Source organism: Euprymna scolopes, chromosome 4, assembly GCF_053919585.1.
Source record: "Euprymna scolopes isolate OS-2025 chromosome 4, ASM5391958v1, whole genome shotgun sequence".
Classification (NCBI taxonomy): Eukaryota; Metazoa; Mollusca; class Cephalopoda; order Sepiida; family Sepiolidae; genus Euprymna; species Euprymna scolopes.
The window spans coordinates 152,221,137-152,293,225 of NC_136485.1; positions in this window are offsets into that span (position 1 = coordinate 152,221,137).

The following is a 72,089-nucleotide window of genomic DNA, read 5'->3' on the forward strand; positions in this document are numbered from 1 at the left end:
CAACTCAAAAGGGGGGATTTTGGGGGTCGTTGGTCATCCTTGTCACTCCAGAACTGAACAAAGTCAATAGTTTCTCCCAGCTAGTATCTTCTTTCACCATAATACCGCATTCACCCTTTCATATTTGGGGAGGTCCTACTTAACTCCCAATTTTTAAAACATTTTTTATTGACGTGTAAAAACAATAAAGATAACAATAAAATGGTACAATAATTCATTTGTGTCGAGGGCGGGGGAAGAAAAAACAAAAGGTGATTAGTAGGACCCTCCCAACCCCGTCTAGTTGATAGACTGCCCGTTTCACTGGGTTTGTAAAAGGAACCTCGCTTCTGCGGGTCAGTCTCTAGGTGGGGATGCCCTCTAGATGGGGGTGAATGGAGAAAAGAAATTTTTGTGGGTAAGGGATGGAGGTTAGTTTGTATTTCTTTTTCTCCAAGATTGGTAAAATTTAGAGGAAGGGGTGAAAACAAAAATTGCAGGTAAGAGGGGATGGGGATCTTGGAGGCTTCCTAATCGGGGAGGGATGGAACACACACTCAGCTAGCTGAGAGGCTAATTGTTTAATTTTACTTTACAGAACTGCGCGTTCCACACCTAGGCGGGGAACACGTATTCAAATTTGGCTCCTCTTCGTACACACAGACTTGCCACATGTATCCATCTTCTGTCAAATGCCGCGCGATGCAGCCTTCTTCTATCACATCTGATCGTCACCCGTAGTTGGTGTTTAAAGAAAGCGATCAGATTTTGATCAGAAAAAGACAATACCCCCCGGCAACCTTGCAGACGCGACGTCCAAATCACCATTCTCGCCACGGCCAGGATCGTAACGTAGACCATTTGTCTTTCCCGGTCCCACGGCGGCCTCACGTTGTCCACAACATTGGATACAGTAATTGGGCGAGGATGCTCAGGATCGATGCGAGCCGTCACTCCGCTGACATACGACCAGTACTGGCGGAGTTCGCGGCAATCGAAGAAAGCGTGATCCGTAGTTTCTACGGCCGTTGTCCCACAACGGGGACAATCAGGCGACTCCAAAAACCCGGAACTGCATTGTATGTTGTTGAGTGGAAGTGCATTTCGGGCCAATCGCCAGGTCAGAGAGAACTCCGAATTGTTCGGATGACTACACTTTGATCTTGTCCCGAAGGCCAAGTCATCACGAAATTTTACTTTATAATGTGATTCACTTAAGATATCTCAAAGAAATAGCTCTATTCATTACCGATTAAAAGATATGATGTTATTGTAGTTGTATATACGCCATTTTCATCATTTGATATATATATACTGTGTGTTCGTATTATAAGCTCTATCTCCTATTTGGTTTTATCGAGCTTTTACATCTGGCTGAGATAACTATAAATATTAATTCTGTAATATTTATAATATACTTTAATTTTAACATCTTGGAGCATTTTGGTAAATTTAATTGTAATTTTTATTTTATATATATATATATATATATATATATATATATATATATATATATATATATATATATATATATATATATATATGGGGGGTGCGTGCGAGAACGAATGTTTTTCCAATTGAATGGTGTATACGCTGTCAATACGTTTATATTCGGAGGAGAAAAGAAGGAATCAATCGTTTATCTGTAAATCAAAAAAAAATCCCGATAAATTCGCTTTTCCTCTGCCGGTACCATCATTTCCTTGTTGCAAATGTATCGGCGAATGGTTTCGCCATTATTCTTTTTCATTGACAATCCCTTTGCTAGAGCAGCTGAATTCACTTCTTGCTAATGAACAGACACGGGTTTGGATCGATATTTCACCATTCGTTTCTTCACACGCTTTATCGATCCATTACATCCGATTTGCGTGTCTATCACCTTCCTCCTCCTATTTTCCTCGTCTTCTTACTTCTACCAGTTAAATGGCCGTTTCATCGAACGAGACACAGGAGTTCACTTTCCGTGTCCTTTACAATACCAACAGCGACATAATTCCTTTCCAGTTTGTATCAAGCTTAAGCCACTAAAGAATAGGATCATCTGTGTCTCTACGGGGTGTCCCAATAAAATGTATACACTTTTTAAATAACCATAAAACCCATATTTATTATAAGAAAGAAACGTTTCATACATCAAAATAATGTGAATAAATATAGAAACCAGCTAATTATCGAATGTGTTCAAATTATTAGCCACTGTGGTCTATAAACAGCTGACAACGCTCACTAATTGTATGGGACGTGCCGTAATGTTCTTAAGAGAAGGAAAGAGATGAATGAGAGTAAAAATTGGATGGAAAACTTTACTAATCAGTGCAATTGGTAAGTGTGACATATCTTCTTTCAATGATTACTTTCAACTTATACATTGTAGCTCATTTTGTTGTGTAAAGTCCGTGTTTTACATGCCACACAGTCCCGCCCTCCCCAAAAATCCATTGGGGCGGAGTCGAGGCCGGTGAGCGTGGACAGTACTCGTTACTTCCCCTTCGCCATAACTATCTGTTTCGGAGGTGACTATCAAGATATGCTCCTATGTAATGATGATAGTGGGGAAGTGCTTCATCCTGCTGGAAGTTCTAATCTGTATTCCTAAACATCTATTGGGAATGTGGCATCGCGCATTCATGTAGCAAGTTGAAATGATTTAACGAGTGTGTACATTTTGTTGGGACACGATGTAGATAAAAAAGTGATGTTTTGATTTCCCCCCTCTCTCTCTCTTTCTCTCTCTCTATCTATCTCTGTGTCTTTATCTATCCCCCCTCTCTCTCTCTCTCTCTCTCTCTCTCTCTATCTATCTATTTATCTATTTACAGGCATTTCACGATCGAATTCGGATCTACATAACAATTATTATAATAAGACTATTAACAATTTATAGTACTTATAATATGTATGCGTTTTACTCAAAAAAATATATAACAGTATATTGAGGATTGATAATATGTTATGTATACACCAATTATTGGTGGTATTACAGTTCTCATAGACGACAAACAATTAAATCATATGAACATTCACAAAATACTTTTCTTGCCGTTCGCTCTAGTATAGTTTTTCTACTCTTGTCTTGCCCGAGAGAACATCTGGCCCTCGCAACAGGTTGGTTCAACCACTAAAAATACGGATTTCCAGGAGAAAAACGGTTGTAGAAAAGAAGTGGTTGATTCGTTTGGATTTGTTAATAACAACTGATGAGTGGAGAGAGATCGGGAGAAAAAGACACGTCGTTAATTACTACTCTACTTCATTCTAAACGAACTAAAGAATAATATTTTTACTCTTCTTCATCTTTTTCCTTCTCTTAAGAACAATACGATACGTCCCTGTTCAGCACACAATAGCTGAACTTAATTGAAACGAATTTCCTGTTATTCTGAAGTAATAAATCTCCATTAACAGCAATACAAGAATATGCATTGAAATAGTCCCTCAATAGTCTTCGCCAAAACATAATCTAAACATCAGATCCTGTCATTCTTAACCGTATTATAGTTTATTTAAGTATTACTGAATAAATCTGACGAAACGAAACACTTTACATCAATGAAATAAATTAAGACAGCGCAACAGAAAAAATGTTAATTATCGTCAATGCCAAGTGACATCCTTGTAGAAGTCGAATGCTAAATCTTCACTACTGGTTGTACTAATGAATAACATTTAAAACTACTTCTACAAGGCCATGACTGACGGAACAAGAATGATCAAACACCGTTGTGTAAATAAAGAGTTCATTTCAAACTTCTTTATGAATTGCCGAGGTTTATGCAAAACACTCGGAATTTCATAAGATGCACTGGAATAATGCCGCAGGTTATATCGGTCAAACTATAGTAAGTAAACCAGCCAAGATTAAAGTAGTACAAAAACGTTATATAAGTAAATGGAGCGACTTTATTTAAAGGAGGCATTGCGCTATTTTTATCCCTCGGTTGCTCAACACACTTTTGAAGGAGCGTGTTTAGAAAGAAAAAAAACTGCCTGAATAAATAATCGTGAATTTTTAAACAGATAATCCGAAGCTCAAGTCTGCGGTGTTAGCGTTCTTCTGCTTTATTTATTTTATGTGTAAAGAGATTAAAACCAACGTGAAGCTTTTTGTGAAAATTTTAATACATTTTTGTTGTGGAATTAAGCTAAGTTTAGGCATCATGCAGGGCAAAACTCTCAAATTTTAGTTCCTTTAGAAAATACATGAGTAATGTTAAGAGGAATGAAATAGACATAGCTCCCGATTTGAAAACTCATATATTTCATAATCTCGTTGTCTTTGGTTTATAGTCATGAGGTACAAATACATCAACAATATCTGGATTTCAATTTCTTAGCAATACCGCATAAACTTAAGCAATAAAAACATTTTCCAGAATTAAAATAATGCAATGAACAATAGTAGTTACTTATGTAATGTTTATCCAAAATGTTGAAGAGCTATAATGACGGGAATAGTATCATGAAAATGAAACTTTTTTTGTGCTCCAAATTAATATTTCTTCATAGTCACCGCCATACGTTAGCGCACTTTTGCCAGCGATTAACAACGGTTGCGCGAGAGCGCCCGGAGTTCGATTAGTCAATTTCGTGCTAAATGTAAAACCTTTTTTTACTTTTGAACTAAAAATTTTGAAGAGCAAAAAGTAAAGGGGTAGCCCAATTAAAACGACCAACCCAGAATTTATTTTCGACATCGTAAGCACAATTCTCAATACAATTTTGCCAGGAATTGAATGACGCTTATTAAGTTCGAACGGACGTCAATAATAGGATTTGAATTCTTCGAGTCTCTCACCGTCAATATCCGCATGAGAGCCATGAAACTTTCAGGTGACGAAGACATAAGTTTAGCCAGCGAGTTGATACAATTTGCTATATCATCCGATCAACTCAGGAGGAGAAAATAGGAACAAACTAATGGAACGCCCTTCGTATCCTGATTATGTCTACTGGCGAGAACCAGAATGCCTACTAGACACTTAATCTAATGTTTAAAGATTTCCTGTACATGAGTTTATTAGGACAATTTACCCTACAATTACACTCTGACTAAATTTTCTAAAAACCAGTTAATATCGGCGGACAAAATGAGATCTCCCCTGTGTTGATAACAAACACTGCATTTTACGAGAAATAATGCACCTATTCCAAATGATGTTTTCTCAATTATCATGGCGAAGATATTTATTCGACTGGATAAATTAATGTCCTAGCATTCAGTCGGACCAAGAATTCACAAGAAATATATACTATAATATATGTGACTAACTCTCTGTTGGAGAGGCAACGAAAAACCTTAATGGAATATTCGAATATTTATATATCTGACATTGAGATCAAGTGTTTACCTTGAGAAATCGGACTGAAGTGAAATGAAATAAAAGGAGTATTTGCTCTACTTATAGAATAAAATGTATCCTCTCAATTTATTTATAATTTCGAATCCTGCTTTTAAGATAAATATCATTTACAACCAGAGTTCAATTTCCCAGTGACTATAGGTTATTTCTGCCTACATCTCTCTCTCTCTCTCTCTCTCTCTCTCTCTATATATATATATATATATATATATATATATATATATATATAATATATATTTTTAGTCATCGGCATACAGTCCTGTTTCGTTGTATCACAACTCATCAGTGCCGCTAGACTAGCACCAATCCCAAGCCGAGGATCGAATCTAGAACCGTCGTGATGACAGTCGGCAGTTCTACCCCTATATATATATATATATATATATATATATATATATATATATATATATATATATATATATATGTGTGTGGGTGTGTGTGTGTTTGTGTGTCTGTGTGTGTGCCTGTGTGTCTGTGTGTGTGTGAATAGTCATCATAGACTATTTCGCTGAATAACGACTAAAAATGCTGCCTGACATGAGAGTATCTTGTTGTGATGCAAAGCAGGTCGTTTTTATTTTCTGGAAACGGACATTCGGGAAAATACAAACATTATCAAATTATCAATCATCAAATCACTACCAACAGTAAACTAGTGTTCATTTTTTTTCACAAAGAGCTTCCTATTATCGTAATTTCATTTTCTTTTACAAAGTAGTCACCACATATCAAGTACTGGAAGCCTCTCGAGAATAAGTGTTAATGAGTGGGAAAAAGTCGTAGTGATCGATAGTAGTGGGAATTTGATAAACTGGTTACTTAAGGCGATGGCTCATCAAGAACTTGTTCACGTTGGACTTGAAGACGACTATATTGTAGTCAATTGAAAAGCAGGATAACGAAAGAGAGTTCCACAGGCGTGCAGTTCTTAGAACGAAGTTTTGATCATGGAATCTACGTTTAGGTTTAGGCACAGATAAAGAGTAAGGGAAATTATTGGCAATCGTTCAGCTAGACGAATGTTTTTCGTGAAAGTCAGATCAGAGGAGAGTATATATTGGAGTTCAAATGAGCACTTGGTTGTAAATATGAGTAACTCATATTCAGGTTGAACCCCCGTTAGTTTCCTTATACGAAGCTGAGTTATGATTTCGCATTTTGTTTAATGTGATTCATATGACATATTAGCTTAATTTACTTTAACTCTAAATGCAGCTCATTTCGTTGTTTTGTTTATAATTGCGATATAGTACAGCTCGTTACTTAAAAAAGCTAATAAATATTCAGTTTGCACAAGAAAAAAAACGCATAGTGAGTATAATGAAGTTAACTCTAATTAAATAACGTTTTAAAGCTAATTTGTCGTTATTAGATGCATTTTATATAGAACCCTTATGAAGGAATACCAGATTCTGGGAAGCTACTTAACGTATGAAACTTTGAATTCAGCTAAGTAGAGCAAAACATCCCGATATACATTTTTGTTTTTGTCGCTACCGTTAGAATTTAGGTTGTACAAACTACAAAGTGTCAGTTGATTCCATCACATGTCATTTTAGTTTATAGTTGACGATGATGCTGCAACACTTGTAACCAACAAATAACATGTTCTGGATAAATAATACAGGAAGCGATATATGGTCCGATACTTTGTTCAAACGAGATAGTACTTGAAGCGGGAAGACGGTGACAGTAAATTGAGCGGTAAATTATTTAGCGCCAGTTTTATTTTCAGAGAAGCGTACGTGGGAATTCATATTTAAACATACATTGTCGCACTTTTTTTTAAAATAAGGTTGATGTTTTTTCTTTTTAAAATCCAGCGGGCATGAGGACATATAAAAAGAGACGTGCCACAGAGACGAAAGAACCACGCTCAGTAGAACACATTGCATGAACAAACAGCGCAGAGAGAGACGGAGAAAGAGAGAGGGTAGGAGAGAGACAGAGAGAGAGAAAGAGAGAATGAATGATTAGTAACAACCTACTGTGATAAAAGAGTGGGAGGAACTAAAGCGATACTCTCCCTTCAAATTCTGTATTTTATCATGGAAAAGAAGAGTACTCTGAGCGATAATTACGCGGATGTAGAGGCAATCCTACATCTTGTGTCGTATCGGATGGTTATATTGGTAGAGATAGGTGGCTGGTATTATTTATACAGTGGTCCGAGAAAAATAATATATAAGCTTTCTATTTTAGGCCTCAAGTGAAAATCAGTAGTAACCAACTTCTGCCAAGAGAATCCTATTGTGAAATTGATCGGAGATTTGACGATTACAGCAACATTATACTTCGAATCTTCCGTCATATAATAGAGTAGCTTTTCATCCTAACCGTATTTTTACATACGTCAGATTTTCAGAAAAAATGAGCTAATCTCAACATTATCGTGTTCCACATTTCAGCATCTTGTTAATAAATGTATTAGTCTATTAACACGACGCTCTTAAGAAGTGTCTGTACTTCTTTCAGGCGTGTCGAAATCATTATTCCTGTCGGTTGTATTTGCCAGCTATTGCGTTAGTTGTTTTATAGACTAAGCATTCTCTAAGATTGTGTTCGTTCCTAATAAATTACTCTCGTTAATTCATATAAGACATAAAAGGAAAATGTACTATTATACATAGTTAAGTGTCAGTTTTAGTCATTTACAACTGCTTTAAACCTTCACCCGTCACTCATTTTCCGACCAAATTTCAAACAATTATTACAGTTTATAGAACACCTTCCCAGCTACATTGTGAAAAAAAAATCAATTTTCGTTCAGTAAAACAAAAGTCATGATGAATTTTCTGGTGTTCCAAATCGTAAAACTATATAAAGAGGTGAGTGACGCTTTTTATGACTGGTTTCCATAGCAACCACACACTGATTTGAAAAGGGACGTAACAAGTGAGAATGAAAGCATAAAAGGGAAATAATTGGGTGATTTTATTAAACTCGGACGAGTGATGTACATTATTACATATGTGTTTATGGGGGCAAAATATAAGACTAAAATTAAACAAAGAAAACGTGAATTTATTGGAAGTCTGGAAATAGACCAGATTACAATAGCGAAATGCGAGCATGAAAAGTAATATGGTTCAGCTTAAACATGGCAAGTAAAGGACTAGTTGTTAAAACCGGAAAAGAAAAGGCCAAGATGTTCTAGTAAAAAAATATAATACATTTATAACTTAAAATTTTAATGCTGCAATATTTATAAATTTATTATATTTTTTCACTAGAATATCTTGCCATTTTTATTTCCAGTTTTAAGAACTAGTCCTTTATGTTTCCATGTTTAAGTTTAAACATCTTACTTTTCATGCTCGTTTTGTTTTATTGTAAGCATTGAATATTTGATTTTAAAGATGTACATTGGCTAATTACTGATTCACACACGATGACAAGATTATTTATATTTGTTTTGGTTTTTTTGTTACTGAGATTGAAATCTCGTTGTTTACGTTGAAATGGATGTGCGCACCTGTCCTTTCTGTCATCAGTGAACTCCCCAAGTCGTGTGAGTAAATTTGTTTTTCTATTCTTTGCTCGTCTTGTGCTTTTGAGAATTCTCCTCTTTCCTATCTGTAAACATGTCTACTTATCTATATTTAATAGATTGCTTACGTAACAATAAACATGAATAAGGATTTTTTTTTATATCCCTTGCGCAAAACTACGGTTATTCACAGGCTGGAATTGCTAATTCACAAATAATTTGCTTGTTGTCGTCTTTTTATCAAATCCACTGCGTTTTAATAAATTTAACAAGATTTTCACTTGTACTCTTATGGTGTCCAGTGTTTCGGCAAATTTAGTTTAGCAAAATAATTATGCGGCTTACTCTAACCATGTTACAAGGAAATCCATTTGGATTCCATGAAATAATTCGAGTACTTAAGGATTGAATTGTTGAATTGTTTTTAAATAAAAGAAGATTTAGTTTTCATAGTTGTGACTTACAGCATAAGCAGGGAGGTGATTAATTGGATAACGAAACAAGCTGACAAATGAGTTTATTAAGTTCGAATCAGTTCCTCACACATCCATTTTCACTTAGTAAGGAATGTTTTCACGGACCCTCACGCAGTGCACGATGGTCTTTCTAGGAATAATCCAAACTACAAACATATGGAAATTAATGCCAACAATAATCGTATGGTTCACATGAAAATGCATGACTGCTTCTCAATAACACGAAAAGGATAACCATGAACAAAGCTTCTTTCTTAGAACTGCACGCCAATAGAACTATGTTCCGTCTGCCTGCTTCCCTCCGGACTACAATTTGGATGTCTTCAAGTCCAATGTTAACAAATTCCTAATGAACCGCACCCTTAATTAAACACTTCATCAAATCTCCACACTAACGTAATGCACTTGCAATAACCCTTATCCCTGAGTTGCTTCCGGGCCTTGATAAATGGTGATCACTGTGTAAAAAAAAAAACAGTGTTAACTGAAGACCTATTTAACATTTGCTTCCGTAAAATTTACTATTGCTTCATTGAAAACCAAATCTCCGTTTCTTATTATATTAAGCACAAGTATTAAGAAGTATACGATAAACATGCATACTAAAGAAGCCGTGATATGAAATTTTCCAAGTGATACGAATAAATTGTAAAATGTTGGAACACTTTTTCCCATTGATGTTTGGTTCAGCAGATTGTACAATTGTAATTCGAGACAGATTTTGACATTTTTATTTAACAATAAATATACAGATAATGTAGAAACATCGCATGGATGTGGCCTCTAAACTTAATGTGCTTTAATTTAATGTGAGTATTTCAGAGAAATAAATGTCTAGGCCTTATGAAATAAATCGTACGTATATGACTATACATTTGTATGCACAGAATTCTCTTCTAAACTCATTATCTAATCATTGAGAATATTGAATACAAGTTAATATCATTAACTAGAAGTGACACCGGCAAAGATCTATTATTTTCGTATACTTACTGGAAAAGATTGTATAATACATTGTAGGCATTAGTCTTATTTACGTAACCATTCCCAGATGGCTGCGTTTAATACTTGTTCTATTGTATATATGTTTATTTCTATTGAATAATTATTATCGGTACTTATGCATCTATGTTACAGTGATAAGGCCTTACGTTCGTGAGCGTTCCATGGCCGATTACGACCGGAAAAGACCGGGATATGACGAAGCGGATAAGCCAATTAAATATAAGAATGACATAACGGCTTAGCCAAGCAAATTCAAGTAAGCAGACGATAAATAATTTAATTAGCTTGTTGACCACTTTTTGTGAACAAAATAATAAAAAAACAATTTATCGCCAACAATTAAAACAGCATCAATCTATCGCAAATTACGCGACAAATGACAATCTATGGAAAAATGATACAAGAATAAAAATGTATTCTCAAAATTCAAAGTTGCCGGACATGAGAGAATCATTGCTAATTTTTAAAAAATGAGAAAAACCTATGTCTGGAGATGTGATAATATCAAATGCAGAGCGTGGACAGAGATGTGAACGCAACATTTTTCCCCAGTCCATACTCAGCATTGCGTAAATATCAACAGTTATATATATATGGTCGCACTAGATGGCTGCACTTTAATACTTTCGCACCCCCACACCTCCCAAAAAACTAGATTATACCCTGACCGACTTCAAACATTTTCCGTGATATTTTTGTGAAGAGTATTTTTGTAGATCTCTCGGCAAATAGGAGCCCTAGAGAATACGGTCGAGGTAGCTGGTCCTCTCTTGAACAGAATGGACCTAATGTCACGAGAGATTTCCAGTCGCGAAGGTCATGAAACGGATACGACCCAGCAAAAGAAGAGGGTTTCCTGGTTACTGCATCGCATAGGAATGCCAAAACTCTTTCATTAATAATAAAAAGTATATTTCGCCAGAGACAACACTCATGTTCGATTGGTGGAGGTCGTACAGCGGAGTTGGAGGTGAGGGCTACGAACACAACACGGTAACTCACAAGCTACACTTCGTTGAACACATGACTAATGTGACAACGAACGACGTAGAAGGAATGTGGAAGCAAGCGAAGCAAAGGGACCCAATAGTGGGTGGAACAAATAGAGACTTGGTAGACAGCTATATGACAGAGTAGATGTGGAGACAGAAATTCAAACATGACCACCTTTGTCTTTATATTGAACCCGATAGCTGAATATTAGCCTCAGCTTACTTTTATTTTCCTTACCTATTCTCTTTCTTAACTGTTGTCCTATGCACTTGAGGGTAAAGCAGAACATTCTCAACTGCACTGCCATAAGACCTTCAAGAAAAAAAAAAGAAATCATAAATATGGCAAAATCGTATTTAAATTCAGGCAATTTATTCGCATTTCTATTTAAAAAAAAGATATACGCCACAAACTAAAACATCTACCAGCAAAATCTACCATGTGTTTTTTTAAATTTCAAGTAATGAAAAACTGCAACATTTCCAGTGTCTTACATTTGCAGTTATTAGTTTTATTTTTCGTACGTATTTTCATTAAAAAAAATAATCTAAAACATGAATAAATTATGCGTTGAAATAAATATTTATTCTGCGGAATTACGATAATTTCAGTAGTGTTTTATTCATTTTTTATTGAAATGGTAAAGACATTATGCATTAAAAATGTTTTTTATTCCTCCCTTTTTTTTGTCATCATACGTTTCGTCTTATCCCGGTTCATTCAATAATCGGCCCGGAAACACTCGTGAAAGTTCAAGTTTTTCACTGTATCAAAGGTGCATAAGTGCCTGATTTTCTATATCATTAATGTTTAACGGGTGTAGAAATAAAATTGCAAAATAGTCAAATGATGAATTAATTATTTGAAAATCGTTTTAAAAAATCCACATGACATATAAAGTAAGACCCGTACGCAGATACACCTATTTACTTATATTTTTTATTTATTTTAACATATTTATTCATTAAAATTATTCATCCAGTAAATGGTAGTTGATTGATATAAAAAAAAAAACAGGTTAAAAAATAGAATAGTTTTCATTAAAACTGCTTAAAGAAAAGATGTATATATTTATATTAAAGCAACAATTTAGTCCGACTTTGCTCAGGCCCTAATACTGTTCATAAGTGTGTGTGCATATGTATATATTAAAAAGTTTGACTCATTTCCAGGTAACCTAGATCTAAAATCTCAAGTGCTGAGACTCAAAGTTCGCGGAGGAGTTTGGTAGAGTCTGCAAAGGTAAACTCTTTATACTTTGACCTTTTGGCAGCCAAATTCTCGCCCAGAATCTTGTTAAAAAGCGTCCTGCATAGCTGAATACCCTTTATGTAATATTTCAAATGTTTAGACCCAAAACTAGCTAAATAGTTTGCTAGAGAACGTAAAGGTAAAATCTTTTGAACTTTGACCGCTTGGCAGCAAAATCTTCGGCAGAAAACCGATTAAAATGTTTGCCGTATGTCTGAATACACTTTATGAAAAATTTCAAATATTTAAACCAAAAATGGGCTGATTAATTTGGTAAAGACGGCAGAGTTAAAATTTTATAAAACTTTGACCACAATTTTAACCTCTTAAAATGTATTGTTTTGCGATAAAATCGAATGGAAAAGTTAGATACATGTCGAAGTGACCTACATTTAAAATTTCAAGTGCTTAGACTCAAAATTGGCGGAGGAGTTTGGTAGAGTTGTCAAAAGTCATATCGTTTAACTTTACCCCTTTGACAGTCATATTTCTGGCCGAAAACCGATTAAAAAGATTTTCCCAAACATCAATACGCCTTATGTAAAATTTCGAGTCTGTAGACTGAAAATTGACAAAGTAGATTTGTAAGGAAATGTACCCACACATACATGAAATTTAACTTTTGTAGATATATATAGATAAGATATGCGCATATGTTTATATAGGTACGAGATTCACATATGCTATTGATATGTTCTATTTCTTTCAACAGTTTCATAAATGTAAGCGGTGATCTGTTCATTTATACACATATATATCTATACAATTTAACTTATATCATGCAAATGAATAACTGAATGTAATGCTTTGTTAGCTTTCACTCCAAAACGTTATACACACGTCAGTTTTGAAACGTTGTCTGACCTAAATGTGCTTCTTAGACGCCTGGTCAGCATTTTCCCGTAGGAGAATATCAGGCGATGGGCTAACTAACAGTCTTTCTCAGAGAAAAACTAAAGCATTGTAAATAGTGGCCTCTTAGCACATAATGTCACATTACCTGACCCTTACACCAACAAATTCCGTGGATGACTGACTGTGAATGACCCATCTTCAAGTGACAATTTTAAATATTAAGACAATGCTATTTGAATAAATTATATTATAATAATGTATACTCGTTCGTTCCGCTGTTTTAAATACAATATCGGATCTGTCAGTTTCATATTTGCTTCGTTCTAACGCTTTATACAAGACAAAGTAAAATATTTGCCAATTTTATAATTAGAATAAAATACGCAACGTAGCATTTGCATGAGATAGTCAGTACGTATTAAAAATATATTCAGGCTTTGTTTTTTTTTCTTTTTTTTTTTTGGTAAAGCAGAAAGAATATTTTCAATCTATATATCTATAAAAGTGAAATTGTTTGTCTGTGTTTGTTTTTCCTCAGGCTCGAGATTTGACATAAGGGCTACTGAAGTTTGGGGAAAACTTTTTAATCGGATTTCGGCCAGAAATTTGACTGTCAAGGGGCCAAAGTTCAACGGTTTTACCTTTGTAAACTCTACCAAACTCCACCGCCAATTTCGGGCCCAAACACTTGAAATTTAAGATATAGGTTACTTAGACATGGATCGAACTTTATAATCTGATTTGAGCCCGAAATAATAAATATTAAAAAGTCAAAATTGGGGTTAAATTAAAAAAAATTGACCTCTGGATTATCTACCAAATTACTCAGCTAATTTTTACTCTACACATATGAAATTTCATATAAGTGTATTCAGACATTGCGCAAGCTTTTTAATCGGTTCTTGGGCGGGAATTTGGCTGCAAAGGTGTCAAAGTGCAATACATTTGACCTTTGCGTTCTCTAGCAAACTATTCAGCAAATTTCGGGTCTAAACATTTGAAATTTTACATAAAGCGTATCCAGATATGCAGCAAGTTTTTTAATAAGTTTTGGGCCGAAAATGTTGCAGCCAAGAGATACAAGGTTGAAAGAGTTTACATGTGCAGACTCTGCCAGACTCCTCCGTCAATGTTGGGCCCAATCACTTGAAATTTTAGATGTAGGTTACCTGAACAGGTTTAATATGCGCATAAACTTCTGAATAGCACATAAGGCCCAAGCAAAGTTGAGCTGAACTCCTAGTTAATATTATTTTGCTTAGAGTTTTACAAGTCACCTAATTTAAAAATATTTATGCAATGGTATATAATGCAATAATGCTTTACTAATTCATTAAAAATAATCTGTTCAGTAAAAAGAAGACATCGACATATGTGAGATTTAAAGTCAGGTACTAACATCCAAGATCTACTTCCGTAAATGTTATTCTTTTCATTCTATATTAGTTACCCCTTCACGTGTTTATATTTGCGTGCGAACAGAAACACTTAACCCCCCCCCCAAAAAAAAAAAAATTAATAGCAATGTCTTGCATTATTGTTACAAATGAGGGCATTAAGCTTCATATAATAATCATATAACATCACCCAGAAAATAAAACGATTATACTCGCTAATTGCACGTGCAAGTGCAGTTCGCTTGCATGGCTGTTGTGTTCTTCCTCTACTCACAGCCAACAGAGTTTAGTTCGTTTGTAAGATATATTTTTCCTGTTGTATGATGTATGATTTGCTCTGCGTAAATATTCCATAGTTGGTCCGGGCAATGCCAACTAAATTGAATGATTATTATTATGAGTGTTATTGATATTTGTAAGTAGAAACAGAAAGTAAGTAATAAATGGCAAATAATTATTTTAAAATAAAATTGATTTGTGTTAAATAATTCTCAAAAATGTGAAATTGGTGCAAAATAAACCAAATATCTTATGAAGGCGAATCATCCGATTTGTGTTTTTGGTCACGCAGCGTTAATTACCTAGCGAAATACGTTGGAAAATGCACGTTAATCAGAAGAGTTTACCAGAGAGTTTCCAGCTAACGAGTTGGAGAGAACGGTCTGGGAAGTTCGCGGTAGCAATCCAGTGCACACATCAGAAAGATATAGGGATACAGCATGCCGACTTCGAGAAAAGGGATCACTCATGGAATACAAAGGACATATAAAATCATAGCTTGATCCTATGGGTTTTCCTTTAGAAATATATATTTTCATTTACATGACTTCACGAGAAAAACGACCCCCGAGAAAAAAAATGAGGAACTATACAAAGAATATGTTTATGGACTGTGTGAATGAATATGTATATACATCCACTACCCTAAGTATGAACTTAAACGTTATTTAGATGAGCAATTTATATACACAAGAATATAACATTACGTCTGACTCTTCTATACAACAATGCATATATTAAACACTAAAGACACACGAGCCATACGTACAAAAAGAGGAACATAACCAATATAATACACAAGCTCACACACATACAATACACACGTATATACAAACACCAGCACGTAGCATAAGTTAAGGAGATCCACCCTCCTAGATCTGCCTTATCCCCTTGAGATATGTCAGTTTTGTTGTAATGGCCTGATGCAAGCTTACTGGATTCTTGGCAGTTGAGTGCTCTTTCTCTACAGTATTGGCACGTGTATTTCCATTTTCGACCCCCGTATCACATTTTTCCATCGTCGGAGAGAAAAAAAACTGTCGGTTGTGATAAACCATTTCATGTGAAAAAAAGTATATGCTTCACGTCGTATGTTTAAACACAGGGGGCTACGTTTTCAAAGGCCGAAGTTGACCTTTCGGCGGAATCGATCCAACTCGCTTACGAGGGGCGTGCAATAAGTAATGCACCTGACTCACTTCCAGCTGTCTGATCTAGCTGAAAGTTTTTATGTGCAATGATTTATATCTCTATAGCTTATGTGGTAAATTACAGCTCTGAACTAATTGTGGTTTCTGTGTTACAGGTGTTTGTACTGAGTTACGTGTGAAAGGAGCCTGTTGAATGTCGAGCAGTGTTCCGGTTTTTGTATTTGAAAGGATGCACACCACAGGAGACTTTTGATAAAATGAAAAAAACATGGTGATAATGCCCAATAATATGACCTTGTTAAACTCTGGCATCGTGAATTAAAACATGGCCGGAAGTCTGTGGAAACAGCTACTAGACCTAGTCGCCCCCTTTTCCCATTGATGAGGCATCTGTCCGTCAATTTGAGGCTGCCATTTTGGAAGATCGGCGCATTACTATTCGCCAAATAGCCCAAGATGTTAAGATTAGCATAGGGTCTGTGGAAACTAGTATTCATGACCATTTGCAGATGCATAAGGTGTCTTCCAGATGGATTACCAGGTTGCTCACACAATTCCAGAAGCAGGAACGCGTCGAGTGCTCAAAGATGAATTTGGAGATGTGTCTAGAAGATGAGTCAAAGGTTTTCAAAAGACTGATTCCACAGGGTGAAACTTGGGTCTATCACTATGATCCAGAGACCAAAGCCCTGTCAATGCAGCGGAAGCACTTGGACTCACCACATCCAAAGAAGGCAAGCGTGCAACCCTCCGCTGGCAAGGTCATGCTCACAGTCCTCTGGGACCAGGACGGGGTAGTGATGGCAGATTTCCTGGCAAAGGGTACCACAATTACAGAAGCCTACTATGCTTCACCTTTGAGGAAATTAAGGGGAGCTATCAAAATCAAGAGGTGGGGTAAGATCAGCAATGGTACCCTCCTCCTGCAGGACAACGCTCCGGTCTACAACCCGGATGTCGCCAGATCAGAAGCATGGGCGTGTGGTTATGAAATCCTCGTCCATTCTCCCTACTCTCCTGACCTTGCGCCCTCTGACTTTCACCTCTTCCCAGCCATGAAGTTGTTTTTGAAAGGAAAGCGTTTCCCAGATGATGCAGCCTTGATTTCTGAAGTTACGTCTAGGTTCGAGGACCAACCTGTGGTGTTCTACAAAAACGGTCTCCAGAGCTGTATCAAAAAATGGGAGAAATGCATAACTCCGTGTGGTTCCTATGTAGAGAAAGACTAATAACTGTGCCAAGTTTCGTTGCTCTACTGCTATGGAAAATTTGTCAATTTATCGCATGCCCCTCGTACATGGCGAGATTTAACAAATGAGACATGTGCTCGTATGTCCTATCTCAAACGGGAAGAATACGTAAGATAGAATATATATATATATATATATATATATATATATATATCCCTTTTTACACGTTTGCGAAGCATGTGTTTTTTAAAAGCTTATTTAAAAAAGAACATCCCGTTGTATGAACAAATTAGCCACATACTATGATGATTATGACGGCGCCGAGGAGATAAGAAAATCCGAGTGTATAAAGTAATTATATACCCATCCGTGAGTAGACGTGTCACATTTAGTCAGCCTGGTGACTCCAATTGGAAGAGCGAGTTGAACGTACTTGTGTAGAGAAATCTAGACATATATTTCTCTCATGTATGCGATGTCTGTTTTCTTTTAATATATTTCTTTATAAACAAACAAACAAAAAACGAACGCTGATGTGTGTTTTATCACTAATGGGGGCATTAAACTGTGTTAGTGATGACACTTGACACGATGACAAAAAGAGGAAATAGGAGCACAAAATTTTATGCACCCACCGGTAGGGCCTAATGTAAGATATAATTCCGTTCGAGTTAGGTTTAAACTACAGTCAAAATAGCTAGTTGAAGCACAAGCACAGTTTGCAGATACCCTGACAAAGATACACACGGATACTCTTACAATAAGGAGAAACAGTTTAGCAATCTGAAATTACGACATTAGTTCAATTTATCCAAAATTTGATGGATTGTGGTTCGAATATAGAAATACTTCTATTCAACGCGGCACAGCCTACTTGCTGCTGTCTCACGATTATATATTTGCGTAGGATTAGTTTCAATGCTAGGAACGGGAATAATGATGTAAACTTGGCCGCAAGCCAGCATCTTTACGCTCTCCATTTCCTGATCCTTGTATTTCCCAAATTGTTGATTCTCTGTCTGGTATAATCTATGTCTAATTAGCGATACTGCTCAATAGATCTTTATTGACATCGGCGCTCAAAATGGCGGGAGTGAGCAATCAAGCGCATTAAAATATCTACACGTCTTTAATCGTTGCAATGCAATAGCTTATTGAAATGAAAATATGAATCGTTATTGGCTGAGAATTCTCGGTCGTTTTCTTATTTTAATTTGAATTCATATGATAATCTTATATTTGGACATAATCACAAACACTGCCATTTCTATGGCGTAAATTGAAGAGAATGGGAGAGAGCGAGAGGGAGATAGATAGAAAGATAGGTAGAGAGAGAGAGAGCGAGAGAGAGAGAGAAGTTTAATTTAGTTTGCCAAATTATAAGCTTTAGTTGTACGGAAAAGGGTGTGTTTCCAAAATCAAATTTGATCGTGTTCTATAAGCCATAAATAAACGGAAAAGATTTTCACAGTAAACATTAAATAAAGCAGATATATTTTCCTACGATTAACAAACGAAATAAACAACATTGGTTGAAAATTAATTTTACTGTGTGAAACGATAAAATTGTCACTTTAGAAAAGAGGGCATGATTCAATTTACGTTTAATGAAAACCTGCTTTCTTTTGGATTGCAGACCGTCTATTTGTAGGCCAGTTGTGTACAGATCCCAAGAACGATAGGAGCTTTCTATCATGTATGAAAGTGATACAGCGTCCAACAGCCATATCGGAGATGCGCCGCTATACAACTCATGCACTCTACCGATACAAGTAATGATAATACCATCTGTAGTACCCTTAAAATGCAAATCCGAATATTTTAACGCTTACAGCTCAATGAAGTTTCCGGCCATAGTTATGATCTTTGGTAAAGTTTACATTGAGAGCCACCTCATGCCACCTCAGATCTTCGAAGTCGGCTTTAAAGGTAACATCAAAATCTACCTTAATAAAGAGTGTTGTGATCCCCTGGTGCAATCAAGTGACCGCTGGCTAACCCTGAGTGTGACAGTAGGAGTCTGCGTCAGACCACAACTCTAAAGCGATCGAGGTTTGGCTCTAGAAGGATCGCTACAACTTTGCCCCTTTTATCATTGCCCCCTTTTTTCCGCGATCTGAACCCACTGTATTTTTTCGTTTAGTCATACGTAAAGAACATTATCAACATGATCTCCTACAACAACAACGCCAGCCTGATCGCCGCCATCTGCAGAGTATACGTCGAGCTCTAGCCGGCGCTGGTGGAAAAGGCATATACTCTCAGCTCCGGACCCGTATCGAGACTATTATTAAGGCTGAAGGTGGTTGCATTGAATAGATGTAAGTTCTACTAAAAAATGAGGTTACCTAAATTGATTGTTTTTAATAAAAGATTTAAAATAAAGGTGCAGTCATTTTTGTTGTTGTTTTATTTTTAACTCGATACATTTATCCTTCCACCCTGTAAAAGCTTTTATTGATCAAACTGAATCAAATATTGCGTTTATTTTATACTAATCTGGGTGCCCAGCGTTGCGTGGGTGTTTGGAGGTGTGTGTTGAGAAAAAAAAAATAAATAAGCAAAGGAAGAAAAGAATGTGAAAAAATAAGAACCTGATATCTTTGCCGGAAGTGGCGAAGTTTTAAATTAAGGCTAGTCAATCGAAAAGAGTGGATGGCTTTCAAAATATCGGAAAAAAAGTGACCCCTCCCTGTGGTAAAGTACACAGTTGAGGGTGAAGATATTAATGTGTTTAGGCAATTTTTCGCTATTTGTCGTCCTAAAAGTCGGGCTCCAACATGGTTCTCATTTCGTGAAAATCCGTCGCTATGTCGAGAATTTTAGGCAGACATACAAATACATACATACATACATACATACATACATATATACATACACGCATACATTTACCATACATACATACATTTGTTTTTTACATAGGCATCACTACTTATCAAGGCCAAGAGGCCACTCAAAGATAAGGGTTAAAGAGTGTACAGTAGACATTGTACAATATAGTAATCATTAGTAATGAAAATTTGGTAAATTTGATAACTTATATAGAACGGCTCATCAAGAACTTTTTTACGTTAGAATTGAACACAACCATTTTGTAGTCAGCCGGAAAGCAGGAAAACGGAAGACAATTCCGCGGGCGAACAGTTCTAAGAAAGAAGCTGTGTTCATGGAATCTACGTTTAGGTTTAGGCACAGATAAAGAGTGGGGCGAATTATTGATAGTGTGTACAGCTAGACGAGTGTTTCTTGTGAAAGTTTGGCGAGGGGGGGCCATAGATTGAAGCTCAGTTGAACACCTTCCATGAAAATTACGATACATCAGAGACAAACTCGCAACATCTCTTCTGCGAGATAGAGGTTGCAAGGAAGAGAAAAGGACATCTCCTACTAGGCTACGAAGTCTATTTTGAACTCTATCAAGGCAGGGCAAGTCCTTTCTAGCAGCTCCTGCCCAGATGTGACAACAATATTCCATCCTTGGACGTACCTGGTTCTTATATAGATAGAGAATAGCCTCAGCATTTAACACACATACATACATACACACATACATACACACACACAAACATACATTTAAACAGACAGGTGAGATTTATATTATAAATTTCCTCTAAATTATTGACATTATTTCCCAGAAGTGACTGAAAATAACATCGCTACTATAATACGTAAAGAAAATTATGTATCCATGAAATGTAAAAGCAGAAACGAAAGAAAATAGTGACGGACGAAATAAGGAAAACTAACCGGTTTAATATTATTTGAAAATATTAAAGACAATATTAACGAAGAAATGGATCGCTTTCAAGAAAACGTTAACAAAAAAGCAGCTTAATGGATAATGCGCTATCGGAAGTGAATATCTAGTATTAAAACTGGTAATTGCATCTACTGAATTATATTTCCTGGTGTAATAATAAAGATGAGATTATATTGTCTGTGACATTTTTTTGTTTATATATTAAACGCTAATAAAGATTTCATCATCTGTTAATATTACCTGCACAAACATAAAATAAACTCATGCCTTATATATATATATATATATATATATATATATATATATATATATATATATATATATATATATTAAAAACCAATGATTGCTTTATTTAAGTTGATACATAACGTATTGAAACAAAAATAACCTCCAGAAAAATATACTTAATGTCGAATATTTACGAATATATATATATATATATATATATATATATATATATATATATATATATACATATATATATGTGTGTGTGTGTGTATTATGTTGTAAAAATATATATGGCAATTAAGCTACAGATAATATTCCGCGCTTCACCCACGCTGGATTCGTCAGGCTTAGGCATAAGTCTGACAGATCTTAGCGCGGATGAAACGCGGAATATTCCGTGTAGCTTAATTGTCATTTTTATAACTTACTACCTAGCTCTACCTATGTATTGAGCACTGTTGAAGTACATATTTAAAATTTACTCATTAAATAATACTTTCGTATATTAATTTATGTGATTAAATAAAGCAGTGATATATATATATATATATATATATATATATATATATATATATATATATATATATATATGTATACAAATGTTCGGCATTAAGTATATACTTTTATATATACGTATGTGTATATATAAATATACATATATATGTATCTATATATATATATATATGTATCGATATATATATATGTACTCACACACACACACACTCACGGACGCACACACACACACACACACACACACACACACACATATATATATGTATATTAAAAGCTATTTTTTTTTTAATTTAAAGTTGATACATAACCCAATAAAAAACGTGATTGTACTTTTTATATCGAATCAGATCAACTTTCGAAGAGTCAGAGAGAAGAATACAAAGACTAGAAGAAAAATAGATGAAATGGCGAGGGTACGAAAACTACTAAATAAAATAAAACAGCGAAATATATCCGATCAAGAGAGGGAGAGGGGGAGAGCGATAGTAAAGCGAGGGGCAGCGGAGGTAATTAATTTCCCTCGAGTTTTCTATTTACAACTGAATTCAGACGCACCCTTATTATCCACGCACGGCTCTTGGCTTTGCTTTTAAACTTATCTATACAAAATTAAAAGAGAGCCTAGCCTCATTTCAAAGTGGTATTGCTTGCCATAACAAATTGACTTAGGCCAGAACAGCAGGGTGGTTTGCTTAGCTTTTATCAACGTTTTGTTAACGCAATGAAAGAATGTTCTTTCTCTGATCACCCGGGGGACATGGTGGAACACTTTCAGCACCGACCACTGAACGTACTAATGTAAATTCCGAGCTTACCAAAGGGATACTGAATAGATCCAATACAGCGACTGCAGTCGTGTAGAACCGTGAAGTCAGATCAAGCGCCTCACCTTCGCAGTTTCTTGTTTTTCATCTTTTTTTATTTTGCTTTGCCTGTTTATGTGTTTCTGCGTCAGGAAAACAAGATTGTAGTATAATCATTGCGCGCATGCGTGTTTCGCGCTGGTACTAATGCCAAAAGCAAGTGGGCACAAAATGACTTATGTCAGACGAGAACATTGGGAACAATAGAAAAAGAAATAACATCGATAAACAGATAAATTCACCTTTTTATATTTAGGTATATGTTTGTATTAGTTTTATGAAAGCCAAAAAAGAAAAGCAGCGTATCTTGTTTGCTGGCACCACCTGGAGAAGTTGCTAATAGAATAAACGTGATTTTTTTTTCATTTAGTTTTTACTAATGGTTAACTTTTAATAAGTCCAAAAGCCACTTGAGAATAATGGTTAATGAGTGTTAAGTTTTGAGACATTATGTTAAAAATGGCGGTAGTAAATGAAATCGGCGAAAAATCAATGCAGTCACGATTCAGTCGTTTCAAGACAGAGGTTGACATTGAACTGGATTAAATCTAAAATTCGATATTCTTTATAATAATTTTGAAGGCTTCTGATTGGTTGATTGTCCTAACCCTAAGATATAAGTTAGATCGTCAGAATCATGGGGGTCATAACCTAAACAGTAATCAAACACATTTTAACAATGAGATTGTAAGTTCTATGATGGAACAGATCTACGAAAGTATCGGGAACTATGACCAATTTACAAAATACGTCGAGAGATATTTGTTTACATTTCACTTGAAAACGACAATGTAGAAAACATTCCCATAGCAATACGCTGCCCAACTAACTTAAACAATCCATAAACACACGCAAGAAAAAAACAGACCATTTGCTAGAGAGCTTTATAATTTCTTGAATATTTTTAAATAATGGTTCATCATTTCCAAAGTCTAAAAGTCTTGTTAAGTATAATAGTTAGTTTAAGTTCCAATTGGATGATTGAAAAGGAGTCTGAAAAGGGGTGAAAACTGTTTAATTCACATTAATTGATATTAGATTTGGAAACGATCATTTTGTATTCGGATAATTTTGCTCACGAATATTGCGTTGGATTTTAGACATACTAAAGAAGAAAGGGTACTTCTTTGCATTATTTGAATAAATATGTTTTTTCAGAGAAATTTTGCAGAGATTAGTACAAAACTGTCATCTCAGTTCAAGATTTACTATGGGAATATTGATAGTACACATTTACACACACGTTAACCTGTAAACACCCGGAACCCAACACGTTGTACCAGAGTAATTCGCAAGGGGCATAGTGCAAGTAATAACTCAACTCATTTTTTAACAATGACGTTTATTTCCGAATACATTCCCCGAATAAAAGGTCATCGGCTTCTCTAACATGATCGTGCTCCTTCCTTGGATCCCCGTCCTCTCTTTCGCCCTCGTCTGTCTGTACACGCGTTTTTTAAATGTTTTTTTTCTTTTCCCCCATCGCACACGGTTCGGCATTTGCATATGCGCGGCCGCGGTCTGTTACGATTGAATAGGGAAGGACTCAAAACAGCTCATATGTGAGAAAGGAGTACGCAGGGTAAAGAACATAATCTATGTATCTATAAAAGTTAGAATATGTGTGAGGACAATTCTCAACCTATATACTCAACGAATTTTTGATCTACAGACTAGAAATCTTGAATATAGGATTCAGACATGAGGAAAATTTTTAAATTGGTTTTCCTCCGGACATAAAGCCTTACAATTATTAAAAAATGAAAAATTCGTACCTAAAAGTCATCAGTTTTGTGTCTGTTTCTAAATGGCTTCACGAATGCGCATGCGTGAATCGTTCACATAACATATTCCTCGTGCTAAGAATATGAAGGTTCGAAAAACTTTTCCAACGTGTCAAGTTAGCCCAATGGTTATCGTGCTTGAATTACGGTTTTAGGTTTGGTTTCAATCTCAGATCGAGGTTTTTTTTTTTACTAACAAAAAAAAAAAATGAACAGTTCAGAAAAAACCTATAATACTCGCATGCATATGTCTCAAATTTTGTATGAATACAAATATAATATTTATGCATACTTTACGACCGGGCAACGCCTCGGTGTCTGCGAGTAAAATAATAAAAACCAATATATATATATATATATATATATATATATATATATATATATATATATATATATATATATATATATATAATATAGACTATCTTTCGTTTACTCCTACGTTTAGAAAACAAAGAAACGCTTTAAAATTAAGTATCGATTAGTAGCGATTTTTTTCTATTTCCAATCTGATTTAGATGATATCTTGTTTAACTTTTATAAGGTATAAATGAGACAAAATATGTCTTGCATTGTTTTCATCATATAACACTGAGAGTTGTAGATCCTTGTATATATAATTCACATTTTCCGCTTTTGCGTTTCTTAGTCTGTAACTAGTTTCTTGTGTTGTAATCAATAGTGATTCTCTTCTTCTTTGCTTGTTTCCCAACGAGGGCAGTATTATCACAAAGTCGTCGTTTCATGTGGGGAAAAATGCAGCTTTCGAAAAGGGGTCACTCTAGATAGGAATAAGAATAAAAATTTGCTTCAGTCTAGAAGGATTTCTCTTCCATTGACCAGAACAGAAAAGGTGAAGTATAGCATGTTACAGATACTACACTGTGATCTCGGAACGAAGGGCAATGTCTATATTCCTATTTACTTGCCTTCCCACGAGGGCAGCGTAAGACATAAAGACGGTTTTTAATGTGGAGAAATCTAGCTTTCTCAAACGGAGCACTCTGGATAGGAACAAAAATAAAAAATTGCTTCAGCCTAGAAGAATTTGTCTCCACTGACCGAGGACTGGAAAGTTAAAGTACAGAATCAGAACAGATACTACATTGTAATCTCATCCGGAAAACAATGTCTGTATTTTCTGGTCTGCAAGGTTTTTACCAATCTCGTCAAAGTAACATTCAGTGTTGTCTTTTCTGTTTCACTACTCTCTGTAGTTTGAATGTGATATTGCCTTTGGTGATAATCAAGGTCTATTTTCTAGATTCTTTTCTATTTATTCTGCATTGTTTTTTTTTTAATATCTGAGTCGTTCTTTTCTTTATCGTAACATACAAATTGTTTTTTCTCAAAATCTATCAGTTTTCTGATAATTTTACTGAGGCGTTTGGGCTTTCACAATGTATAGTGGGACGATTCCAATATTTTCCCCCAATTCTGATACAAGTCACTATTCCGATGTAATCACCGATTACGCTTCTTTATAAATCTTCAAATGTTTTATGATAAAGTTGTTATGTTGCCCCGATTACCATGAAAAAGCTCCTAGATGTGACCTTAAACTATATCCGATGGTGAGTTTCCAGTTTGTGGGCTTTGTGGAGTTTGGAGCCACCCTTTGAGTGATATTGCTCCCAGGTCCACTCTGACCCGGAGTGGTCGTACCTGTAAGGGTCCAAACTATGGGTTAAATAGAAACCACTTAAAAAATCCAATATACTCTATTAAAAAATTGTTCTTTAAATCACTGTATCCGGCATTAAATAACATGAAAATGGTTGATATGCTGTAAAACAAACAAACATAAAAAACACATGTTAAATGTGCATATATTTTCGAAAACGTAAAAATACACGTGTGGGGTGATGATCCATGGGTTTTAGTTTTTATCATACTTTAAAATCAATAAATATTTATTATTTTATTATTCCTACCAACAGTGAAAGTTTTTTTTTAATTTATATATATATATATATATATATATATATATATATATATATATATATATAAATTAATTAAAACAAATCATTTTTAGCATGGGAAAATAGGCACACATGTTTCCGATTTCGATACCGATTCTGTCACACGCAAAAGTTCCGAATTTTTCGATGACCGATTCCGATTAATCGTCCCAAAACTAGTATTTAACAAAGGGTACTGCACAGTTATTTATTTCCTTTAATAGTTTATTGTTATACTGTTTGTTTTTGATATCTCGTTTAGTTGGCGTATTCTATTTGGGTTGAAATTGTCTTCTCTTCTTAGTTGATGGTGCACTTTAAAATAATGCCCTTATACCTATATTGATCGCATTTGTCAAGTGTTCAATTATTTCAGATTAATATATCAATACCTACTTTTTGTCTTCATTCATGCATGTATATAGAGCACATTTCTCTCGAAGGAACACCGTTTCAATATTCTGACTAAACACTGTACTTAGATTTTTTTGTTTCAGGCAAGTAATTTAATGTCATCCATATAAATAGGGTGATTTACTGTCCTTCTTCTTGCCGTAAACAGTTAGCTTACATTCGATCTGGGGTGTATCTTAATAAATAGCGTCGTCGCTATGAGAATATAGAATGTACTTATCACGAGTGTCCTCCAGCTAGCCATCCATTTTCACATTCAGGTTGCTTTTTTATTATTCATCATTTATTATTTACTCACCAGACATTTTTCTCTGCCAATAACGAGTGGTGTTCCTTGGGGTCTGACTGACAAGTCCTCTCTGATTTCCTTAACCCTATGTACTTTCCCATTGCTGATGAGTTTGCCTTATCACAATCGCCATTTACTAATTATTCGTACTTAATAAAGACCGATGGCTTTCTTTACGAATATTACGTGAATAGAATTTGTCTAAAATTTGAGGACTTCCCTCGCCTGCTCAGTTGATCCTTGAGCGGCACTATCCTCTCCGCAGTCTCTTCATCTCCTCTGCTCCTTAATGACTAAGATTGTATGATATCAGAAGAAGATATTAACAGTCAGTTTGCGTGAAGAGTAAAGAACTGCACGCCTGTGGATCTCTGTTTCGCTTGCCTGTTTCCGTCCCGACTTCAACCTGCATGTCTTGAAGTCCAACACAAACAAATTCCTGATGAACCGCCCTCCTAAGTAATGACACCTTACCTATTCTCCAATACTATTGCCACACTATCCATTTGATTACTGTACACACAATAACCCTTATCCCCGAGTGGTCATCGGGCCTTGATAAGTGGTGAATTCTATGTAAAAAAAAAAGAACGACTATCGAAATGGGCAAGTTAAATATGGATTTATTTAAACCTATTTTTATATATTTTACTAAATTTTATTCCGATTTTTATATACCTGTATTGGTTCTGTTATTCTTATTGTTGTTATAATAATAATAGTATTTACTAGAAGTTATCACAGAAATATTACGAACAATGATTGCTTACTGATAATGCCTGGTGACTGACAACAATATATTTAGTAAACTTTATCTATTTTGAAAATCATGCTAAGTAGGTTTTTCACCAAATTTGACGATTAAATAAGAATCTTCAGGATTGTAGGATTCTCTGAAATTTCCAGTAAATGATTTAGTATATCTTTTCATTATATAATTTTGCAAACGGCCGCGGATTCCTGAAGTCCAACTTATACCAAGAATAACCTAGTCTCCTTGCGCTTTTAGTTCTAGCGTCAGCTGTGTAAGAATTGATTATTTCCTAATAACGGCCATTAGTTTTCTCTAGATGTGAGTGGAAATACTCCTCCTTAAATTTTATCTACTCTCTGGGTTCTTTCGCACAATGTCCTTATGTTGCTCACTTCCCTCGACCATCTTAGACTCTTGTATACTACATGACTGTTTTCTGTAAAACACACCGTTGCCCTTCCTAACCTAAAAAAAGGTTCAAGAACTACGAGGACGGGAGGAAAAACACAAAAAATTACCTACTTTTTGTGCCACAGGAAAAATATTTTTGTACATCATCACCACCATTCTTAATGCGCCTTTGCCAGCGATAAGCAATAACTATGCACAGGCATCCGGAACGCTCGTTGTCACGTTGTGTACTCGGGGGGGGGTGTTATATCGAGGACTAATAATATAGGGATGATAATGACATTATAGACATTGTTACACTGAACGAGACGTTCTTTGTATAACGGCGTAAACGGCAGTTACGGTTCTATTTATTTGATATTATTATTAACAGGATATGAGTATTTTTTCATTGTGTTTACGCAGTGTTATTCTTAATCTTTTTATGGTATCGGCCGACGTTATTTAGTTATGCGAGTTGTCTTCTGTACCCGATGTATTTTTAATATGCCCCCTCTTTTGAATAGCCGTGTGTTTTACGTGGGGGTTTCATCCTCTCTTTAATTCCGAGTTTTAATTTTATCTACAAAATAGCAAAACAAAATACCTATTTGAAGATCTAAAGGATTGAAATATAAAAACTTTTGCCGGAATGATTTTACACGAAAAGGAGTGATATGCCGTAAAACAAAAACAAACAAGCAGAAATACTGCATTTAAAGATGTACAAAAAATGAAGTATGGCACTATTTCTATTTGAAATTATCGGAGTCGACATTATATAATCCGAAACGTATGGCTATGCCGTAAAATACAACAACCAATACAACAAGGTTTGTAAATGTGTTGTAATAGATTTTAATGCTGCTAACATTATTGGATTAAAGTGTTTTTTTTTTAGTTTATGCTCGGTCTCCTTTCCCTGATATATTTTACTTGGTTTATTCCCATATTTCAGAAAAAATATTTTTGGTCCCCGGACAAAAGGAGGATGGGCCTGTAAATCCACCCTTGCCCGTTCGTCCTCGTCTGTCCACATTTTTCTCAATTACTACGACCTATATTTTTTGAAATTTTCCCTTCGTGTTAACACAGTTAAAATTGACACTTTTGTGCTTATTAAAAAAAATGGTGTCTTTGATTTTTATAAATTTTTCTGAAAAGTTGTAACTAACTGATTTCTATATAATTTTGTTTGTCTATACTTCGCGATAACTTGTAGGTGTGCCCCGGGGTCTTTTTAGGGCTAATAAAAACACTCCAGTTTTTGAGACTATTTTACAATATTTGTCCAAAATGTTTCAGTGTATGCCTATTTAGCAGTTTTGGATTGTGCTGAACTCAAATTTTATTGTTAAGATCTTGGGAAATTTGGAGGCTAAATGGTGGTGGTGAGGGGCCAAATGATGGACGTAGTATTTTTTTTGCATGGTGCAGTACTGAAATTTACATAGGTTAATGCCTTAAACTGCACCGTTTGTTCATCTTCACCAGGATTTGATGTTCCCTGGCGATATTTGAGGTTAACGCGGGGGGGGTCTAATGTTTTGCTTATTTTTTAATGTCTCGTTCAGTGTGTACTAACGGGGGGGCATGCCTGATTCACTTGTTTTGTTTTGTTTTTTGTTTCAAAATATCATCTGATTTCTACCGTTTGATTGTATGTTAAAAGCCAGTTATTTTCTCCTTCCGCAGTTGAGTATTTTCCAGGCACAACCATATCTTCTCCATATTTCATCATTCACCCATCAGATGCAGTCACTATTTCACCGTTTCCTTTCTTTTGTCCATAGAGCTTACTTTTATTGATGCTGAGAATCTTGCCTCGTTTTTGATTTATATCTTTCATTTCTATCACCTTGATTGGATTGCTCTTATTAACATCTCAAATTCTTTGTCACGTATCCATTACATAGTTAAGTCCATGTATTATCGTGCATTTTTCTTGTGGCAGGCCTTATAAATCGTTTACCTAGTTGCTTTCCTTTCAGATTCCTTTCATCATAGTTTTGTTTATGCAAGTTTTTTTCATGTATATAAATCTCTGTAGTTGTAAAATAGATTAGAATAAAAACGAAAACTTCAAACAACACTGCAATAATAGTTTTTCTAATACCAATGTTTGTTACATTTTAAAATTTAACTTGAAATGTGGTATAATTTGGGCATTTTAAAATGTCATTTTGGTTTATTTCATTAGCCAGTTTACAATCCGATCGTTGCACTCTTTTTTTTTCTATTTCAGGTGTTGTTTGTTGCCTGCTCGTGAGTTTTCTAGTGGAGTTATTCCTTTGATTTGTTAAGGAAGGGTGAGCCTTATCTTCCTAAAAACAGTGCACAAGAGTTTATACTTTGCAAAAAATTGTTCCTATATAGTTTAGTTGTAAAGAGCTTTCATGTCTGTTCTAATCTATCCTCTCCGAATCATTCTTTTTTATTTTTGTTGCTGTGAAGTTCACTGCCATAATGCCCATATATTTGCAAGTATCGCATTTATTAAGTGCCTTCGTAAGCTATTAATTGGTCAATGTGTGCAGGATTGCACGTATTTCCATTCTGTATTTTATTTTTATATTATATTTAAATATTTTAAATGTACTCATTGATGTATCATGCTTCCTTTTGTTTTGTTTTCGTTTTCAAATATTAATAAAATCCATACAAAATAGTGCATTCTATTTTGTTAATATTATTAACATGTTCCTTCATTTTACCGTGTTGTGATGGTTCATAGTGTGTGATTTTTCATTCAAGGGAGGGCTTTTACGCAAAGCTAGTGAGCATAGTCACAGAGTCACTAAGATGGAAAGCACCAGGCGTAGAATGTGTGCTATGCCAAGCAGAACTGACCCCTTCAGTACGATGATATTGTACTCGATTAACAAGGAATGCAACTGTTTCTCAAGCTCATCTTGAATTGAGCCAAATGAATCTATGATGATTGTCAGGATGAAAGTTTTCTTATTCAATAACCTAGAAATGTCTGCCATTGGTTTCTAATAGCCCATTAGATTTGATTCGTTTTGGCTATAAAATCGATTACGTTTTTGACAAGCCACGTCAATAATTTGCTATTCCTTTATCTTTTTTTAATCACAATTACAATATCCAGTTTACTGTGAGTTATCTTTCGATAGCAGTGAATAATAATATGGCAGGAAATCTTAATGTCCTAATTTTCCGCTACCACGTTTAGGTGATGTTGAAACCACTTGTCGTTACGTGGATTCCAAACTTTTGGCACAAAATTATTATTATTATTATTATTATTATTATTATTATCATGATGATGATGATGATGATGATGATGATGATGATGATGATGGCAACAGCCGCTTACCATTGATTTCTCGTCGGCAGTGGGCATTGGTTTATACTGGAATTTGAGTGGCACTAAGCCTCTCCAAAGTCCCAGTTCTCTTTGCGCTTGTTCAACCGAGGTCTAGCTGGCGCTCTCTCCTCGGTCTTTCAGTCCTTCTTGACCCTTCTCAGATATTTGGTGTTACTTTTTTTTTAAAGGTGGTGAAACTATGGGGGGATGTAGGCTGGGGGTGTAGAACTTGTAAATATGCAGTTTCGATGTTTTTCATTCCCTGTAACACTTATTCGTTGGAGTGTCTTCTTGTATTATTCTCCGCATTCAAGGGGGTTCCTTTATATTTCAGTCGTTTTCATTATCGTAAGTCGTTGTACTTTTGCAGTTATTCCTCTGATTCCAATTTCTGACATTCTTTTTTCGAAGTTTTTCGGAATTGTTCCTAGTGCTCCTACTATTATCGGTACTATTTTGATTTTCTCCATCATTCAAATCCGTTTTCACTCTCTGGCTAGCTCTGTGTATTTGGTTCGCTTCTCCTTTTCTTTCATACTCACCCTGTGGTCAGTTGGGACAACAAAGTCTACGATTTGACGGGATTTTTCTTTCTTGTTAATTATTACGACATCTGGTCTTCTTGCTTGGATGGGTTTGTCCGTATTATTATTATTATTATTATTATTATTATTATTATTATTATTATTATTAGTGACTGTCAAAGAGCTTTCACACAGGTCATCATATGTGGTGTTTCCTAGAAGCTGAGTGACAACAAGTCCCCCCAGACGTCCAGCAATCTCCACCTCCTTGGATAGCATTTACAAATAAATTTGCCTCGTCACAACAGCCTCTCACTATTGATTTCTCGCTGGCAGCGACCATTGGTCTGTACTAGAATTTGAGTGGCACTAAGCCTCCCAAAGGTCCCAGTTCTCTTCGCTCTTGCCCAGCGGAGGTTTGGTCAGCGCTCTCTCCTCGATCTTTTCCTCCTCCTTAATCCTTCTCGGCTATTTGGTTTCGCAGTTTTGTATGTGGGGAGAAGGTGATGAGGCAATAGGAGGGTGTGTGTCATGGGGATATAGAACTTGTTGATATGCAGCTTCATTGTTCTTCATTTCCTGTAAAGCTTCTTCATGTTTTGCCTCTGCAGCAGTTTGTCTGGCTCACGCATGTTTCATGTGTATTATTTTCCGCAGTTAAGGGTGTCCTTAATATTTCAGCCTTTTTTCTTATCGTTAGTCGTTGTTTCTTTGCGGTTATTTCTCTAGATCCAATGTCTCCCATCCTTTTTTGAAAGTTTTTCGGAATTGTCCTACTATTATAGGTATTATTTTGATGTTCGCATCGTTTTGCTCGTAGATATAACGTATTTTTTTACTTTGTTATTAAAGGGTGAGCACTTCCGTTCTTGTATGCTATCTCCAAAACACGAGACAATGCCTAGACGATTGATCTCTCAAGAAACAACATGTAATACTCTATTTATGGCAGAAAGAAAATGATGGCTGGAAAAAAATTGCATCATTGAAACAGACAAAATATGCCCCCCTGAAAAAAGTAATAAATAACACATATAGAAATAGTGTCACCCCAAAACATATACTACATAACCGATTTTATAAAAACCTGAGAACCTAATGCCTAAGAGGATAGTGTCCTGACTCAGAGCGGCTATTTATGGTAGCAATTATTCCAGATAGACGTAGGGAAAATGTATTAGTGTGATATTATTGTTGATTAAATAATTAAAACCAGTAAAGTCTCCTATTTTTTACTCAAAATTTGGAAGAGATACAAAGTGGCAAGTTGTACCATAAAAACAAGCGACCTTATAAGCAACACTTATAATTCACTTTTATAAGCTATGAACGATAGATGAGTATGTGCATTTGGAAAGTGTTTTGTTATGTTTTTGATCAAGAGAACAGGTTTATTTTTAACTTCAAAATATAAAGAGCTACCAAAATATGAGTTGTGCGATAAAAACGAGCCCCATTCTGTGCTCTAGAAATTATTTTCCCACATAGTCACCAACATTCTTAATGCGCGTTGGCGAGAATTCTATGACCGATCTCTTATTGTTATTCGTGTCACAAGCAGATATGTCATTGAGAAACGTTCAGGTCATGAATGCAATAGTTCTGTCATTATTACAATGCGATTTGCAATTCACGCTTATCCATTCAGGAAACATTATTGAACACATTATACGCCCATCGTATTATTATTATTATTATTATTATTATTATTATTATTAGTGTACTTTTTATTATTATTATTATTATTATTATTATTATTATTATCATTATTATTGCTTTTATTATCATTATCATTATTGTTATTGTTATTGTTATTATTATTATTGTACATTGTTGTTGTCATTACTATTATTATTATTATTATTATGTTTATTAGTATAAATTGTTATTATTCTAGTTATTATTGTTTTATTAGTATTGTTATTGTTGTTATTACTTTTTATTATTAATTTTATTTTAATTGTTGTTGTTATCATTATAATTGGCTCACAAGTAATTCTCCAAAAGATCATCAGATATCTTTTCCTTTGTGATTCTCGTTTGCAAGTACTGTTGCGAGCTTATCCTTATACCATTTGCCTGTACGGTCGAGATACAGTTTGTTTTTTTGCATCATTCCCAGTGCACTACCCTCCCCATTTGGACATGTCTGTTCTTGCACTCCTTTTGGGCCAGTTTGTTGGATTCGCTTACTATATGGTTTGTCGTTCAGACTCTTTGTCCACAGACTCTGCATTTGCCGTTTTCCTGTGTTTTATCGATGTTTGCTTTGATATGGTTGGTTCTTATGCGTTATCTTGTGATGCAGTTATTATTATTATTATTATTATTATTATTATTATTATTATTATTATTATTATTATTATTATTATCATTATTATTATACTCATGAGAACTTTTCTTACAGGCAATTACGAAATAATGTTTCTTTGTTAAAATATGTGGTTTTCCCTTGAGTGTATGTGAAAACAAGTCAGCAAAGATTTCCAGTTCTCTCCACTACTTTCGATAAACTTTGCAAATACATTTGGGCTAACGAAACAGCTGTTTCCCATTTGTTCGATGCTGACACCGACCGTTGGTCTTCACTGCAATTTGAATGACAGTAAGTCCCCTAAGTTCCTAGTCCTACTTGCACTCATTAATTGGTCTGATGATCTTTTTGTCCAATCGATCTTTCCATCCTTCTATAACATTTCATAAATTTTGGTGCGGTGCGTGTTTATGCCGACAAATAATATTGAATGAAGGGAGTATTAACTTATAATCATTCGGCTTCAGTTTTCTAAATCCCACGTGGTTTCCCTCTATATATGTTCTTTTTCTTCCGTTTAAATTTGTATTCGTCCGGTGATCATTTGTAGCTGTAGGTTTTCCTTAATATTTAAGACGTTTTCATTATTGTTATTCGCTTTGTCTTCTCGGGCATCCTTCTGATTCGAATCTTTCCTGTTATATTTTAGTTTGTTTTTTTTTTAAATCATTTTCCGTTGTGCACCTACGATTATTTGTGTTATTTAGACATATTTGATCTTCCATATTTCCTTCAGATCTGTAGCCACTTCTGTGAAATTTTCATCGCTTCTCCATCTCTTGGATATTCACTCTGTGGTCTACTATACCGGTAAAATGTATAGGAACTTGCAGGACTTTTTTACCTCTTGTTATTATTATCAAACCGGGTCTTGATTGGGTGGATCTCTCTGTGTGTACATCTGTCCCATAGAATTCTATCATTTCCGTCTATAATTACTGCTGCCTGTTTGTGTTTGTATCATTTGTCTGGATCTTCAGGATACAGGTGTTTGCATAGTTTCTGTTGTACTCTCTTCCCCAAATAAACGCGTCTATTGTTTTATTCTCTTTGGGCTAGTTTGCTGGATTCACTTATGTGTGTGAAGGTTCCTCTCTGTAATCACATAATCTGAATTTCCTGTTTCCTGTTGCCTCGTCTATCTTTGCTTTCATAAAGGTGGTTCTCTTCGCGTTACTTAATGTTGCTCTCATCTGATATTCAATTTCTCTATTTAGTTGCCTTTTTCGCAGCAATTTCCACGTGTCCTTATAAGTACCGTCTTTCGTCGTCCTCATGAATCGCATGTGGAGTTGTTTCTTTCCTCATTTTTCTTTTCTCATATTTTCATTGCCTATTTTTTGTCTTTTTTTTTTTTACTTTTGCTATGTTTTTGCTGTTGTGGTAAATATTTTCTGCTATTTTACGGTTTGCGTTTTTAATTATGCATTTTTCTAGTACTTTTTGTATCGTGGACTCAGTTTTGTAGACAACTATGCTCTCTTCCCCGTCTTTCCTTTTCACATAAATTAAATCACCATCATTCGTGGTGATAAAATTTCTTGTATTAACGGCTGATATGCATTATTAGTAGTAATAGTCCTAGTAATACTATTTTTCATTAGGTTTTCTATCTTAACAGATATTTCCATGTGGTTCTACTTCTCTCAGTCTTGTATTATGTCCTTTACATAATAATAGTAGTGGTAATAGTGTACTGATACTACAACCTTTATACTGCTAATATTTAGGACATAAAATTGCAGCCGTTGCTATATGAGAAGAACGTTTTGTATAAAATGCAAAATAAAATCGGGTATAGCATCGGTTTTAAGGCAGGATAAACTTACTATTATCAATTTGTTCACAATTTGTAATTTTCTTGAAAAGCTAATCAGTAACCCAATTCAATATAATCAAATGTTAAATTCCAGATTCTTTTCATGAGTCGGAAATAAAATATAAAGAATAATAATAAACATGGTTATCTACCTATCTTTATTTTTTTCGAAATAAAACATAAAATCACGAATATTCAACCGCCTTTAATATTTCAAATACTGTAGAGCATGTTACTTTCTTAATTCAAGAAACCTTATAAGCAACGGCATATCTCATGAGATAATAAAGTGTATTGAGAACGACAGAGTGCTATATTTAAACCCGCTTTCAAATAGTTTCTTACAAATTTGCGATGCCAACTAGAACGAGGTAACTCATTTTCAAGAGGATAATGCATCTCTACTTCCGGTTATGCTCGTCGCTCGGAACTAGGAAAAACGATACGAACGATTTTATGAAGTTATACGGATATAATGCAAGTGATTAAATAGATCCAGGATATTCTTTCATATAATAACAATAAAACTACATTTGCATTGCTCGCTTAAGTCATCACATATGCAAATTTATTTATACGAACAAAAACGGGGAGTAATTATAACGTAAGCAAACGTAAATATTCAAAACCAACAAAAAGTAAATCTCCACAGCATCTAATAATATTGAGAGCGAAATGAAAAAATGTGTTTACCTTTTATTAAAGATACAAAATATTCCATTCTTCTTCTTCTTCTTCTTCTTCTTCTTCTTCTCATTATTATTATTATTATTATTATTATTATTGTTATCATTATTATTATTATCTGACTAGATGTATTCACTCAAGAAGTCATTATTATTATTTTTTTTTTGTGAGAACAACTTGTGGTGTTCCCGGGAGTCTGCGTGACAACAACTCTACCCAGGTGTCCAGTCTTCTCCACCCCCTTGCCATAAACTTCGCAAAAGATTTTGCGTTATCGCAACAGTCGTTTACCATTGTTTCTCGTTGTGGGAACCATTGGTCTTCATTGGAATTTGGGTGGCAATAAGCTTCCTCATCCGAGTCCGCTTTGTACATCTACAGCTAGTGCTTTCTGTGGTCAGGCTTCCCGCTTCCCTGATTATTATTATTTGGTGCGGTGCCTGTTTATGGTGACACTCACATGAAAAGAGAAAAGGGTAAGGGCGTTTTTTTCTTCATTTATACAGTTTCAGTTATCATGATTCCATATGATATTACTTTGTGATTTTCATCTGTATCCGTTTCTGTATCAAGTTCCTGTGTAGTTTATGTGTGGTGTAAGTCTCCATATTAAATAGTTTTCCTTAATATTTCTACAGTTTTCATGATTTAAATTCGATGTATTTCCTCGGTTAGCCCTCTAATTCCAATTTCTTGGACTCGTTTCTTGCGCTCCTACTATTAGTGGTGTTATTTTTACTTTTTCTATTTTCCAGGTTCGTTTGAGCTCTCTAGCATTTGTTCCGCTTCTCATTCTCCTTGGTTTTCACTCTGTGGCCTGCTGGAACGGCAAAATCTACAATCTGGCAGGCCTTTTCCTTCTTATTTACTCTTATGGCATCCGGTTTTCTTGGTTGAATGGGTTTATCCGTTTGTCTACCGATGTCCCATAGGATCTTGTGACTTTCTTTGTCCAGTGCTACTGCCGGTTTGTGTTTGCTGCCTATTGACTGTGTGTTCAAAATTAATTTATTTGCATAATAGCTATTGCCCGGCTTTTCCCACTTGATTGTGCCTACTTTTATGTTCTTTTGGGGCTAGTTTGTTCCATTCATTTTTAAAGTGACTTATTGTTTTGTCTTTTTATCTGTAGAGTCTACATTTACTGTTTTCTTGTGTCTTGTCGATACTTGCTTTGATTTGGTTGGTTCTAATTGCATTATCTTGCGCAGCTGTTATGAATGATTCTGTTTCCCTGTTAAAGTTTCATTTTTTGTGGCTATTTCAAAGTTTTTCGTTTGTCTCTTCTTTTGTAGTTCTTATGAAACATCCATGTAGCTGTTTCTCTTCCCATTTTTCTTTCCACGTTTAATTCCTCGTTATTTTTTTATCCGGTTTTTTGTTCTGTGTCACTTGCTGCAGTAATTATTCTTTTGGGGTTCTGCATTATATATTTTTCTAATTCACGATTTTCTATACTAAACATCCCTTTCCATCCGTCTTTCCTTTTTACAGACAGTCGGTCAGTATCACACTTAGGGGGTAGTGCATTGTTCATCGTCATTAGTTTCCTGGTTTTCTGGTCGAGATTCCTTCTTTGGTCCAGTTTATAAAAAGTCCAGAGTATCTTATTAATGACACTGCCAACCTGTTTTTTAGGTTTCGACTATATAGTTTGGTGTATCCATTTCCAGTTTTCTCTTTCATTGACATTGCTTTGATGGCGTCTATGTACCGCATACCCAGGTATTTATAGCTATCATGTTAAACTAGTGTCCCCATTTCTGTTTGATAGTGCTCTACCTTTAGGTGATACTAGTTTTCCCCTCTTCATGGTGAGTAGTGCGAATTTTTCCATGCCGAATTCCATTTGTATATCCTGGCTACAGATTCTGGTCGTGTTTATTAGTGTTTCTAGTTCTGTTTTTTTTTTGTTTTTGCAAACAGTTTCAGGTCATCCATTTTATCATTTTTTCTTCTTCTTCATCTTCTTCTTCTTCATCTTCTTCTTCTTCTCTTTCTTCTTCTAATTCTAATTATTATTACTATCATTATTATTATTATTATTATTATTATTATTATTATTATTATTAATACTGTTGTTGTTGCTGTTGCTGTTGTTGTTGTTGGTGTTGTTGTTGTTGTTATAACAGAACAAGGGGATAGTTCTGATTTTTTATTCGTTAGTCTTTCCTTATCGATTAGTGTTGCTTTCGATTTTACTAGTTAGTTACGAATGGAAGCGTACATTTTTTTTATTCTCATATGCTAGTGTTGTTTAAGTTATTTTCAGTTTCGAAGCAATAGCGATATCACAGATCATCTGAGTACGAAATAATAAGTTTATAAATATAAATGCAAATAGAATACATTATACAAAAGTCAACGAAAGTTATTGGTAACTATTTCATTAATGCAAATCTTACACCGTGTAACAAGAAAATACTACATCGTTTTGAAAAAATATTTATCCGCCTTTTTATATAGATAGAGTAAATATTTGTGTAATACTATATATAAATATGCAATATTATTAATAAACAGGTCGGAAAAGACCTCATGATACAAATTACTAAAATGGAACTCCCTGGTTCGAGATATGACCTGAAACTATATCCAGTCGTGAGACCTCAGATTGCGGGATTTGGGGAGGGTACACCACCCTTTAATTGCCATTGCTCCCAGGTCCACTCTGACCCGGAGTGGTAGTACCTGTTAGGGTCGCAACTATGAGTTACATAGAAATTGACTTGAAAACAACAAATATATTCTATTAAAAATGTTTCTTCAAACTCTTTGGATTCGGCATTAAATAAAAAAGGGTTGATATGACGTAAAACAAAAACAACCAAACAACCAACCAACCAACCAACCAACCAACCCACCAACTGGAAATTCTTATGTTTGAAAGAAAAAAAGGGTTGTATTGCTAATATATTTTAAAAGCAGTTCAGTTAACGCTTAAATAATTACACCACATATCATTAAAATTGTTAGTGAAATTTCCCAAAATATTGTAATAATAATAATAATAATAATAATAATAATGTATTTAATCAAGAATAGATAGGTCAAAGCAGCAAGTATAGAGTTTTTGCTTACAAAAGGAGACATTGAAACAAAGATCTTGGAAACCGGTGGCTCCCAAATAGAAAAGTATATATGATATCTTTGAAAACGTCATGCTTATATTAACGTGCATGTAAATAGTATAAACACAAAAAGAATACAGGAATGTAAATAATTAAAATAAAAAATCAGGATAGATACTTCCAGTAACAATAAAAGAAAAAAACTAGATTTCTTCATTGCAGGTGATTGCACTCTGGAAAACAGTAAATGTCCTGAAAATGGAACTTTCCGGTGATGAAAAGCTGCTGCAGAAAATTAAAAAAAAAATAACTATAATAATACTAGTAATTACATAAGAATTATAGACATTTTTTAGAATCTGTTTAAGAAACTAAGCATGATTGAAATGAAAACAAGAATTGGTACGGTATAACTCACAGTGGTAATTAAAAGAAATTAAATATTCAGAAGACAAACTAAAACGTTTGTAAGTAACCCAAAACCAAGCCATGCATTCAATTCAAAACTAAATCCAAATAAAATGTTACTAATCCCGAAAAATCCATAGATCTGACGTAGTGACCTGAAATTGACATGAGATTCTTAATGTAAATATAGTAAGTATTATAAGTTGGGTTTTATTTATATTAGCACGTATAATTAAATTTTTAAAATCCGTATGATAGAAATACGTTGGTGATTACCCGATATTTCATTAGACACATTTTATCGCGCATGTACGTTTGATATTATTTCTAGTTCAGTTATTAAAGTTCCTGGAATCACTGCTTTAGGGTTGATTGTTTTGGTTATCCTCATACCTATATGAATAGTTCACTCTTTATATTAATTTACAATTCCAGTGCAAAAAATATACGGTATTATTCAGTTGGCAAACGATTTTCCGTTAGATAATTGTAGTAAAGCGACGTTGAGCATGTTAAGTACTACATGGGTGACTATTTGTCAATAGAACATGATGTATGGTATCCCCGCGATGATCTCGCCTTTGTTTACAATCGTACCGAGCTTTTTCCTGCAATCCCGTCTCAGAAGAAGGGATGTGTGGTGGAGAATTGCACAGATAAGATCCTAATTTACCCTATATGTGCTTCAGGGTTGCACTTGCTAATACCACTGCATTTATATTTGCCCACTATAGGCCACACAACAGCGGAGTTACTATCTTTAAGAGCATATCTGAGAAAATAGACCACATACTGTCTTCACATCCCTCGGCTAACATCCACATCTGTGGTGACTTCAACGTCCATAACGTGGAATTGCTGACCCATTCAAATAAGACAGATGATGAGGGGAGGTTTTGTCATGATTTTGCCATTGCTTATGACCTCACTCAGATTGTTCGCGAACCCATCCGTGTGCCCCATACACCCGGTCAATATGCAAGCCGCTTAGACCTTTTTCTCTCAACTTCCCCTGAGCTATGTTCATGTTCGGTTCATTCTCCTCTAGGATCCTCCGACAACTCCGTCGTATCAGTTAAGATAAAAACGAAATGTAAGAAGACCCCAGACGTACCCCTCCCCGTACTGTATACCGATACTCTATGGCTGACTTGGATAGCTTCCGTACATTCATATCTGATTTACCTCTGCACTCCATGTTTAAAAAGGAAATGTCCTCTATAGTATCAGATCTGACCGAATGGTTAATTGCAGGCATAGATCAATTCATACCATCTAAAAAATTCCAACAAAAACCTAACAGCCAGCCATGGTTCTCCCCAGAATGTGCTGCTGCTATCGCGCACAGGAGTCACTTTTTCCATAGGTACCAACGTAATAGATGCACTGAGACTAAAGCTGCTTTCAGGTCTGCCAGCAACCACTGTAAAAGAGTAATAAAAAAATGCAAGAGAACTATATGCTCAGTCTGTTAAATCCAAGGTAGCTGATCAACGGCTTGGATCCCACCAGTTTTGGCAAATAACAAATAGGATCCTGAACAGAAGTGTGCGTTCTATCCCAACCATTATCAATGGACCAGCGGTCATCTCGTCAGCCTCAGACAAGGCCAAACTATTTGCAAAGAACTTTGCAGCTAATTCTACCCTATGCGACGAAGGCCATATTTCCCCCTATAACACAGAACAAGCTAGGTAAGATACAAATATCCGTGCATGAGGTCGCCAAGCTAATAAAGAACCTAGATTCCAGTAAAGCAACTGGCCCTGATGGCATCCCAATTATAGTGTCAAAAAAGCTTCAACCAGAACTTGCTCCCATACTTACGAAATTATTTAAGCGCTGCCTTACGGAAAAGTGTTTTCCGACTCCCTGGAAGACCTCATCCGTTTGCCCTGTATTTAAGAATTCAGGTGATAAGTCATCTCCCTCTCAGTACAAACCTATTGTAACACTGAAGAGAGGCCACATCAGACCTGTAGGGTTGATGTGACGTTTCCTTTGGTTAAAAATATTTTTTTGTTCCCGGACGATGATCGGGTTTTGAAGGAATAAAAATTATTATTAATTTTATTTTGTCAATAAATTCTGAGCTAAGTCTGTTGTTGAGATGGCGGCGGCAAAAGTGCCTTTGTAGCGAAAAGTTAAATCACATTCTAAACTTCAAAAGCGAAAAAGAATTCATTAAATATTTTAGCCAAAATACACAGGCGTTTGATCTGTGAGTTTGACAGTTGAAAAAGTCGGGTTGTTTTTTATCCGAGAGAAACACACGCAGTGACTCGGCATTGTGTTTTAGAACAAAGAATAGGAAAAATGAATTGTCCGAAATTTCAAAACAATAATACATATTTTTATGACGTATCGAGAATTGTCATTTGGTGAATCAGGTCGAACGAAAATTGAAGTTATGAAATATTTTTGCTCGGATGGGAAAATGTGTTGTCCGATAAGTTCAAAGCGACAAATGCATTCTTGGTCTTTTGACGTAATCAAAATGTCTGATATAATGGAATGGCCGACAATCAGAACTTAATTCAAAGATAAACTAAAATTCCTTTGAATTATCAAAGCGAAAAATGAGATCAATAGATAATTTTAAAACAAATAAAATCGCGTGATTTACTTTAAGTCAAAGGAAAAATAATTTTCCTGGATATGGAAAAATTCCATTAGTAAGCCAGGGAGGAGTTAAATAATACAACGTGTAAGTTGGGCGTTAATTAAAGGAGGAGTCAATCCAATTTTGGAAATGGACCAATGAAAAAGGACCCTGTCGAAGTATAATCAATCAATGAGAAAAGGCCCCGTCGAATTATAATCAAGCAATTTGATTGGTCGATGACGAACATGGGTGTCGTCATCATTCCATAATTGTATTATAAAAGAAATGAAAAATCAGAGATTAAGAGAGAGTCCGGGTCTGAGATTGGGAATCAGAGTCAGAGAGAGCTAAGTCGAGTTGTTCCGTCTCGGCAGAATCACCTCTCCTCTCTCTCCCCCTCGCTTGTTGCCTGATAACTCAACGCTTATAACGTGTCGATCACTTAACGAGAATTACGCAAAGTCCGCGATATCGACCAGGTATTTCAACAACAGAAGCTCAGTTGTAGAACTAACTGCTTGCTTAAATTAATTGTCAACTATATGTATATGCTGTAAATACTTCTTTTATGAATTTCCGAAATATATATTTTATTAACCAACCTCCGGAGTTTTGTTGCTGATGTGCGTTGATCCCTATATGTGTATATGTCTTTATTTGCCATTTGTGACACCGTATCCGTCAACGAACACCCAGAACAACTACACGATCCACGGAGAAGAATCCCCAACGCCTTAACGAAGAACTCACTGGGTGACGCGACGTACTAACGGTTGGCAGACATGGTTGCCCAGTCGACATATCATAACTGTACCGACCAGGGTGCAGATCATAACTGGGCCGCGATCAGAGGTTCAAGGTCGAGCAAGACCACGTTTCAAGGTCACACTGTAAGTCTCCTGTGTGTTATGAGTAAGTTGCTGGAATCCATATTAAATAGAGATATAGTCAACCACCTCAGTAGGAATAGCTTTCTTAGTGACACACAATATGGTTTCCGCTCTGCAAGATCTATCGCATATGTGCTGACGGTTATATCCCACAAGATTGGTGAATCTCTTAACAAAGGCTTCCTTTCTAGGGCAATTGCTCTTGCCATATCAAAGGCTTTCGACAAGGTATGGCATTAGGGTCTACTTCACAAGATTTCCAGCTACGGTATAACTGGAAATGTTTTCTCAATCATTAAATCATTTCTCTCCGATAGGCTCATGAGAATAGTGGTAGATGGTCAAAAATCGGAGGCCTGCAATATAAATTCTGGAGTCCCTCAGGGGTCAATCCTGGGCGCAACTCTCTTCCTGATCTACATCAATGACCTCCTTAAACACATACTTAAATCTTTCGTTGGCATTTATGCTGATGACACTACCATCTACGGCAACACATCAAAGGTTGTAAATGAGAAAGTTCTCTCTGGTTCTCTCTCCTCTGATCTCGAGCGCGTGGTTCAGTGGGGGAAGATGAGGCTGGTTACCTTTAATGCATCCAAAACTAAACTCCTATCCTTAAATCATCAACGCTCTGATCCCCAGCTGGCATCAATTGTGATTGATGGCTCTCGTCTTGGTGAGGCCCCGTGTTTTGGCAAGCATCTGGGTTTGACCTTTACTCCTGATCTGAAATGGAACACGTACATCAAGTCCGTTGCCAAGCTCGCTGGAAAGATGGTGGGATCCTTCTACCGCTCCAGAAGATATCTCACTACTGATGCAATTCTCTCTCTGTATAAAAGCCACGTACGTCCAAGGATGGAGTACCGCTGCCACATCTGGGCAGGAGCTACTAAAAACAGCCTATCCTGCCTTGACAGAGTACAAAATAGACTTCGTGGCTTAGTGGGGGATGCCCTTTTCTCTACCCTGCAACCTCTCTCCCACAGAAGAGACGTTGCGAGCCTATCCTTGTTTTATCGTTATTTCCATGGCAGGTGCTCATCTGAACTCCAATCTCTGGTTCCCCCTCGCCAATCTTTCAGGAAACTCACCCGTCTAGCGTAATCCACTGTGAAAAATTCCCCCCACTCTATATCTGTGCCTAAATCAAAACGTGGATTCAATGAACAAAGTTTCTTTCTTAGAACTGCACGCATGTGGAACTCTGTTCCGTCTGCCTGCATCCCTTCGGACTACAACTTGGATGTCTTCAAGTCCAATGTGAACAAATTCCTAATGAATCGCCCCCTTAATAAAACACTTCATCAAATCTCCACACAAACGTAATGTACTTGCAATAACCCTTATCCCTGAGTGGCTTCCGGGCCTTGATAAGTGGTGATCACTGTGTAAAAAATAAATAAAAAAACAACCCTTGCTCGACAATAACGTGCGCAACAACCTTTACAGAGTTGATCAATTTTTACCCAAATTAATGACATATCTATGAGAAAAATGTAATGCACTATTTAAATAGATTGTTAAATCATTTCAGGACGAATGAAAGCAATTTACACTCCTCTGCGATGAACAATATTTACATGCGTGCGTAAAATATATATATATATATATATATATATATATATATATATATATATATTTAGTAGAAATGGTAATTAATAAAAACATGAAGAAAGTGCTCAATACTGTTGTAGAGCAAATATGCGTTTTATTTTTTTATTACTGTATCTGTCTGTTAAGTTATATTATTGTTTCAGCAACCCGGTTGTTTCTTTGGCCGTCTGTAGCATCCTCAGACTTTTATAGAAATGTTCGTTATGATGGGATGAAAGAGTGAATGATATCAGGGGAGGGGTGCGAGAAGAGCGGAAAAAAGAGGAAGGGAATAAGGGGGAAAGGGGGCAGGTGATGCTTGGTATGTCGGTAATGTTTTAGTTTTGGAGTTTAAGGACCTAAGGTGGTTGTGGGGGAGGGTCTGAGAAGTTCATTTCTGGTGTGGCTGAGGGCATAGGGATACATGGAGGGGGCGAGGCATATATGGGGGTAGGAGGAGGGCGTTACTTTAAAATTCGAGTCTTAATGTTTAAGTTTTTTTTTTGGGGGGGGGGGTTTGGTGTCTCGTTGGTGAGATGATTTCTTGATAAGTATGTCTTGATCTGTTGGGTGTTCGCTTAGGTTCGGATGCGGTGGTCTATGATTCGGTTCATTTATTTGGTTTTTATTTGTTGTTAAGTGCTTGGAGAGGGTTAACTAGCGGCCGTGCGCGAGAGCACACATATGCATACGTACACACACATATACTTAAAGAAACGTTCACATGTACACATACATCTCCGCCCTGGCGTGTAGATATATGCACATATGCGCGCATGCATGCATAGACACCCGCGCCGCTCCCGCTGACGTTCAATTTTCCTTAAGGTGCTAAATTGACTACGTGTGCGTAAGCATGGATGCGCTCATACACAGATATCTACACACATCGACACCCACACACCCAAGTAGGCATATACACGGGCCTACATGCGCATATTGATATATATATATATATATATATATATATATATATATATATATATATATATATGATAAATGCAAAATGAGAAAAAAGTTCATGGGACAAACATTTGGGAATTTGACGGCGTGAATAATTCGTGGTTGCGTTTGGGGAAGAGCTAAGTAACACCCCCAAAAGACAAGATTGAGCCAAATATAATTCCTTTTGGGTGTGTTAGTATAGTCCCTCCCCACCCCAATGTAAGTATTTGATCGCCTACTGCTTTTGGTTCCCGGAAAAAAAAGCAGGACAAGTCTCTAGTTTGGATTAGGGTTATTTACTAGAGGATGTGGAGAGAAAATATTAGTGAGAGAAAATGGGGGTAAAAGGTGACCTCCGAGTTGGGAAAGGCCGGAGATGCATGAATTGGACAATCTCGGAGGTTCTCTAGCAAACAAAAAACAAACACACTATACTTGCCGCGAGTGTCAAGAACGTTAGGAGAATGTATTTTTTTTATTTGTTATTTGATTTGTTTTTATCAACAAATGTGTCAGATTATTTTGGGACACTCAGTATTTGTGAACGTTTTGAACTTTTAAGAATATATTTGCATTTCTCAGTTATACTTTAAATATAAACAAGATCCGTGGTATAAATTAAATTCTGGGAGTTAGTCAGATAATTTCGATACCCGCTCTTGAATTTCTTGTTAATTTACGATTTTACCTAAACTAATTTATTCAAATCAAAGTTTAATTGAAAACTTTTTCAGTTCGCCTTCTATTAATCTTTGTTTAATTTTTGTTCTGAATCTTATGCGATGTTTTATTGTTCTTTGTTTTTGGCAAACGTGCCTTTATTTGATCTGGTAAATGAGTCAATTCAGATTGGGACTTCACCTATTATTTACAAACGACTTCTCTACTTTACACAATTAGAACATATATTGTTTTTTTTTGTTTGTTTGTATCCATTCATTATAAGCAACGTTCGTAGTCGTTGTTTAAATTTGTTTGTGACCTTCTTAAGTTGTTAATTAATTAAAACTTTCTCTACTGACATTTGTTTCTGAAATTTAAAAAATACAACACATTTTTTCCGCGATTTTTTTCTCCAGTTCCTTCTCCCAAAACAATCTGCCATTAGAGTCAATCCACAAATAAATATACAAAAAAAATCGGGAAACCAACAAATAAACGGGCAAAATAAAAGCAATTCTAAATATCCTACTAAAAATATAAAAATAAAATCAACAAGCTCTCTCTCTTTCTCTCTCTCTCCCCCTCTCTCTCTCTCTCTCTCTCTACGACGCACACACTTTCTCAACTTCTTTCTCTTTCTCTATCTATTCGTTTACGTTTCACCCCTTTCCCCGTCTCTCTTTGCAATTATATCTCTCCCACCTACTCTGCATTTGTTCTAGTTTAACTCTCTGTCCTCCTATCAAATCGCTCTGCAGCTTCCTCCCTTCCTTGCTATCTCGTTCCATCACACACAACGCCCACATGAGTTCGAACTAAAAAATATAACACATGAAATCGGGATTGAAATAAAGAAACACAGAATTTCCAACGAAGAAAAAAGTGTAAAAATTTCCAAGTATATGATTTGAGGCAACAGAAGAAAAACCTGTTTATAGGATTGGTTTTGATTTAAATAAAAACACGAAATATACATCCTTTTCACTTGAAATATAATTGAAAAACTGTTTTTAATTCAGAAAATCCAGATGAAAATAAGGGCATATATCTATATATCTATAAAAACCGATTGTATGTGTGTGTGTCTGTGTATAAATTTCCCTACAAAACTACTCTGTCAATTTTCATTCTATAGACTCGAAATTTGACAAAAGGGGCGTTGAGATATAGGAAAATCTCTTTAATCGGTTTTCGCACAGAAATTTGGCTGTAAAGGTGTCAAAGTTCAATGATTTGGCATTTGAAAATTCTACAAAATTCCTCCTCCAATTATGGGTCTAAACACTTGAAATTCTAGACGCAGATTACGTGGAAATAGATCAAAAGTTTAATTTGTTATGAGCCATAATAATAAATGTGAATGGGTCCAAATTAGGTTCAAAGTGTTTTTAAAAGATTGACCTCTGCGGTCTTTAGAAAATTACTTGGACAATTTTTAGTCTAAACATCTGAAATTTTACATAATGTGTATTCAGACATAGGCAAGCTTTATAATCAGTTTTTAGGGTCAAGTTAAAAATAATTGACCTTCGCTGTCTCTAGCTAACTATTCAGCCGATTTGAGGGCTACAAATTTTAAATGTTACCGCATAGGTATTCAGAAATGCGGCAAAACTATTTTATATATGTACATAAAGTTATAAACAGTATGTAGGACCCGAACAAATCGGGCTGAACTGCTAGTATATATATATATATATATATATATATATATATATATATATATATATATATATATATAATTATAAAACGCAAATAACCTTGTAATAAGTGCTGTAACCCAACATCTGGTTTACGACTTCCGGTTGCATATGCGTACATAACCATGGGGAGGGGGTTAGTGTGTTTAAACACAGCGGGCCTACTTTGAGGAGGATTGGACCCAAACCCCGTCAGATATGTGACATATTTTTCCTGGCCTAAGGTCGGATAATTTTTAGAAAGGTCTCGTATATTCGTATATATATATATATATATATATATATATATATATATATATATATATATATATATATATATATATAGGATGTCCACAAAGTCTGGCTACATTATGTAGCCAGACTTTGTTGAAGCGTTCTCTAGATTGTGTAGCCAGACATTGTGGCAACTCTGTATACACACACACACACACACACGCACACACACACGCATATATATATATATATATATATATATACATGTGTGTGTATGTGGTGTGTGTGTGGTGTGTGTGTGTGTGTGTGTGTGTGTGTGTGTGTGTGTGTGTATACAGGGTGCCCACAAAGTCTGGCTACATAATCTACATGATGCTTCCACAAAGTCTGGCTACATTATGTGGACACCCTGTATATATATATATATATATATATATATATATATATATATATATATATATATATATATATATATATATATATATATATATATATATATATAATTGTTGTCATTCAATGAATTTAAATATTTATGACGTGAAATGTTTGCATTTCAGATCCAAAGATTTTATTATTCTATGTAAGGCAAAGAATAGATTCGAAATATTTTTTTTAAATAGGGGCTTTTGGGTGTATTGGAATCGGAAAAAATGTGTCCCTATTTTACGAAGAGCACATACCAGAATGCGGAATTTTGGGAGGTTAAAAGTAGAAAATAGAAAAAAATAAATAAAAATATACAATTTTATACCCAAAATTATCAAAAAATCTAAACAATATGAGATATACAAATTAGAAAAATGTGTCCTCATTTTGGGAGCGGCCCATATCAGATGGTGGCTTTTAAAGAGGTTAAAATTTGAAAATAGAAAAAATAAATTAAAATAAATTAAACCTAAAAATTATCTTAAATTTTATACCGACAAGTTTGTAAAAAATCGAAATTTTTTGAGCGGCCAATCTAAAAAATCTGTCCCGATATTACCAGCAGGGGGCAGCATTTTGTGAGGATAAAAATAGAAAATAGGAAAAATCAATAAATATAATTAAAAACTAACAAAAATTTGAAAATTTATACCTAACCTATGTCCCTTATTTACGAGCGGCACATGTCAGGGTTGGCATTTTGAGAGGGTTAAAATTGAAAAGAGAAAAAATAAAGAAAAGATAATAAGAAATTTGAAATTTTATTCAGAAAATATTGTAACAAACGCGAAACTATGTGAGGTATCGAAATCGGAAAATGTGTCCCATATTTACGATTCCTAATCCGGTTTTTTGAAATTTTTAATTAAACCAAAAAAATTTATTAAGAAAAATACTTTTAAACATCACTGATAATTAAATGATAGAACGGAAAATAAGCAACAGAAAATTACGTATTTTGGAACTGTAGAACCATTAAGCCAGTATGGAATAAAAATAGACTGTAAACAGATTTATGATCGTCATATCTGATGATACAATTTTAAATGGGAACTGAGCGCAACAACTTCAATACCATTTAAGTGGTTTTCTATGAGATAGTTTAAATACAGCCAAATTTCTGTTAAGTTTCGAAACAGCACGGAGTAATTGATTTTTTTTCAAACTATTATCAAAATTTTATAATCACTTATGCACATATGATTAAACCGAAATATATTATGATGAATTTATTCTGGGAATAGGAATTTAATTTTTTACTCTTATTTCTTAATATAATAATTGTAAAAGATGGTACACGAAGACTCGCAATAGAACGCATACCTAACTTAGAAAAATCGTCTTACGTGCTTTCAGCAAGAGTAAATATTTAAAAATATGTCTATTTCTGTGAGAGGCACTAGAATCCTATTTAAAACTATATCGTCTTTAAGAATGATCTTAAACTCTATCTTCAACTGACAACTATATGTATATATATATATGCATATATACATATGCGTATAAATGTATGCATATATATATATATGTATATACTAGTGATGGGACGATTCAAAATGTTTCCCGATTCCGATTCAGTTACCGATTCTGCCTTAAATTTCCGATCCGATACGATTCCGATTCCAATTGTTTTTAAATTTTTAAACATTTAATTCGTGATCTCTTTTTGACTTTTTGTCGAATTACTCTAAAACCATCTTATATGCGCATATATTTTTGTAAACAAAAAATGCACTTAGTGTGTGGGGGTGAGAGACATATATTAAATATACGGGGGGGTTCTTAATATTTTTCTCGAACGTTTTCCTTTTAATTGATTGAAAATAATGAAACACTTACAGGTCTTTTTACAAGGTAGTCCCCACATATCAACGCACGGAAGCCACTCGGGGATAAGGGTAATTGTGTGTACAGTACGTTATTGTTGAACACTTGATAAAGTGTCTTACTTAAGGATGCAGTTCATCAGGATGTGTTCACATTGGACTTGAAGATATCAAGGTTGTAGTCAGATTGAAAACAGGCAAACGGAACGGATTTCCACAGGCTTACACTTCTAAAAAAGAAGCTTTGTTCATGGAATCTACGTTTTGATATTGTCACATATAAGGAGTGGGGAAAACTTTTGACAGTGGTTTCAGTTAGGCGGGTTTTTTTTGTGAAAGATTGGCGAGGGGGGACCAGAGATTGGAGTTCAGACGAACACCTGCCATAGTAGTAATGATGAAATAAAGACAGGCTCGCAACGTCTCTTCTGCGGGACTAGGCAACGAAGCCTATTTTGTACTCTGTCAAGGCAGGATAGGCTGTTTTTAGTAGCTCCTGTCCAGATGTGGCAGCGGTACTCCATCCTTGGACGTACGTGGCTTTTATACAGAGAGAGAATTTCATGAGTGCTGAGATATCTTCTGGAGCGGTAGAAGAATCCCACCATTTTTCCAGCGATCTTGTCAACTGACTTGATGTACGTATTCCATTTTAGCTAAGAAGTAAAGGTCAAGCCCAGAAGCTTATCAAAACATGGAGCTTCCCCTAGACTAGAACCACCCACAGCAATTGATGCCAAATGGGGATCAGAGCGTTGATGATGTAAATATAGGAGGTTGGTTTTAGATGCATTAAAAGTAACCAGCCACCTCCTCTTCCTATGTGCCATGCGCTCAAGGTCAGAGGAGAGAGAATCTGAGAGAACTTTGTCATTTACGGCCTTTGATTTGTTGCCATAGACGGTCGTGTCATCAGCATAGATTTCAACGAATGATTTAAGTATGTGTTTTAGGAGATCATTGATGCATATCAGGAAGAGAGTTGGGGTGGAACCCCGAGGGACTCCAGCTTTAATATTGATTGCCTCTGATTTCTGCCCATCAACTACTACTCTTAGTAGCCTATCGGAGAGAAATGATTTTATGATCGAGAAAACATTTCCAGTTATATCGTAGCTGGAAATCTTGTGAAGTAGGCCTATGAGATATAACAGTTAACACGTCTGCTGTAGATCTGGCAGAACAGAAACCATATTGCATGCCACTAAGAAGGTTATTTCTGCTGAGGTGGTTGATTACTTCTCTATTTAATATGGATTCCAGCAGCTTACTCATGACACACAGGAGAATTATTTGTCTGTACTGAGAGGGAGAGGACTTAGCACTTGAGTTCTTTAATACAGGGCATACTGATAAGGGTTTCCAGGGTGATGGAAAGCACTTCTCTTTAAGGCAATGTTTAAACAGTTTGGTAAGTATGGGGGCAAGTTCTGGTTGAAGTTTTTTCAGCACAATGATTGGAATGCCGTCAGGTCCGGTTACTTTATTGGAATCAATGTTCTTGATAAGCTTGGCGACATCACGCACAGATATATGTATGTTGCAGAGAGTGTTGTCCGTGATAGGAGGAAATACGGGGAGTTGATGGCCTTCGTCGCATAGGGTAGAATTAGCTGCAAAGTTCGTGGCAAATAGTTTGGCCTTGCCTGATGCTGACGGGATGCCCTCAGGTCCATTGATTATGGTAGGATAGAACTACGCTTCTGTTCAGGATGCAGTTTGCTATTTTCCAAAATTGGTGGTAACCAAGCCGCTGCTCAGCTACTTTGGATTTAACGGACTGAGCATATAGCTCTCATTTCGCAGTTCTCTATTAAAACAAAGTCGATTTGCATTCGGCATTAGCTGGCAAAATTCTATGTGAATATTTCATAAACAATTGAAAACAAAAAACTATTGTTAGGCACAATAAAATGGTATCAGGACAGACTAGTTAAGAAAGTCCCTCTCCATTTTAAACATGAGTTTTTAAAATAACATAGTTACTATATAGAAAACAATTCTTACATTACGAACGGGTGTGACTGTATTCTTAACTATTCTATACATTCTTCCTACCAAAGAATGTCCATGTGTTTACCCCAATCATAAATATTTGCCCAATTATTATTATTACTGACAATGCCATAGGTAAGTAGTCGACTGATTTGTTTTAATGCAAAAAAAAAAAAACGAAACAAAAAAAAAAGCAAGATATAGATAATTATAAAAGAAATCCTTTTGGCTAATATTAAGAGAATTTAGGACTAACACTGTTGGCTAAAAATAATATTTTCCTTTTTTTATTATTCGACTTTCATTTTGTTTTATGGCATGGGATTGTTTGTGCTTTTTACCAGTAAGATTTGGTATGTCCAGCATACGAAATCTTACTGGTAAAAAGCACAAACAATTATCTTTAAATTTAAATTTTCATACATTGATTTAACCTAAAATGATGAATACTCATCATTTCCAGGCTACTCCAGCATTGTTCACTAACCCAAGGTTATCCTGGCAGTGTTGTACCCCCCCCCCCCGCAAAAAAAGCTTACCAAATTTATTTTCATGAGGAAAACAATCCTTTTTGGTTAATTTTCTAAAATGCTACAATGTGTCTTAAATGAAAAATCATTTTCCGTCCAATTAATATTGAAGCAGATCTCTACCCTAACTTCTTAAATAATTGTGGTTTGCTTATCTTGTTAGCGTGTAATCGCCTAAAAAATAGAATCCTGTTTTATTTTGGAAAGGTGACATAGCCGATAGACTAAAAATATTACTACAAATACTACTACTACTATCACTACTACTACCACCACCACTAATACTTTTAATTTCTTACATATTATAACTTTAAATATGAGAAAATAATAAAATGTTATAAAAATAGTATTTTTTTTAATCCATAAAACAGTTTAAATATAGTTAGGATATATTTCTGGAAGTACACTGACATTTCAGTGTTGGCAAAATGTCCATGTCTTTCAGTGGAAACAAACCATCCAAAGGTTTCAAGAATTTACAAGTAGTCTCGATTTTATTGCTTCTATATCCAGTCAAGCTTAATTATACAATCTCGCCACCGATCGGGTGTGTAGAAACGAATCTCCGAAATCACCCCCAAAACTCTATTTGTTCCATGCACTAACCATTCATTAAATCTGCCTTCTTTACATGCCGCTTTTGTAATGGTTCACTCTGTTGACTTCTTTTGGGATACTTGACAGGTTATTCTCGTTCTTTCTGCATTTACACATCGCTGGGTAGTCTTGATTCAGTTGACTGGTTTAAGTATCAAGCGGGCTGTGGAAACTAGATGGAGTAGTCGAGCAGCTGCTGTAAATGTGGGAAAAAATTATTTTAATTCGTCATTGCCTTGGAACAGCTCACAAAAGAAGGAGAAAATGCAATCACAAGATCATGTGCATCTTTATTTCTCAATCGGTATTGTCGCTCCCGTTACTTTTATTTCTGAGCCTTTGGAAAACTATTCTCCCAGAAATCAATGTTGTCCAGAAAAATCTTCAAGAAAAGGGCTGGATCTCCAACAGTTCTATCAGGCAGAGTGACGGCGTTTACAAATTGCCTTCTATAGAATAGACAAAATTGGTGGACACTGCAATAGACGAGTAAAAAAACTCTGCTCTGAAATGGGGATAAGCATGTAGAATCGCATGTGCAAAAAGAAACGATTGACTGACGCAGCACTGGGAATATATACTGAGTTGAGACGGAAAATGCTGTCTGTTATAGACATGTTGACGGTAGAACTATCTTGCAGATCTCAACAAGTTCACAATCTTTCAAGCAAATACGGTGTTCTTACACCGTAAAATCTGCTTGATGATAATTATGATTGTCAGCTTGGTGAAGTTTACTAAGCTATACAAAAAGATAATTTTTTTTTTGCCGGTGGGAAGAAATTACAGTAGTTTGTGAAAGCTTTAGGAAAAGACATAATCAATGAAATTTTCAACTTTATACATAAATACCACCTTGGAGATCCGTCCCTAATATTGTGATCTTGCTGCGCATTTTCCTTGCCCTAGCTATTATTTTTGTCAGCTGTGAGCGCTCTTACTCGAAACTGAAGCTCATAAAAACTACCTTCAATCAGAAATGAGCCAGACAAGGCTTACAGACTTGGCAATCCTCTCCACAGAAGGGGAAGTTGTCGATAGAATGAATTTTGATAGAGTTATTAATAATTTTACCGAAAAAAAAATGCGAAAAGTATGTTTGTAAATTATCAACCAACTTGATGCCTTGCGATATTTCTCTCATAAAAAATAAATGTATACCTTATTTTTACTTCATAAATAAATGTATTTAAACAACTTTAAAACGATTTTTAAAAGGATTGAAATATTATTAACAAAATATTTCTAAAATTTTGCGCTTAAACCGAGCGATCACACATACGGATGTCTAAAAGCACGGATACCAGACGTTTTTTTCTCTTGCGGAGGTTCGACCTCTTAATAATAACATTATGAAGAAAAAGAAAAGAAAACTACATCGGACTACACTCTCCTTTACACAGCTATGTTTTTTTGTGAGAATTCGAAAATATCAACAATAAAAAATTAAATAAAAAGAGTTTACCATTTCTTAGCATTTTCATGTTTTCAGATTTTCTTATTTAAATTTATAAATTCAAATTTCAAATAATTTAATTTAACTTTTTTATATAATTGTAATTGGCAATTTTGTTTTGAAAATATATTTGTTTTTTTTTGTTTCATATTAATGTTTACAATATTCCCTTCAGATTAACGTTTACATACTTATTATTCAAATTATGGAAAAGAAATAGTTACATTAAATTTAAATTTAAAAAAGGGGAATTGAGTAAACATTAAACTGAAGGTAATTGTGTAAATATTAGTTCAATGAAAATAAATATTTTGAGAGCCTTTTGGAATTTTGAAGATTTTAACAGGTTGTCATATGCCATCAGGCGGAGCCAAAGAAGGTAATAATATGCCAGCGGGAGAGGGCAAACCAGCCTATAATATGCTAGTGGGCGGGGGCAAAAAATGTAATTATATGCCACCGGGGCGGAGGAAAAAGGTAATTATATGCCTGCAAGTGGGAAAAGGTAATTATATGCCAGCGGGGGGGCACATTTTACGACCGTGTGACCTTGAAACGTGGTCTTGCCCTTACGCGACCTTGAACCTCTGATCGCGGCCCAGTTATGATCTGCACCCTGGTCGGTACAGTTATGATATGTCGACTGGGCAACCAGGACTGCCAACCGTTAGTACGTCGCGTCACCCAGTGAGTTCTTCGTTAAGGCGTTGGGGATTCTTCTCGGATGCTCGGCCCTCAAGGCCTGTTCTCCGTGGATCGTCTAGTTATTCTGGGTGTTCGTTGACGGATACGATGTCACAAATGGCAAATAAAGAAATATACACATATAGGTATCAACGCACATCAGCAACAAAACTCCGGAGGTTGGTTAATATAATATATTTCAGAAATTCATAAAATTTGCAGCATATACATATAGTTGACAATTAATTTAAGCAAGCAGTTAGTTCTACAACTGAGCTTCTGTTGTTGAAATACCTGGTCGGTATCGCGGTTATAAGCGTTGAGTTATCAGGCAACAAGCGAGGGGGAGAGAGAGGAGAGGTGATTCTGCCGAGACGGAACAACTCGACTTAGCTCTCTTTGACTCTGATTCCCAATCTCAGACCCGGACTCTCTCTTAATCTCTGATTTTTCATTTCTTTTATAATACAATTATGGAATGATGACGACACCCATGTTCGTCATCGACCAATCAAATTGCTTGATTATAATTCGACGGGGCCTTTTCTCATTGATTGATTATACTTCGACAGGGTCCTTTTTCATTGGTCCATTTCCAAAATTGGATTGACTCCATCTTTAATTAACGCCCAACTTACACATGTATTATTTAACTCCTCCCTGGCTTACTAATGGAATTTTTCCATATCCAGGAAAATTATTTTTCCTTTGACTTAAAGTAAATCACGCGATTTTATTTGTTTTAAAATTATCTATTGATCTCATTTTTCGCTTTTATAAGTCAAAGGAATTTTTAGTTTATCTTTGAATTAAGTTCTGATTGTCGGCTATTCCATTATATCAGACATTTTGATTACGTCAAAAGACCAAGAATACATTTGTCGCTTTGAACTTATCGGACAACACATTTTCCCATCCGAGCAAAAATATTTCATAACTTCAATTTTCGTTCGACCTGATTCACCAAATGACAATTCTCGATACGTCATAAAAATATGTATTATTGTTTTGAAATTCCGGACAATACATTTTTTCCTATTCTTTGTTCTAAAACACAATGCCGAGTCACTGCGTGTGTTTCTCTCAGATCAAAAACAACCCGACTTTTTCAACTGTAAAACTCACAGATCAAACTTGGCTCATAGTTTTGCCAATTGTGGGTTTGCTCATAGTTTTGCCAATTGCGGATGATTTCGGCTATTTCAGATCAAACGCCTGTGAATTTTGGCTAAAATATTTTATGCATTCTTTTTTGCTTTTAGAATGTGATTTAACCTTTCGCTACAAAGGCACTTTTGCCGCCGCCATCTAAACAACAGACTTAGCTCAGAATTTATTGACAAAAAAAAAAAAAAAATAATTTTTATTCCTTCAAAACCCGATCATCGTCCGGGAACAAAAAATTACTTTTAACCAAAAGAAACGTCACATCAACCCTACAGGTCTGATGTGGCCTCTTTTTAGTGTTACAACCGTCCCGAGCGTCAAATCTGATGGTACGCCACTGCATACAAGTTGTAGTTTTAATTAGGTAAAATCTTATTCAAGGTGTCATTTTCTAAGGAAATGATTAACATGTCAACAGTGATTGGAAAAAAAACTCATACACGCACAAACCTGTTGAACTCTCATGGTGTAAACTTGGTTCACAATTCAAACAAAGACGCAAATCAATTTACATGAATGGTTAAAGTTATAATTATTTTAGTCACATATAAACATATATGTCGTTAACTGTTTAATTTTAAATCTACTTAAAAAATGTATTTTCAAGTGATCGTTTGTGTGAAATGGGTTCAACTTCGCATTTATTCATCTATATGTATTCCGTCTTAGAAAGAATGTAAGTAATAAATATATAATTAGTTATACATTTTAAAACTATACAAATAAACTATTACACCCACTTTTACTTTTATGCATGTTCAAAATTTAACTGTCATAACCCAAAATAGCTTAATTTTTAGACTTCCGCATTTTCCCTTTTTTTTTTCATTTTTCTTAAACGTTTTCTTCTAGGGGATGGGACATCCAACCAGATGTTTGACATTTACCCCTATTTTAGTGAGTCCAACCAAGAGATCTTTTCAGGATTCTTACCGTCCCTTTCAGTGCAATCGTTTGTATTTCGCTTGCACTTAGTTCACCGGGTATGCTTGCTCTGTACTTTTTAAAGTTCTTTTTCATAAGACCAGTTGCTCCTATGATGACTGGTTAAATTGTAACGTCTTTTAATTTCCAATTTCGTTTCATATCATACATAAATTCTTGATACTTTGTTACCTTCTCCCTCTCAGCTCTGTTAAGCCCTGTATCATTGGGTACACTGACCTCTATTACGGTCGCTTTTTTGTTTGCTCTGTCCCAAATCACTATATCTGATTTAACAGCTGCGTTTTCTAGATATGTAGCAGTAGGGATTATGTAGTCATTCCCAACTGTTCGTTCGAGTATATGTTCCCAGGATTTTTTACTACACTGAATGTTGAGTTTCTTACATATATTCCAGTGAAGATATTTGCAAACTCCGTTATGGCGATCTGTATAATAACCATCTCCAGAAATTAGGTGGCCCACACTCTCAACCTCAGTGCTACATGACCTGCATTTATTATTGTTGCTTAGACCACAAATCTTTATGAAGGCGTTTGTCATGAGGCCCTGGTTTTGTGCAGCCAATATCAACCTCTCTTGGTCGTAATGGAGGGATCCTCTTTTGAGCCAGTCCAGGAAACCAGACTTCCGCATCAGTATCACTGTTGGTATGACGGTTAAAATGATGGAGAGCGAATTAACGGTTAAGGCTCGGGTCCTAAGCTCCCTTTATATCCTTAGTCATTAGTATCGATTCTAACAAATGGTACCAAAATAATATTTTTAGACGTTTAAGAATTATTACGATATATTGGATAATACTCAATATATAATTGGTTCTATAATAATTAATAATAGATATGCATGAATAGTGTCAGATCAACCGGCGTTAAGATTATATTTTATATAATTTTAACGCCGGTTGATCCGAGACTATTTATCTATTTATATTAAAAAATGTTAATGTTTGTTTGTTTATTTAGAAAAATGTAATGAATTTATATTTTTATCTAATGAGTTTAGATTTATATGAATAATTGCATATATTTATGTGTTTATATACATATATATTAATGGTGTATTTTTTCTCCTTTCCTCTCTATATAAATAAAAGTAACTTATTTTTCCCCTCTGAGTTTGACATTGATAGGATAAAAACCAAGACATTTCATGCGAATGTGATATGCACGGACTGCAGCAAAAAACTTCGGGTGTGTTATATGTCTATTACCTATCAACTTCCTCGATAATCTAAGATCCCTGTATTTTTTTCTGGTGAGAGTCCACGGCCAAAATCGGTTAAAATCAATGAAGGTGTTAAAATCTTTTCTCTCTATTACATTCATATTCCCCTCCCCCTCCGACCACGTAACACCGTTGTGGATATGTCCACAGGAGAATTTACCAGGAAACACCGGTTTTAGTTCTTAGTTGCTTAAAATAATGAAATAACATTTTACCGTCGGATGAAACGCAACTTTCTATTTCATCTATCTATGTGTTACTTTTCTTTTTTTCCTTTTTCCCCAAGTTTTTGTCCCTTATTTAAGGGGTGGCTGCGAGTGGAAGGGTTACTTGAACGAAACGAACTAACCTTGCGTTCCATGTTTTACAACAAAATATAATAGTAAGCCACGAGCGTTCTTCACATTTTTAAACAATTACTCGATATATATTTTTTTATTTACTGTATTTTTCCTTCTATTATGTTTGCAGTGATTTTGCACGTGTTACTAGGGGGTAGAGCTGACTTCTTATTTTCGGATTAGTTACTTATTCATTTTTTATTTCTATATATTGAATTTCTGGGAGTTTCATAAGCCAAATTACTATTACGTTGTCGATATGTAATCAGACGACATTCCAGTTGGTACAAAGCCACAACAAAGAAAACAATGCATAAAAGTAAACAAAACAAAACACACAACAACCCGTTGTACTTCCACATAACAATTATACATTTAAAAAATACTTTTCTTGCAGAAAACAAACCAACAATAAAAAACTATGACTAAAATCTATTAAACATATTTTCATTATACATGGTCAGTTTTCTGGTTTTATTTATTTATTTATTTATTTTTTCTATTTGTATTTTTCCTGGTTGTTTTGTCACTTGGAGTGTATTGCAGAAAACAAACCAACAATAAAAGAAAAAAAAATGAAATAAACATATTTGCATTTTACACGGTAAGTTATCTGGGAGTGCTTTCCCATTGTATTCTTTCCAGTTCGTTTTGTTTGTTTGTTTGTTTTGTTTGTTTTTTTTTCCGATAGGCTGCGGCTGAAATCGATGCTTGCCGGTCTTGCCCGATCAATGCTTGACGGGAGTTAACTAGAATTCGGGTTAAATTATGCAGGACTACCTTCCTTTTTTTTTTTTTTACTTTTTTTACACTTTTTCTTGGACCCTTTCAATTTTACGCGCATAAAACACGCAGATAACAGTACAATTATGCATACTTGGGTCCTTCCGCTTGAAAGGGGGGGAATAATATTTCATTTCTTCGCCACATTGGACACTAACAACAAATTCAACATAATTAATTACCGGATTATTTCGTTTACAAAATAAAGTCCGCTGTTAGCATTTACAGTATATTTACTCCTGTCATATATTAGCTAAACTAATGGGGGCATCTATAAATATAATAGCAAAAATGTGTGTATCCGTGTTTATGTTTGTGTGGGTTTGTGTGCGTTCGCTTCTTCTTGTGTATGCCCGCGAACGATTTTGCTTGCCGCGCAAAAATAGGTCAGACATCCTCGGACCTGCTTATTTCGCTTCATAAACCTTCATATAACACCTTTATCAGTTCCTCTCCCTCGTGACACAGATGGTTAGGTGACTAGCTGTTTTACCCTTTCGTTTCCACCTTGCGTCAAGGCTTCAGGGTTCAATCCGACCTTCCGACCAACCCCTTTTTTTATATTTTACACCTCTTTTTAACACATACACCTTCAAACACCCGCGCAACGCAGGATAACCCCAATATCATATAATAGAATAGAACTGTTTTCCTGCCACTATCAACAGTATAAATAAACACACTTTACGTACAACTTCTTATCCACGTTATTCCAATTATTATTAAAACATGTTCCTTGTCAAGCATGCATAGATTTTATCACAACTTTACAATTATTACGTTTTCTTCCTCGCCAAACTCTTTTAAATACGTATGGTAACTGAGAAAGCAGCGATGCAAATTACTCCGCCTCCTCTAGTCCAGATCAGCAGTACATTTTTTTATCTGTTACTTTCCCTATGCAACCAGTTCATTATTTGCCTGTCAGTACATAACTTTCTCATACTATACTAGGCCTTACAATTGCAGTTGCGGTTAATGACTGCCCCCTTATTTTGTATGATTTATTAGAATAACGGTTTACCCCGAACATGACTCTTTACTCTACATATTACGGTGGCGTACGATCGCTTTAAGGAATATTACTTCCAAAAACGAACATCTACCTTTTTCCCAATATGGCCAATTATTTTTATTACTATTAATAATTATATTTGTATAAATTTTATAATTATATTTCTATAATAATCATAATCATTTCATTATACTTACAATTATTATTTTTTTATTACAATAATTACTATCAATTTTTGTATTACTATTATTATTATCATTATTATTATTATTATTATTTGAATCATTATTACAATTACTATGTTTATATTACTAGTATTATTATAATTTGTATTACTATAACAATCATTATTTTAGATCATTAGTATTAATATTAGTATTACTATTAGAATTATTTTATTATTATCAACATTAATATTTGTGTTACTATTATAATTGCTATTTTTATTAATATCATTATTATTATTATTTGCATTATTATTGCATTATTATTTGCAATTATTTTTGTATGGCAATCATTATCATTTTTATTATTTGCAATTATTATTTTGTTTTTATTTGTATATTTTTACAAATATTATTTTTATTACTATAATAATCTTTGTAATACTCATAATATAAACAATTATATTTTTCTTATTTTATTTTGTAAACAATATTATTTTTGTATTACTATTATTCTTTTTATTTACATCGCTAGTATTATTAGTATTAATATTTCTATCATGTGTATTATTACTAAAATTAATAATTTTGTTACAATTATTATTATTATTATTATTTGTATTACTATTACAATTATTATTTTTATATTACTATCATTATTATTTTTTAATTAATATTACATTTATTATATTATGTATTACTTTTATTTGTATTATTAGTACAAGTATTACAATTACAATAGTAAGTAGCATTTATAAGGTTTGTTGTTGTATGAGTAGTCGTCTTTTTTGTTATTTTTTTACGCCCATCAATATGAGGTGGCAATAACCACCGTTACTAAAGCAATAACAACTAACGATGACGGAAATGCAAAATTAAATAAAATAAATAATCATTGGCACTCATGTATGTGCGTATTTTTCCTCACATTTTTATATACATAACAAATGTTCACACACATCCACATAATATATTACAACAAATGCACTACTATTTAGAAAAGTTTCTTACTTTTTATTCTACGTTCGATTTTCGATTGTTTAGTGTTGGTTTGTTATGCAGAGAGTGGCAGGATATTTTTTTTTGTCTTACTGTAATCTAATGAAAAATCAATTCAGTTAACTTGATCATATAGTAGAGCTGACATCTATCCAATGTAGACTTCGACCACAATCATCGCTTCGATAAGAGTCAAGAACAGAAAGCAAGCCATTTCCACCATGTATTCGCCGAGAGCTCGGCGAATACATGGTGGATGGCGGCAATCATGATGGCTTTGGTGCTGTGGGAGTTTATGTTGGTGATGTTCTTTACGTATGACTAATATGACCAAATGAAGTAGCCCAGCGGGTTCAGGTTGGGGGGGGGACTCGTGAGAGAAGGGGTTAAAGTTGTGGCACTCCTTTTGAAGCCAACCCTGGCTCTCTTTAAACTTGTGAGCCGCCTTCGAAGATGTAAGATAGCATGATGTGAACGTCACTTTAGACCATATCAAACATGATAATTGTGACCAGAAACTTCATTGAGTTTTACCCTCAAGCGTTCGAACGCCTGGAATTGCATTTTAACGGTGCAGGAAATGATCATGTTGTTATAACTTATTATTTTTGTTATTACATTTTCACCCCAAACAAGGCACAGTGCCACTTTGGTGTAGGTGGCTACTATCAGGGGCAGCAACTGCCGGGGGCACTATGTTGGGATTTGGGCAGCAAGATGTATTGTTCACGTTACACTTGAACTTCTGCATGTCAGTACAGTTAGGGAAGCAGGGACCTGGAATGGAATTCCAGAGTTTAGCGGTATGGGAAAAATACTGGAGTAGAAAGATCTTTTACATCTAGGGATCTCTACTGTGTGGGGGTGGGATTTAGCTGCCTGCCGGTTTTTCGAATGTGTTTACGTCGTGGAGGGGGGCAAAAGTGTCTGCAATTCGCCCGAGCGTTCACCATTAAAATACTTGTAGAACAGGCAGAGGGCTGCAACGTTTCGTCGATGGGACAGAGGCTGAAGCTTAGATGCCAGTTCAGGGCCTATCAGATTGGCGACTATCTTTTGAACCTTGTCTAGGAGCGAGAGACTAGCAGCAGATGCACCAGCCCAAATGTGACCGCAATACTCCATACATGGGCGAATGGTGGCCTTATAGAAGTACAGGATACTTTCAGGTGTCAGTAGTTTTCTAGCACTGTAGAGAGAGGCTACCTTTTTCGCAGCGGCCCTGGCAATGTTTTCATTATAATGGTTCCAACTCATGTTTTCTGTGAACATTAGGCCAAGCAGTTTGAAAGTTGTAGTCTCAGACAGGGAGTTACTGGCCATTACTTATGGTGGCAGAGAAGGTATCTTGTAATTATTGAAGGAAACCAGTTTAGTCTTGGTAGTATTGAATGTGACCATCCATTTATGTCCTTATTCGCCTACAGATTGGAGCTCATCCTCTAGTGTTTTTGTCATTTCTTTAATTGTGTGTTCATTTGTTTTCCTGTCATGATTGTTATAGCATCATAAGCATATATAACCATCTTGGAGGCAGTTTTGTCAGGGAGGTCATTAATAAATATTAGGAACAATAGAGGCCCAGGGATAGACCCCTGAGGCACTCCCACAGTTATATCACACTGTTTAGATGTACGACCGTGGAGGACAACCTGGATTTTTCTCTTATCTAAGAAGGATTTTATTATGTTAAGTATTCTACCAGTGATACCGTATGATTTAATTTTCCTGAGGAGACCCTCATGCCATACCCTGTCAAAAACTTTAGATATATCTAGAGCTACCGCTCTGCCCTCCCCCCATTTGTCCAGTGAATGGTATATACGTTCAGAGATTCCAGTGCGTATATCTGCTGTGGAACGGGCTTGTCTAAATCCATATTGTTTGTCAGTCAGAAGCTTAGCATCTGTAAGTTGCCGGACTAGAGCATGGTTAATTATGGTCTCAAATATTTTGGCGAAAAGTGGGAGGAGGCTAATGTGGCGATAATTTGATGGGTCAATTCTTTCGCCAGAGTTCTTGAATACTGGTACTACAGAGCAGTTTTTCAACAGCCCGGAAAGCATGATTCATTATGGCATTTGTTGTATAGTTTGGAGAGAACTGGAGCTACTTCGGCTGAGCACGTTTTTAATGTACGACAGTGGAAGCAAAATGTTTTCATTTTAACAACGGTGTCAGTGCCCGGAATTTTCCTAGACAGTTGTCACAACAATCAACCTAATTTTCATTTGTTTTCGAATCTGTTCTAGCTGTGTGATGTAACTTAATAGAAATGTTAAAATGTTTTTAAGTAATGAGGGTAGATATTTAAATGCCCTCACCAGACCATTATGTGACACAATCTTGAAAGATGGGATACAGGCAAGCTCCTTTACGGGTCAGGCACTCTTGCCTCAACAAGAATTGCCTGAGCATCCCCATATTCATTTCCAGGTCGGGACACCTCATGCAACAAGCTATAAACATGCCCCACCCAAATGTCTGTTGACACGGCCTGGGAGAGTCGACCTCCTGAGTAATACCCCAATTGTGTAACACAGTCCGACAATTACTCCTGTCGGTTCCTGGAATTGCAGTTGTCTGTTCCCGGAACTGCAGCTGTCGAAAGAATCATTGGCGAGTACAGTCTACCCATACTCCAATTTGCCGAAGCAGCACGGAGACTCATCTCAACCACGAATAATGAGGTAGATATTTAAATGTTCCCAACTAGAGAATTATATGACACAAGGACGGAAGATGGGAGATGGGCAAGCTCCCTTAAAGTAGAAGCACTTTTGCCTCGGCAATAATTACCTTAGAGACCCCCTACTCATTCACTGATCGGGGCGCCTCAGGCGCCTAACATTAAAATTGCCCCACCAAAAGTAGGATGGCAAGGCCAGCGACCTCCTTGGTTATACCCAAGCGGTGGACCTCCTGGGAGATACCCAGGTGACGTACATCAGTCCGAGAGGTACTAGACTGGTTCCCGGCCCAGCATCTGACGGGCTAACTGTCAAGAACGGATCTTTCCACCCAGTCTCCAATTCGCCGAAGCAGCAAGGAGAATCACCCCCACCACGAATAATGTGGTATAACATCAATGCTATGGACGACCTTATTTATCACAACGATTAGACAATAAACTAATAAGAACTCTCCAACCGCATTATGAAATTATCGAGTTTAAGATTCAGTTCAATTCACTGTCACCCTCCCTCTAAAACGACTGAACCTCTGATGATCGTGACTGCATTGACTCCTTGCCGATCTAATGCCGCCAAAAGAATAACTAAACACTCGAGATCGTGACTGCATTGATTCTCCGCCATCTGCACAACAACTTGTCCAGCACCCCTCACTCACCCTAACTAAAACCTTTAAATCAAATAAAATGAAATTAAAGTTCAATCATAACTTACGTATAAACCAGGAACAAACTCAAAGAAAACAACCTGCCTCCTCCATTGAGGCTTGCATTTACGAATATCTGCGGGCTTAGAACTAACTTAGATAATGTTGAATCATTTCTTCTCGTAAACACCCCAGATATCTTAGCATTAAGTGAAACTAACCTACACTCCTTCATTCATTCTGATAACTTTAACATGCCTGGTTATCTCCCTCTCTGTCGTAAGGACTCAGACATATGCACGGGCTTGAAGTCTATATTCGTAACACCCTACCCCTGGTTAAAGAAACAAAACTAGAATCAGATCACCAGGCCTTAATGTGTTCCAGACTAAGCATGCAACATAATATAAGCTGCTTGTATTTTCTCTACTGCTCTCCCTCAACCCAAGAGTGTACTCTAATAAACAAAATCTCTGACAGCATAGATATAGCACTCTCCATCGATACTAGCGCACAAGTTCATGTATTTGGTGACTTCAATGTCCACCGCAGTAACTGGCTTGGATTATCTACTTACACGGACGTAGCTGATAGCACAACACATAGCTTTTCTATATCTCATTCCCTATGAGAATCGGTTACATTTCCAACACATTTCCCAGACCAGCAACATCAGCATCAGCAATAACTTAAAAGCGTGGGTGTGGGGAAGTTTTTAAGGATTTACTTTGAAAAGGTTTCCCCTACATGTTTAAGGCCGCTAACACATTTAGAACAACTAGACTGGTCATGTACAATTCACATTCCGACCTGGTATTTTTATTTGTCTCCTTTTTCTTTCAATTTGGTTCAACGTATAACAGTCCTCTTATATATAGAAACAATTTCATTTATTTTTTAATGCATGTGTATTTTATATGAATAAATTTCAATGCAAATGTATTTATATGAATGAATTTTAATGCATATTTATTTTATATGAATGAATTTTGATGCGTGTGTATTTTAGATGAATGAATTTTTATGCATATTTATTTTATATGAATGAATTTTAATGCATACTTATTTTATATGAATGAATTTTGATGCGTGTGTATTTTAGATGAATGAATTTTGATGCATATTTATTTTATATGAATGAATTTTGATGCGTATTTATTTTATATGAATAAATTTTAATGCATATTTATTTTATATGAATGAATTTTAATGCATATGTATTTTATATGAATGAATTTTGATGCATATTTATTTTATATGAATGAATTTTTATGCATATTTATTTTATATGAATGAATTGTGATGCATATGTATTTTAAATGAATGAATTTTGATGCATATGTATTTTATATGAATGAATTGTGATGTATATATATTTTATTTGAATGAAGTTTGATGCATATGTATTTAATATGAATAAATATTGATGACTATTAATTGCATATAAAAGAATTTGATGCATATATATTCATATAAATGTATGTGTTCATATAAATGAAAAAGATTTAATGCCTATGCTTTTATATACAATGAATTTTCATGCATATATATATATATATATATTGTATGAACAATTCTTAATATATATGTATGTGATATGAATAGCTTTTCGTGCATATGTACTTTATATTAATAAATTTAAATGTATATGTATTTACATGAAAATAGCTTAATGCATGTTTTTCATATGAATAAATGCTAATATTTAATCATTAATATGAAATGATAAATGAAAAAATGTTGGATTTTATATTTTTTTTATTTTTTTATTCAATTTTCACCCCAAACAAGGCACAGTGCCACTTTGAAGCAGGGGACTACTATCAGGGACTTGATTAGCGGGGTCATTATGAAGGGAGATGAGTAGAAAGATGTTTGTTGACATTACACTTGAACTTCTGCATATCGTTGCAGTTGGGAAAGCAGAATCCCGGAAGGGAGTTCCAAAGACCCGCAGTTCTTGGGAAGAAACTATTGGAGTAAAAGGCTTTCTTGCACCTAGGGATCTCTACTGCAAATGGATGAGACTTAGTAGCTTGTCGGGTTTGTCGGGGGTAGTTACGTCGGGGAGGTACAAGTGTTTGTAGTTCGTCAGAGCATTCACCATTGAAGTATTTGTAGAACAGGAAGAGGGATGCAACATCTCGTCGATAGGACAGAGGCTGAAGCCTAGATGACAGTTCAGGACCTATCAGGTTGGCGACTCTCTTTTGAACCCTGTCCAGGAGCGAGCGACAAGAAGCAGATGCACCAGCCCAGATGTGACAACAGTACTCCATACATGGGCGAATGGTTGCCTTATAGAGGTATAGGATACTGTCAGGCGTAAGTAGATTTCTAGCACGGTAGAGGGAGCCAACCTTCCTTGCAGCAGCCTTGGCAATGCTCTCAATGTATCTATTCCAGTTCATATTTCCTGTAAACGTTAGGCCAAGGAGTTTAAAGAAGTACTTTCAGGTAATGTGTTCTTGGCCATTGCTATTGGTGGTAGAGGAGGTTTCTTTTAGTTATTGAAGGAAAAAGGCTTAGTCTTAGCAGCATTAATGTGACCAACCATTTTTGTCCCCATTCCACTACGGATTGGAGGTCATCCTCTAGTGTTTCTGCCATTTCCTTGGATATGTGTTCAGTTGTTTTCCCCTCATATCTGTTATAGAGAGTAGTGTCATCGGCAAATATACCCATCTCCGAAACAATTTTATCAGGGAGGTCGTTTATGAATATCAGGAATAATAGAGGTCCAAGGATATACCCATGAGGTACTCCCGCATTTATGTCGTATTGTTTGGATGTACGACCGTCGACGACAACTTTGATTTTTCTATTACTTAAGAAGGATTTAATTACATTATGAATTCTTCCAGTGATTCCTATGATCTAATTTTCCTTAGAAGTCCATCGTGCCATACCTTGTTAAAAGCCTTAGATATATCGAGGGCCACCGCTCTACCCTCCCCTGTTTTATCCAATGAACCGTATATACGTTCAGAAACTACAGTTAAGATATCTGCTGTTGAACGGGTTTGCCTGAATCCATATTTTTTGTCAGTCAGGAGTTTAGCAGCTGTTAGGTGCTGGACTAGGGCTTGATTAACTAAGGACTCAAATATTTTGGCGAAAAGCGGGAGGAGGCTAATGGGGCGATAATTTAGTGGGTCAGTTCTTTCCCCAGAATTCTTGAAGACTGGTACCACAGAGGCGGTTTTCCAGCAGTCGGGAAAATAAGATTCGTTAAGGCATTTATTGTAAAGTTTGGACAGAACTGGAGCAACCTCGGCAGAGCATTTTTTTTTAAATAGCACATCCGGGATGAGATCTGGTCCACACGCTTTTGAGGTGTCTAGGTTTTTTTTATTATATCATGTACATTAGAAGGGGTGATTTTCAAATCGTCTAGTGAGGCGTCTGTTCGCAGAGGAAAATCAGGGAGTGAGTGGTGTACAGAGTTCAGTGTGGAGTTTGAGGCAAACCGACTGGCAAGCAGATTAGCCTTGTCAGTTGTCGTGCAAGCAACCTCATGTTCGTTTGATAGTGGCGGAATAGTTGACTGTCCATTATTTACTACGCTGTTGTTGATTTTCCAAAAATCCCGGGTTCCTAATTTCTGTGCTTCGATGCGTTTTCTGGTGGTTTCAGAGTAATCTGTCTTAGCTGTCTCTATCACTCTCTTACAATTATTTCTAGCTCCTATAAACTTCTGTTTATTTGAGTTGGCCTTATGTCGGTTTAATCTGCGGAATGCATGCTGCCTTTGACAAATGGCAGCTGCACAAGCAGAAGTAAACCATTGGGGGGGAGTGGGGCTTGCTATAGAATTTCCGTGCGGGAACATGTGCTTCAATAGCAGTTTTGAACCATTCAGTGGTCTAATTTGCACACTGTTCCGCTGGAAGAGTAAAGATATTTTGCCATAGGGCATCTCTGATGAGCTCCCTGATGAAATATGAATAAAATATCCACCATCATTTATTGAACTCGTCCGTAGCACTCATGAAACAACCTAAACTGTAGAGCTGAATAATAAATTTCAATATAAAAAAACTAGCCAATAATTAATGTTTCATAGATAAATTATGACCCCCAAAACATGAATTCTTCTCCGACGAGGAGAATATTGCACATAGAACTTTAGGACTATATAAAAATAAAGATTTGCAAAGTTTAAGAGAATACTGAACGCATATTCACGATCCACTTCTACTACGCTCTGAAATAACGTTACGAATTTTCTTAGTGATGCAGAGCTCAAGAATTTAGTTAGTCATTTATAACATTTGTTATCTCGAGAAGACAGAAGATACCTCCAGCCTTATTGATTCCCAGACGACACCAGGTTGCCTACTTGCAATCAAATATTTCGAGAAATGCTTCAAAGCTATACGGTAATAATCGTAAAGGCGTTTAATTAATTACCTGCCTTGAAATACTAGTTTATGTTCACCGTGCATATCACGTTCTTTTATTTTCTCAGTGGAAAACAAAATGATCACGTTGCTTTTATATTGGTGCATACTAAATGTGAACATGCTAATATATTAACGGATATATACATGTGTGTATTTGTGTGTTTGTGTCGTTGTGTATCTGTATGAGTGTGTGTGTATCTATATGAACGCGTGTGTTCGAATTAGTCATCCACAAACAGATTGTTCTGCTATATCAAAGATTCTCAGTACAGTAGGAAAAACAAATGTTTAATCTGAGATTAAGTCTACTTCTATAATGTAAATAAATCCAGATTATGAGATAATATTTGGCCGATGCTTCACAGCTAACATGTCGGTATATTTTTGTATAAATAGATTTGCATAACAAATAAATAAATAAATAAATAAATATATATATATATATATATATATATATATATATATATATATATATATATATATACTAGCAAAAGTACCGATCGTTGATTGTTTTCAAAAACAGCCTACAGAAAATGGACTCTGATTTATGAAAGTGTGATAGGTTATGAAAAGGAAGGGTGGTAAATTTGGGGTATCAAAACCAAAGCAAAATATGATGAAAGTAAAAATAAAATAGATAAACCACATAATTTATTATACCATACCTGTTCACACTGAAGCACTTATCACAATATTCTGTGGATCTATATTTAAAAAACCTTGTTAAATTTTGTGACACATTTCCATTCTATGGAGGTCAGGTGCGATCGAACACCCAATACTTTTATTGTACCATACTCATATAGATATGAAAAGTCTTTATTAACGTGTGTGCCTATTTCCATTCTATGGAGGACAGGCGCGAACCCAGACGCCACAATTTTATTATACTATCCTTATTGACGTTGAAACATGCTTATCAAAGTATTATTATGTAGATCTATTCCAATAACATTTGTAAACGTTTTTTAAATTTTTATGTTTGTATTTCCATACTTTGTGGACAAGGCGCGAACGCAGACTCCACAATTTTAATGA